Raw genomic sequence first — 72089 nt, 5'->3', positions numbered from 1 at the left:
TAAGCTGGGGGGAGTTGTTGACGGTCATTAAGTATCAATTTTAACTGCCAACTAATCATGGAAAAGGATCTATATGCAACTAATAGCTAGAATTAGGGTTTATACTGACAGAATTCCATGAGTTTTGGTGAAAGTCTATTTCTGTAGGGGGTTATTAGGAATTATGGAGGAAAGGCCCACATGTCATGATTACATAGAGATAATAACCAACTCCGTAATTTTCTATACTCTAGAAGACTCTAGAAGAGGTGGGAAGAAGTGGGAGGCCGAGGGGCGCCAACCCTAGGTGGGTGGCCGCCCTGCCCCCCTGGCCAATCAGGCTCCCCCTCGCAGATCTTGCTCCACTAACCTTGAGGATCAATCTAAACCACACAATTAAGGTTAGTTTGATCCGACGGCCGATGTTCATTTGAGGAGGCTATATAAGCAAGGCCACTACCCCCTAGAGAGAGCCAACAATTCATTATTCATATTCATCTCAAGAGGAGAGGCCCCTGATCAAGCCCTAGAGCCACCACATCAATAAGATTTCTAGTTTAGCATAGCTACATAGCATTAGAACTAGAAGGAGTCAATCTTTGATTGGTTTTCGGATCTGTCAAGAGGATTCTTGGTAATTCTCGCTATAGTTCTTCATTGTCAATCATTGTTCTTCATTATTATGAATATGACTTTGGTCTATTCCATTATATTGATTATGACTTTATTCTATTCGCTTATATTCTCAATTATATTGTTCTTAGTTTATTATGCTTACATACTTTGCTTAGTTAGATCTGAGTTTTATCCATGTTTAGGATCGTATAAAGTTTATCCAATAATGGCTTGTCCATTGGTACCATGGGTAAATGATAGATATTGTGTAGGCGTGGTGCCTATACCATATTTATCTGTGATTGTACCCTATATTCCAGAACATGAGGTAGATCGCGGGAGTGATAGTCCTGATGAATCCTCTGTAGTCCTCCTCCCGTTTATAGGGTAGGCAGAGTAGTACGATTACGGGGAAGTGATTACTCTGTTCTTCATCTTCCTTAGTAATACTCACTACACATGAATGAACCTTTTATCTAGACATGATTGCCATTTATAGTTGCACTAATCATAATATGCTAAGACTGTATAGTTAGAATGACTTAGGAAATATTCTTGTAGTTCGTCCTAGTTCCATGCTAATGACTTGCTAGAATATTTGTTGAGGTGCTTATCATTATTTTATGTGGTTGTTTATGCTGATTAGTGTATTTACCTTTTATCACTATTCATTCATTATCTATATTTTATGTGACACTTACCCTGTATTTGGAGAGATAGATGGAAGCTTATCATTCCACATGCAATGATACTCATATTCCTCATTTATTCCATAGCATTCCCTTCCCAGTGGTAAAAATATAAATAACGATACCTGGAATACTTCCCGGTTAAAATGCTACATCGGTATTATCTGTGCGCTTGCAGATACACATGCATATAGTTGTTAGAGGAGCATTTGCATATTTTAATACTGCATCTCTCTGCCATGCTTGGGATGACAACTTGACTTAAGTGGCATCAGAGGTGGTTACCATTTTTGGCGCCATTATCAATATTAGTTAATCTACTTTTGGTAACGACGTTAGAAGTGTCAACAAGCATTTTTGGCGTCGTTGCAAGGGAATGTTGATGAGCTATCAAGAGGAATAAATGAGTTATCATTTGCATCACTAATGTGATTAAGCAAAACATAAATTCTCTACTCATATAGTTTTACCCCTGTCTACTTTGCTATTTTTCTATCATTTTATGCAGTGTGATGTATGAATCAGTTTGATCTCCCAGAAAACTTTTTTGAAAATCCCGAAGCATTAATCAGAAGGACAAGAGCCAAGCTCAAGAGAGTAACAGAACCATCATCATCAACATCTCAGCTCGAATCTCAATCCAATCTGGAAGATCATCCAAACATTGTTCGAGACTTGACATCAGAGTTTGAAGCCATGGCAGAAAAGTCAATCCGTGAGTTCTCAGCTCCCACTACAGACAATATCCATACTGGACCTGCTGCGGACATTGAGTGGTCATTTGAGCTTAAGCCTGCGCTCATCAACATGGTGCGAGCAAGACAGTTCTGTGGGAAGCCCCACGAAGACGCTAGTGCTCATCTCCAAAACTTCCTAGAGATTTGTAGCACATTTACTATCAAGGACATTCCCAAGGACTCCATACTACTTCGCCTTTTCCCATTCTCACCAGGACCAAGAAGAGAAGCTAGCGCTGCGCCTTGAGAAGAAAAGTTGAGGAGGAGAAAGCAAAAGAAAAATCAACTACACCTAAAGAACATCCACAACCAACCAAAGTATGGAAGAAAAAGGAGATCCCCTCAACCGAATCATCAACATTAGAAGAGGCAACATCTGGGTCCCCATCATGATCCACTGAAGAACCCTCAACATGATGCCCACAAGAAGTATTGTTCAGATGACTTTAAACTTCGTACCCTCGCTATATGGTAACAACGATAGTTATCCAATTACTCTAGTATATTTTTTCTTTTGCATGTTTAGAAAAGAAAATAAAACTTCTTTACTGCTTTATTATAAAACCTTAAAAAGCTCTAAAGTATTAGGCTTATGGTTTACCTGGTAAGAATAGTTACAATGGTAGCACAAAAAATTGTCTCTCTTTGCATTAAAAATAGAAAAGTACAAAATATAAGAAGCACGCTACATGTTCATATCTGCTCATAGAGATAATCAATTACTCATCTGGCTGACTGCTAACCCATTATCATATTCGAGCCTCGAGTTTTGGTTTTCTTTTTGGTGTACACTTTTATAGGACTATACTATGAAGGAGTGAGACAGGACAGTAGGGCATCACTGCTAAGCTTACTCTAAAAGATCATTCAAGTGAAATATGGCGAACATCTAGCTTGGGGGAGGAGCATCCCCTAGTTCTCAGGTAATTATACCTAGGCGATTTATCAAGTCTGTTTTATAGTTATAAAATACCAAAAAAATATGTGGGCACATGAAGGTCCACGTCTGTTGAGTCTTTAGTTAAATAAAATTTGAAAAGCAATAAAAAGAAGTTTTAGTCAGTCTTAGTTAGAGTGTGTCTAGAGTCAACTATAAACTAGAAGCTTTGGTTTGGAAGTGATGAATAGTTACTCTGTTAGACTTCTTTCAAGTACCTAGTTTTCAACCTTGAGTTCTCCTAAGTTTCGGACATGATTGCTTGATAATTTACTCTAAACCTGAAACTTTTGGAGTAATATGCTTGAGCTAAGTCTAGGTGATTGACGGATGATATAAGAGAGTCTGAGCTACTATTTATCTTGTTCCTAATGATGCTAAATTCTGGAGATTTATCTTTTAAAAATTTCAAACCTTTACATGATGAGCTCTTGTATGACAAAGTTGAATTCCTACCAAAGCCATATATGAGATATATTTAGATTAAGAAACCTTTGCTCATTCATGCTACTTGCTGTGCATTGAGTTTAGTCAACCTTTGTTGTATACTTAAGAGAGTCTTGTCATGCTTTTAAAATCAAGATCACTCACACACTCCATTCACATATGCATTACTCTTATTCTGAGAGTAAGCGCAACCATTTTCCACTTTCATCCACTTCCACCTCAAAATGTTTCTCCTACACTGGGAAAGAACACTCAAGAATATACATAAACTCATATGATAGCCTTTGTTTATTTGCTCTAAGTTCTTTATTGTTATCTCTTCAATCAATTATTGTATCTAAGGATGCATGTGGCTAAAAAGAGAGAGAAAGAAGAGAAAGAGAGAAAGAATAAAGATAGCCTATGTTTTCCTGAGAAGTTCTAAAAATTTAAGAAAGAAGAGAGATTCATTCTGAAGAGCAAAAGTAGAATTAGAATTAGCCACCATATATACACCTATCCACCATATTCCACACACACGTGCACAACCTGGTTTGATTGTATGACTCAATTCTCTATAGATCCATTGTTTGACTTTACAATATATGAATTGCAAGTATGCTTATCCTTGTTTAATGCCACTCCAATAAACTCCACTATAATCCTTATAATTAGGAAGGAATAACATCATGGAAGCCTCAGTAAGATCCATAAATACCTCATACTTTGAGAGACTGAGGGTGTTGTACGATTAAGCTCTAAGTTATATTGCAAAAACTTACAAAACTATAGATACTAGTTGAGTGAAGAATTTGAGATATAGTGCTTGACTTGATTGTTCTATCTTTCAATTACTCAAGACCCACGTGAAAGTTAAAAACTCTATAGTTAAAGGTAATATGGGTGAGTTTGTTAGAGCAGTTTTGTCTAATTGAGAGGAAATTTTTGTTTGAGAGCATGTGTACTTGTCAGAATAAAAGCTTGTAGCAACTCATAATCCAACTCTAGGTTTTGCTAAGGGACTAGCAAAAGGTAAGCATGGGAGAGTTGTCGATGGTGGATAGCGTCAACATTTTATATATTGAAAGGAATGAAACACACATCAATATCTAGAAGGCTAGGGATTTATCTAACAATTTTTATGAGTTTTAGTGAATTATCAACTTTTAGAGACTGAACCAGAAAACACTGAAAAAGGGGCATAACTACAAATCTACATCACAGAATTATCCAAAACTCAGGAATACGCCAAACTACTCTAGAAGGATCTAGAAGACACCAGAGCAAAGGAGAGGCAAAGCCACCTCTAGGTGGGGCTGGCCCCACCTGCCAGGGCGGTCGGCCACCCATGAGGAGAATCCTCTCCCCCCCCTTCTGGAGTGTTCCTCCACTGTCGACGAAAGCTAGTCGGCAGTCTACCTTGGGGTATACCCTCGGTAGTAGTTTATCGGTAGACGGTGCGCAAACTACGAACTCGATGGTGACGCAAGACACGGACAAGCTTTTTATCCAGGTTCGGCCGCCGAGTTGGCGTAATACCTACGTCCTGCGTCTGGTTGTATTGATTTGTGTTGAGAGGATATGATGTCCTAGGGGGGTCCCTCGCCCCTCCTTATATAGTCTGGAGGGCGGGGTTACGGATCTGGAAACTAATCCTAGTCGGTTACAATTGCCATGGATAATTCGATGTTAATTCCTATTCTAACCGACTAGAATCCTGCTTGATCTCCACATCTTGTTTCCTTGCGCGAAACTCCAGGTTGTCGGATCAAGCCTTGAACTCGTCTCGTAATGGACCAAGCCTCCTGGCCGAAGTCTAGCCGTAAGGGTATAGGGGTTTATACCCCCACAGCTAGTCCCCGAGCACCATGTATTGTGATGTAACACGCCGTCTTGAGCTTCTTCGATCAGTGTGGCTCGACGTCTTCAATAAGCAGGAAAGTCGCCCGAACAGTTGCAACGGTATTTGGACCAACTCAAAAGACAGTTGATCAATCATAGACATCGAAGAAGCAGGTTGTTCGAAGAATGCATGGTGCTCTTAAAAAATTTCTTTCCTGATGAAGTGTGCCCACTTTACCTTTTTGAAAGGTATAAACATCAAAAAAGCAAGCAAATTCACCGCTAGGTGAAGTGTGCCCACTTAGTCCCCGAGCCTGGTAGTAGGTGACGTAGGCACGTGGTGCCAGGGTCAAAAGAAAATTCCCCAAAGTAGTTTTGAGACTGAGATGCATCGCTAGATGCATCGTACCGATGTAGTCCCCGAGCTTGCTGGAAGGCGAAGTATGAGCCTTGTAGCAAGGTCAAAAGTGAATTTACCAGTCCCCGAGCATGTCATGCTCGTCTGCAAATGAAAAGACCAATCGACCAGTCCCCAAGCACTAAGTGTGCTCCTTGGAATTATATGTTGCTATACCGTACGACCAGTCCCCGAGCGTCGAGTGCTCGGTGGTCGGTGCATGCTTTAAAGCTTTGAGCTGATAGACTGGGCGACCAGTCCCCAAGCGTCGAGTGCTCGGTGGTCGGTGCAGTCCTTGAAGTTCCGAGCTAATAGACTGGGCGACCAGTCCCCGAGCGTCGAGTGCTCGGTGGTCGGTGCAGTCCCCGGATTGTTGACTCACTGGCGTATGTGTCTTCTTATTTTTGAAAAGATCTTTCCAGTTAAAGTTGACGTGACGAGGCCTCCTGACGGGGTGTCAGACGGATGCATGAAAAGTTGCGCCTAACAACTGTACAGCCGCCCTTTGCATGGTTTGAGAAAAGGAAACCATCAATTGGTACGAAAACTCCGCCGCATTAATTGTCTATAATCATTGTAAACCGAAACGCCGCGTCCGCCGCATGGCCTGCCCACTTCCCGAGAATACAGGAAGTGGGAGAGGTGGAGTTGCGGGCTTATAGGAGCCTAATAGGTCCGCCTGTACCGCTTACCCTGCTATTGCCTTCAAACCTTCCGCTCTCATCTCCTCCAATCTCCTGCATCTTCCCAACTCAAGCCCACATTCGCGCCTCTAATGGCGAAGAGCGACTCCAGGAAGAGGGCCGAACTGATGGCCAAGGAGTGGAAGAAGTCTCGCAGCACCACAAAATCTCTTGGTGACCTCGTCGATATGGGGCTTCTGCACGGTCCGGAGCTTGGCGGCTGGAGGGCACCGGAGGGGGAGAGCTACCCCGACCCTCGCGCCGGTGAGATCGTCGTATTTGAAGATTTCATTAAGAGGGGTTTTGGTGTTCCTGTTCATCCTTTTCTTCAAGGTCTTCTTTTGTATTATGAGATCGGGATTTGCAATCTGCACCCGAACTCAATTCTCCTCATTTCCACCTTTATCCACCTGTGCGAGGCCTATGTTGGCATAGAGCCGCACTTCGATCTTTTTCGGTATCTTTTCTGCTTGAGGAAGAAGGGAGCAGTTGGAGGCTCCAAGGTTGCAGGTGGAGTATACCTCAACCTTCGTGATGGAATGAAGAATCGCTACCTGCACTGCCCATGGAACACTTCCTTGACCGAATGGTACAGGAAGTGGTTCTATATCAGGGAGGAACCGGGCAGCTCCACGTTCTGCGACGTGGGATACATTCCTGAGAAGAGGACGAGCTGGACTGACCGCCCGGAGTTCGACGGTCCAGTGGCGGATCTCATGAAGCTGATCGACTGGTCGCGCCTGGACGGGCTTGGCGTGGTCGGCAACTTCATTTGCCGCCGGGTGATGCCCTGCCAGAAGAGGGTGCACTCGGCGTACGAGTATGCCGGAAGCGCGGACCCGACCAGGATGCGGTCGGAGATCTTGGAGAAAGCGAAGGTACAACAGCTGTTGAACGAGCTGTTTAACTTCGCGGATGGGGGCTTCATCCGTGGCAGTGATCGGGTGCAAGCCTTCAAGTTAGGACGACCAGCACCAAAGGTATGTAGCAGATTCTGTTTTAGCATTCGTATATCGCCTACAGTTGACTCATCTCTGTTGCTTTTGCAGATCGGCAATGTCGACCGGTGCACAGTGTATGTATCACTGGCACCGGGGATGGAAAATCCTGCGGGAGAGGTCCCGCCAGAGGACGACGCTGCTCGGTGTACTCATTACACCAGCAGTGAGGAAGACCAAGCCCGCCCTGTCCCGACCTCCGAGGAGAGGGTAGCGGGGAAAAGGCCATTGCCGGCAGATCCCTTGCCGACACCGGAGCTGCCGGCAGATCTACCGGCGGAGAGCAGCCAAGCACCGAAGCGTCGTCGGCTCGTGCGGATCGTCGACGACGACGACAACGAGGAGGCTGCGCCGTCGTTGGTCCGACGGCCTCGGAGCCGCCCAGACAATGCGCCGGTCGCCACTGATCGAGTGGCCAGCGGCGCCGCTGCCCCGCAAGCTGTCGAGATGGGGGCACAGGTGCCGACCGGCCGGGCGAGGAGGAGGTTCACCGCGACCCACCGTCGGTCAGACCTGTAAGTGTTCGACTTACGTATTTTGGACTCCTCTTTGACTTTTTTTTTTGAAATTTGACTTTTGTTCCTATAGTGCGGCATCGGATGTCGACCCCGGCCAAACTGCCAGCCAGGGAACGGGCGAGCCTGCCCGCGGTTCTGGGGATGCGGCCCCCCAGACCACAGAGCAGCCAACAGCTGCAGTCGCGCCTGGGAGCACCGAGGGGCTCCCGAGCGCGGCACCGACTACGACAAGTAGCCCGACCAGGGCTGGAGAGGCTCCCCCAACTGACTCCTCAGAGAAGGGAAGATCTCCGACCGCTCCTCCTGTCGGGGGGAGTGAAGTCCCCACGCCGCCCCGAGCAGGAGACTCTTCGGCTGCGGGCTCCCCAGGTCTGGTCCAAGGGCCAGTAATACCTGGGACCACCACCGGGGGTGACGCAGCACAGGAGGAGGAAACCCGGGCGGCCTCCGATGATGAGGTGGAAGAGATCGAGGGTCGTCCCCGTGATGGCCGCCAACACGTGTATGTGTGGCGCCAACGCGGGGATCACTTTATCGGGCATGAGGAGCTCGCCGAGACCGAAGAGGCCGCCAGGGTGGAGCGCGCGGCCAAGCGCCTCGTCGACGAAGTCAAGGTAAGCGGCTTTTTGTACTGCTGCACATTCTTTTGCCTTGTCTTGCATGGTCGTTATATGCTTGCTTTGTAGGACGCAATGAAAACGGCAAAGTACCGGAAACGGTGCTTTGACCAGATAGAAGGCGTCATGGCCGAGAACAAGGCCCTTGCCGCGGAGGTAGACCGGTTGCGGGCGGAGGTCGGGGAGAAGGTGGTCGAGATGAGTGCCGAAAAGGAGCGTCGTCTCGACCTCGCTCGTCGTTTGGCCGACCAGTACCGGCTGCAAGAAGGTTAGTCACACGCTCCGAGCATCTTCGCGTACTTGTATAGTTTGCTTTGCTGACCAGTTTAGGATTCACGCAGACTTGGAGGAGGAGGTGGCGAGCCTCCGACAAGAGAAGGAGCAGCTCAGCCAACAGCTCGCCGGTGCGCTGGAGTCCGGGCGGCGAGCAGGAGAGGAATTGGGTCGAAAAGACCGGGAGCTATCTGGTAATGGGTGCCGCCTTGTTGGTTGCTGCCTGCCCCTTTTTTATGCCTAAAATAACGCTTCGTTTCGTTTGCAGTGCTCAAGGTGAACGCCAAGAAGCACCTGGATGATCTGACCAAGGACCGGGACTCCTGGAAGGTCAACTGTTGCAGGATCTGGAAAGGAGTGTCCCCGGTCTTAGACCTGATCAGTCCCGAGCTCCCGGAGAGCCAGCCCCGCGCGCCGCAGTTGACCCCGGTCGAGAAGGCACAACGGGCGTGGGGCTGGCTCCAGCAGTTTGTGAAGGACGCCGGGGAGTTTGCCGGCGCGCACGTCCTCAGCATGGTGCGCGCCCACTACCCCCTGGTCGACTTGAGCAGGCTGGAGAAGGGGTACCCGAAGGAAGTCGGCCCGCAGGACGCGGACGAGCTTCGGGGTAGTCTGCTAGACTTGTCGTCGACAGTGATCGGCGACATCAATCTGTGCGGAACGGCCACTCCTCCAGACCAGCCGAGTTCAGATAGGTCGGCCAGGGAGTTGTCGGGCGCGTCCGTTGCGGGAGATGGGCGGTCGACGCCTGCGGTCTCGACCAGCCAGGCGCCAGTGGCCCCGACCCCTTCGTCCGGGCAGCAGGGCCAGGCGGGTGATCAGCCCGAGCAGCTAGGCCAATAAAGTAGTCTGTAGGAATAGACTAGTGTCTGCCCGTCAGGGGATTTATTGTAAACTTTGTATGTAAAGTTTGTAATAAAGTTTACTTTTTGTCATGACTGTTGTTTTGAGCGCTGTAAGAATATCTGAGTGACGTGTCACCGTATTTGTCTTGGTTGTCGCTAAGAGCATCCATTGCAGGAGTTTTGCCGAGTGCTGTGTGTGACAAGGTATAGGCAAAAAATAGAGAATTCCATTATCAAAAATTATAAGATACTTACAAAAGAAAGTCATTAAAACTTTATGGATAGAAACGTCGCAGTTTGTCGATGTGCCAAGAGTTAGGCACTCGTGTTCCGTCTGGGTATGCCAATCTGTAGGACGTAGGTCGTGTGACCTCGGTCACCACGAAGGGTCCTTCCCAGGGAGTGGATAGCTTGTGCATTCCCTCCTGGGTTGTTTTCCATCGAAGCACCAGATCGCCGACCACGAAGGAACGGTCCTTGACGTTCCTGTTGTAGTATCGCCTGACTGCCGCGAGATATTTTGCTGTTCGGAGACATGAAACTAAACGCTTTTCCTCCATGCAATTGATTTCGAGTTCTCTGGCGTTGTCGGCGGTCGCCTGGTCGAAGTGCTCGATTCTAGGAGATCCGAAGTGTATGTCAGACGGCAGGACCGCCTCTGCACCGTACACCATGAAGTAGGGAGACACCCCTGTGTTTCGACTGGTCTGGGTTCGGAGGCCCCAGACCACTGCCGGCAATTCTTTCATCCATCGACCGGGTGCTCTGTCGTTTTCGGTGTACAGCCTTTTCTTTAGGGCGTCAACGATCATTCCGTTAGCACGTTCGACTTGGCCGTTGGCACGTGGATGTGCCACTGACACATATTTTATGACTATGCCTCTGTCATCGCAGAAATCCCAAAAAGTGGTGCCAGTAAACTGAGTGCCCAGGTCGGTGATTATGCTGTTCGGGATGCCGAATCTGTGTATGATTTGATTGAGGAACTCCACAGCCTTCTCGGAGGTTGCCTTGACCAGGGGCATGTATTCAATCCACTTGGAGAACTTGTCGATTAACACGAAGACAAACTTGAAATTGCCCGGGGCTGGTTTAAATGGTCCGATCATGTCAAGCCCCCAGCAAGCAAAGGGCCAAGACGATGGGATGGTTTGAATTTCATGGGCAGGTACGTGGGTCCTCTTAGCGAAAAACTGACATCCTTCGCAATGCCGAACCAGTTTTTCTGCGTCGCCGACCGCGGTTGGCCAATAAAAACCTGCTCGGAAAGCCTTTCCGACCAGCGTTCTAGATGCGGCGTGATTGCCGCAGGATCCAGCGTGTATGTCCTCCAAGAGCTTGATACCATCATCTTGGGGTATGCACTTGAGCAGTACTTCGGAGCTTGCGTTTTTCCGCATGAGTTTTCCGTCGACCAGGATGTAGTTCTTTGATCGTCGGATGAGGCGCTCGTTCTCTGTTTTGTCCTGAAAGCCTGTCCCGTCTGATATGTATTTGATGAACGGGGTACGCCAGTCACGTCCACTGGTTGTCGGAGTGGCGTCATCTATGAGCATTGCCTCGGTGGGTTGCTTGTCAACCAGGGGGGAGCTTACGCTCGGCTCATGGATGTCTTGGACGAAAATACCCCGCAGGATTTGGGCCCGAGATGAGCCTAACTTTGACAACGCATCTGCTGCTTGGTTCTTATCCCGGACCACGTGGATGTACTCTATGCCATAGAAGTTAGTTTCCCATTTGCGAATTTCTTTGCAGTAGAGATCCATCTTCTCGTGGGTTGCGTCCCACTCCTTGTTGAGCGGGTTGATGACCAAAGCGGAGTCGCCGTAGACATAGAGGCGCTTGACCCCCAGTTCAACGGCTAGTCGTATGCCATGCAAGCATGCTTCGTACTCGGCGACGTTGTTTGACGCCGGAAAAACGATCCGAAGGACGTAACGGAGTTTGTCCTTGTTGGGTGATACGAACAATATCCCAGCGCCCGCACCGTTGATGTTCAAGGACCCGTCGAAGAACATTGACCAGTGGTCTGAGACATCGGGAACGGAAGGCTCATTGAGATCCGTCCATTCGGCAATGAAATCGACCAGGGCTTGAGACTTGACAGTGGTGCGACTCTGGAACTCCAGGGAAAATGGACATAATTCCATTGCCCATTTCACGATTCTGCCACTGGCGTCTTTATTGCGCAGGATGTCCCCGAGAGGAAAGCTGGTTGTCACCAGGACTCGATGGCCGTCGAAGTAGTGCTTCAGCTTTCTTGACGTTATCAGGATGGCATATATAAGCTTCTGTATTTGTGGGTACCTGGCCTTGGACTCGTTTAAGACTTCGCTTATGAAGTAAACGGGTCTCTGGACCTTAAAGACGTGACCTGGTTCATCTCGCTCGACCACTATTGCCGTGGAAACAACCCTGTCGGTTGCGGCAATGTAAAGGAGTAGATCTTCATTGGGCTGAGGCGCTGTGAGGACAGGTGGTGAAGTGAGGAAGGTCTTAAGCTGAGTAAACGCAGCGTCGGCTTCCTCTGTCCAAGAAAATTTTTCTGACGCTTTCAATAGTTTGAAGAAAGGGAGGCCTTTTTCTCCCAGCCTTGAGATGAAACGACTGAGGGCGGCCATGCATCCGGTTAGCTTCTGAATATCCTTGACATTTTTCGGTGGTCGCATGTCGAGTACGGCTTTGACTTTTGAAGGGTTTGGTCGTATGCCGTCGCGACTGACGACGTTGCCGAGCAGTAGACCGGAAGGAACGCCGAAAATGCATTTCTTGGGGTTGAGCTTCCACTTGTACCTATTGAGTGCCTTGAAGGTTCGGTCTAAGTTGTCGATTAGGGTGCTCGCGTCCCTTGTTTTTACGACCACGTCGTCCACATAGGCCTCGACGAGGTCATCGCGAATCTCGTCGTGGAGGCATTGCTGGATGGCCCTTTGATAAGTGGCCCCGGCGTTTTTAAGTCCGAAAGACATGGTAGTGTAGCAGTATGCGCCGAAGGGTGTGATGAAGGATGTTTTGATCTGATCTTCTTCCTTTAGCGAGATCTGGTGATAACCAGAGTAGCAATCTAGAAAGGAGAGGAGTTCGCATCCGGCCGTTGAGTCGACCACCTCGTCGATGCGAGGAAGACCAAAAGGATCTTTAGGACAGTGTTTGTTGAGATCGGTGTAATCAACGCACATTCTCCATTCATTATTCTTTTTGCGTACAAGAACCGGATTGGCGAGCCAATCGGGGTGATACACTTGTTTTATGAATCCGGCTGCTAGAAGCCGTGTTATTTCTGTCCTAATAGCCTCCTTTTTGTCACGAGCGAACCGTCGCAGTTTTTGCTTGATTGGTCTTGCGGTCTTCGAGACATTTAAGGAGTGCTCGATCAGGTTTCGTGGGACACCGGGCATGTCTGCGGGTTTCCATGCGAAAACGCTCACGTTGTCCCTTAGAAACCTGACGAGCGCGTCTTCCTATTTTGGATCCAGGTTAGCCCCGATGAGGGCTGTCTTCTCGGGGTTGCCTTCGACCAGCTGCACTTCTTTGTACTCCTTGGATTTCGAGTTCTTTCTGGCTGTCTCCTGCTCAGGTAATCGGAGCTGGTCGGGAGGCAGCTGTGCGGCTTGGTTTGCTGTTTCCGCCATGCGGATTGAGAGGTCGATTGCCTCGGTGATCTTGAAGCTTTCTTCTTCGCAGGTGTACGCGGTGTAGACGTTGCCTCTGATGGTTAGGACACCCTTCTCCGTGGGCATCTTAAGGACTAGGTATGAGTAGTGCGGGACTGCCATGAACTTTGTCAGCGATGGGCGGCCCAGTATGGCGTGATAGGTCCCGTCGAAATCCGCGACTACGAAGTTGATGAACTCCGTCCGGAAGTGATCGGGTGTGCCGAATTGGACAGGCAATGTTATCTGTCCGAGGGGCACCGAACTTTGACCTGGCAAAACCCCCCAGAATTGGGCGTCGTAAGGTTTTAGTTGTGCCGGTGATATCTTGAGGGCGGGCAGGCTGTTGCGGAAGAGGATGTCGATGGAGCTTCCCCCGTCCACGAGCACGCGCTCGAATCTGATGCTATTGATGCAGGGATCAAGAATCAGTGGGAAATGACCCGGCTCTAGGATAGCGGCCCACTGGTCCTTCCTGCTGAACGAGATCTCCCTGTGGGACCACGCGGGAAATTTCGGATCTGCGATCAGTCCGTCCGTGCTGTCTATGTTGAGGCAGGTCTCTTTAACAGCTTTCTTTCTCGCTTGGACTCAGTGGAGACCTTGCCCCCGAAAATGGAGTGGACCACGTCGGCGGGGCTGACGTATTGGTGTCGGGGGTCCCTGTCTTGGTCCTCATCCTCATCTTCGTGGTCGTGCCCGTCGCGCTTGTTATTTTTCTTGGCGGAGTCCTCTTGGGCGGCCCGCCGTGTATAGATACTTTTGAGGACGCGGCACTCTTCCATGGTATGGTTAGACTTTGGGTGTAGCTGGCACGGTCCCTTCAATGTTTTGTTGTAGTCGTCTTGGTAGTCCCGTCGTCCATTGGGACGTTTGACCGTATTTACTTCGTGGTCGTATTCGCGAGGGCGCTTTCCTCTGAAGTCGTCGCGGCTGTCGCGCCGCCGATCCCAAACCTCTCGGTGATCGCGGTTGTCGGAGCGGCGGTGATTTCTGTTGTCGTAGCGACCACGACCGTCATCTCGCCGGGAAGGCTGGTCGGGGCCTCTCGCATCGTCTCGGATTAGTTTTTCTGCGTCATCAGCATCGGCGTAATTTTTAGCCGTGGCGAGGAGCTCTGCTACCGTTGATGGGCGCTTACGCAACAGCTTGTTCCTCAGCGCTTCATGGAAACGCAAGCCCTTGATAAAGGCTGATATGGCCTCGTCATGAGAAATCTTCGGGATTTTGAGGCGCATATCCGAGAATCGTCGGATGTAATCTCGCAGAGGTTCATTCTTCCTGTCTCTTATCCTTTCAAGGTCATACTTGTTTCCGGGCTGCTCGCATGTGGCGATGAAGTTGTCGATGAAAGCCTGGCGTAGCTCTTCCCAAGAGTCGAAGGAGTCCTCGGGCAAGCCGAGAAGCCACTGATGACCAGCCTGGTCGAGGACTACGGGGAAGTAGTTAGCCATGACGTGCTCATCTCCTGCCGCTGATCGGACGGCGATTTCATAGAGAGTGATCCAGTTCTCTGGATTTTCCTTGCCGTCGTATTTTTTAAGTTTTTCGAGCTTGAAATTGCGGGGCCACACGACCTGGCGGAGGTGTGAGGAGAACTGTCTTAGGCCCGGAGGACCGTGGGTCGCATCGTACTCGATGCGGCGCAGGTTTTCGTGGACTGCTCTCTCTGCGGCGCGCCTGTTGATGCGGTCCCGGGCATCTTTGGGAGGGATGTTGTGGCGGAGATCCCTGTGTTGGTCTTCTTCTTGGCCGCGTACGCCGTGAATTTGCTTGCGGCGGCCATCGGCGTCCCGACCACCATCGTCGCGCCGCGAGTCCCCTCGACGGTTGTCGGGGGAGCGGCTGCGGTGACGCCTGCTGGGTGAGACCTGGCTACGATTAGTCTGGTCGGAGGCGGCTTCCGTATAAGAGACGTCCTGGACTCTCTTGAGCAGAGTGGCTGTCTGTCCCATTGCGGCGATCAGGTGTGCTCGGATGCTGGTCCGGACTCCCTGGCATTCGGGGGTGTCAGGAAGCCGATCCAGGTTGGCCATGGCGACAGCCACGTTGGCGCTTGGCGTTTTGTAGACCGGCTGGTCCCCGACCATGTCAAAGGCATCGTTGAGGTTACTTGGTGGCATCTGTTGTTGCTCGTCCGCACGCCGTCGGGCGCGATCGGCGTTACGCTGTTCGCGGAGTTGCCTCTGGTCATCTGTTTCTCCGTCAACAGCCGGTTCGTCGGCGCTGACATTGAACACAATATCCCCTCGCCGGGGGGGGAATATCGGGAATCGGTCGAAACCCGGAGGGTGTGAAGGAAAATCCAGGTCGTAGCCCTCGTCTTCGGTGTTTATAACCTCGGTGGGGACGGAGCTGGTGCTTGAGTTGGTGCTGGAAACCTGGCCGTCCCGTAGCTCTCGGATTGTCACCATGTTGACATGGTGACGATTGTTCCTTGTCGGCGACCAACCCGCCTTGCTGAAAACGGATTGGACATGCTGTGAGTAAACAGAGGCCGAGTTGTTCAGGCCGCAAGGATAGTCTTCCTTTTTGAGCTCGACGGATCGTCCTGAGGGGGTTGAGGTTATCGTCAGGGACGTTCCCAGCCATTCATGTGTGGCGACACGAGTTGGCCGGCGGGATTTCGAAAAATCCGCTCGAGCAGCTTGGTCGGGCCGGCGCAGAACTCCATCTATTAGTTGGGAGACTTCGAGTAGCTTGGAGTCAGCGCGATCGAGCGCTTGGAGGAGGTCCGAGCAGTCGATCTCCTTTCCCTTGTAGAGTGGGAACGGTGGTCGGGAGCTTGGTGCCGTCATGCGTGTGGTCGGAGACGGCGTGATCTCGGATTGGACCTGGATCTCTTTCGGAACCGTGGTCGCGAAGCCGCCGCTGCACGTCGTCCACGTGATCTGGCCGACGGTGAACGTGAGGCCTTCGGGCACGGTCGCGGAAGCTGGGATCGTGACCATCTTGTTCGCCGGAAAAGTTGCACGCACACCCCCTACCTGGCGCGCCACTGTCGACGAAAGCTAGTCGGCAGTCTACCTTGGGGTATACCCTCGGTAGTAGTTTATCGGTAGACGGTGCGCAAACTACGAACTCGATGGTGACGCAAGACACGGACAAGCTTTTTATCCAGGTTCGGCCGCCGAGTTGGCGTAATACCTACGTCCTGCGTCTGGTTGTATTGATTTGTGTTGAGAGGATATGATGTCCTAGGGGGGTCCCTCGCCCCTCCTTATATAGTCTGGAGGGCGGGGTTACGGATCTGGAAACTAATCCTAGTCGGTTACAATTGCCATGGATAATTCGATGTTAATTCCTATTCTAACCGACTAGAATCCTGCTTGATCTCCACATCTTGTTTCCTTGCGCGAAACTCCAGGTTGTCGGATCAAGCCTTGAACTCGTCTCGTAATGGACCAAGCCTCCTGGCCGAAGTCTAGCCGTAAGGGTATAGGGGTTTATACCCCCACATCCACCGTCTTTGAGGATCAATCTTAGCTCTACGTGAAGTCGATTTGATCAAACAGCTGGCATGCATCCCACTAGGCTATATAAGCAGAGCCAGACCTCCCCCTAGAAACCCTAACCAACAAGAGAATTCATTCAAGTCATTCAAGGTTGAGCCAGTTGAAGATCAAGTCATCTAGAGCTTCAAGTTCTAGTTCCTCATAGCCTTCTAGTTCATAGTTTAGCATAGTTAGATCTAGATTAGAGGAAGTCAAGGCATGTTAATCAGACTTGGATTCTAGAAGTTGTCAAGAAGCACTGCTGCAGGATCGGGCTATAGCACCGGTCGGGAACAGTCTGTTGCCCCGGTTCCTGAGCTGGTGCTGCCCTTCCGGGACTAAAGGCCCACCCTTTAGTCCCGGTTCTGGGAACCGAGGCTAAAGCCCCGCCCTTTAACACCGGTTAGTAATACCAACCGGTGTTAAAGGGTCCTGCCAGGGTTGTCACATTGCAGGACCCTTTAGCACCGGTTGGTACCAACCGGTGTTAAAGGGGTTCTTTTTTCGATTCATTTCTTCGGTTCTATTTATTGTTTTTATATAATAATAATAGGTTTTTCAATACATATTTTATACTGATATAATAATATATATATTACACGCATATTAAGCATATATAAATGAAAATTATAGGCTTAGCTTTATAATTAAGCTTTGCCTATAATAAAATGAATAGGCCACATCAAAAATTAAATAGATATATAAAAAGCTTTATATATATATAGTTTTATAAGTACAAAATTTGTAACACATATATACATAGAGTTTTTTCTCCCAATGTCTAAAACCGATACAAATGATCATCATTGTTTGGAATAAGAGTTTCGTTGCCATTGAAGTGAAACTCGTCGTTTGGATTGATCACTTGCTCGCGGAGAAATCCTGCTATCGTCTCTTGGATAGCTTTGATTCGGTCTTTTTGCATGACCTTTTCCCTCAACCATTCCATCTTTAATTTGAAATAAATAAAAAAGGTATTAGTTATCTAAGTTATTCAATATATTCAGGAGATAATGAAAAGAGACATGTAACGTACTCTGAGCGTCTCTGTGGGTGTTTGATTGACTTGTGCCATCATGAATTTGCACACGTAATATGCACATAGGTTGTTCCTCCCTTCTTGTCTTAAACACCACTGTACGATATATATAAAAAATATTCACGACCACGACAATAAGAAGGCTATTGCTAGCTAGTACAACTTATTGTGGATGAATTATATTAACCGGCGCTTTACAACCACTGAGATGTTCACGGTCAATAAATCTTTCCCAAACCCTACACAAAGCCATTATGGATCGTGAACTAATAATTACAGAGTCATATCATGATATTCTTCTAGCTGAGATCGACATTACGTACCTTTGAATAATGTTTACCATTTGTTGATAATTTTCTTGTGGTTTTCTCATTAAGTCAAAGATTATCAACCGGTTCTTGAGAATTTCAATGACCATGAATATCCAGTGAAAGTTGTTTACACACACATATTTATAGTCAGGCCTATATATAACTATATTAAACTCGTCTCGAGTAATAATAAGTAAAATAAAATGTGCATACACTTAATAACTATATAACTCACTCGAAGTTGAAGGGGAAGAGTATTTTTTGTTTTTCTTTTTGGTTCACAAAGAACCTCATAAGATTGGTGCAGACTTCTGTCTCATGAGATGCTGTCCACACTGCCTGTGGAGCCTTGAAAACAATATAAGGGTCAACCAACCCAATACTATTGTCATTTCTGATCCTGAGCTCTCTCATTTGGTGCCTGCATATATACATACAAATCCTAAGTGTGTAAGGATTATATACATATAATTAATGAAGGTAGAAGTTTAATAAAAAGAAAGAAATACTTACAGACAAAAGCAGCTGACAAGAGATTTGTCGAGAGCATTGAGGTGACATAATTGGTGTAATTCTTCGAACTGAATGTATATGAGGTCATCTCCATGGAAGTAGTGATGTTGTCTAATACGAATAGAAATCCAATTATCTCCCCTTTTAGACGCCTCCATGCACCACTTGTTTATTGCAAACATTTGTGTGCCGAGCTCATGTAAACGCTGAGAGTTGAATAGACTCCTGCCCGGTTCATATCTTACCCTCCATTGATCAACTACCTCAGTTTTTTCAAATGTTTGACATCCAATAATGGCGGCAATGTCTTCAATATTTAGACCGCTCTGTCCAAAGTAATGCTCAAGCGAATCTAGCTCAGACAGCGCTAAGGATTTCTTTGGCATCAAGTCTTCATTTGAGCCGTATTGATTTGGCACAATCAAAGGGGGCACCAGTTTTGATACTTCTCCAAGCTGTGGGACCCCCTTTCCTACTCTCTTTCTTGGCTGTGAAGACTTGCCCAGAGACCGCTCATAGTCCGAAAGTGCTGGCTTTTTCTGAGCTTCCCGCTGCTTCTTTTGTTGGTCCGCCACCTTCTTCCTCAGTTCCTCTAGCTTTACATAAAAGTATGGCTTTTCTGGGTTTAGCCGCTTTTTCCTTTCCTCCTTCAATTTATCAAAAAATTGTTTCACCTTAGCTTTGGATGTAGCAATTACCTCCTCTTCACTCTTTTCATAAGGTAATTTCTCTGGTGTCTTAGCTTTCTTTGCTGAGGCAGCCTTCTTTGAAGGTGGGACCGATGACTTCGGTCGTTCTTGGGCGGACCGCTTCTGACTACCTCACTTTGGAGGCAATGGGAACGATCGTGTACTCTTTAGAGAGGGCGGTGCAGGCGGTGGAGGTGGTGGGGCCAATCTTTTTGGTGTTGGACAATGCGGTGGAGGAGTTGGAGACCTCGGTGGAGGAGGTGGAGACCGTGGTGGAGGCGGTGGTGGGGTCGGTGTGGCTGCCGTAGGTGTTGGAGGAGATCTAGCATTGTCACCGTCCGCAGCACTATGATGCGCTGGGGAAAGAACTGGACTTAGGTTGGAGGAGTCCCTACAAAGAAAACAATTACAAGTTTTGTGAGCAAACTTTTTTTAAATTCAATACATAATAAATAATATAAGAAGTAAAATCACGCACAAACCTATGGTGAGGAAGAGGCAACAGTAACATTCCTGGAATAATTATGAAGTGCTTGCGCCAACAAATAAATGTCTTCTCAACTTCACCTAAGGTCTTCTCTCCGTCTCCCCCCTCTATTTCTAGAGGCACACTGCCACAACCTTTCTCAACCCTATCAATCGAGATGCTAGCATATCCAGCTGGTACTGGTCGTCGATTATGGATTCTTGGAGTTCTCTTTCGGTCGATAGGGTTGACAACACCGATAGCCACCTTTTTTGTTGCATTTCCATCTGGTACATGCAGCTCACAGGTAGTAAAAGCCTCTGTGACATCATCCATGGGGAAGTGTAGCTTCGTGTCATCCTGAATGGTTGGTACTTCTGTGGATGCGCAGCTGCTTTTCAACTGGCCTGGGGGCTAACGTTGACCTCAGGCTGTGATGTACCTTGCCCTTTCATCATTTGACTAAGTGCTGCTTGCACTTGCCTTTTAATCTCCGCCTGCATCCATTCTTCACGAGATTTCTCGTGCTCTTGTGACTGCAGAACAAAAGCTTCTAGCCGGCGGATCCGCTCTGCCTCCTCATCCTTCTTTCTCTAGCGGCTTCTGTAGGTTTCTTGATCAGCTTGGAATGATTGCAGCCACGGAACTGCCCCATAGCCTCTCGTACGCCCACCGTGCTGAGGATTTTCAAGCGCAAACATGAGTTCATCCTTCTCCCTATTAGGCCTAAACTCACCAGACTGAATCGCCTCTCATGCACGGACTAGTCTCTCTACTGCTCTAGAGATTTCTTGGCCCCAAACTAGCGCCCCGGTGTCTGGGTCCACGCTTCCCCCATGACCGTAGAACCAATGCTTGGAGTGCTCGCTCCAATTTTTTGCTATTGTCTCGGGTGTGACCCCCCTAGCAAGCATCTCCTGTTCCATTCGATCCCACTTGGGAACAGCACTCTTATAACCACTTGATCCCATATGATGGTGGTATGTCTTTTTACTTGCATTCTCTTTGTTTCTAATAGCTCGTTCCTCGCCCTCTTCTGATGTTTTGTACTGCACGAAGTCATCCCAGAAGGCCCTCAACTTTACATATTGCTTGAGGTTGAAATTTGGAGTCTCGTTTTTCTTGACAAATTTATTGTACAAAGACTTCTTCCAATTCTGGAACAGTACCGTCATCTTCTTCATAGTCCAGTCATAAATTCTCACCTTCAACTCTTCATCGTTAGTGTCGAAGGTGAAAACTGCTGTGACGGCTTTCCAAACTAACTCCTTGTCACAATCAGAGACAAAACTGATTTCAGGAGCACCTCGCTTCTCTCTCCATTCACGAGCACTGATCGGTATTTGGTCTCTCACAAGGTATCCACAGTGACCAACACATTTATTTGCATGTTCACCAAGTGGTCTACCTGAAGCTATCTCAAACTCAGAGATTACGTAGCGGCCCTCCAACGGCTTCTTTGGCCCTCGTGGAGGTACGCTTCTCCCCATAGAGATCGATCTAGAAGGCTACACGTAGATTAGAAACAAAAATACTAAATTAATAACCAAGTAAGTCTAAAACCTAATGTAAGAGATGCATTAATTATATATGTTTACATTTACATACCTCGCCGGTATTTCCTTCTTGTTGCACGACAAGTTGTTGCTCAGGCACATTGCCCTCTTGTTGCTGAGTCGGATTGTCTTGCATGATCTCGTTGTAATCAATAAAGTACTGACTACCATCGTCGATCATTTTTGAATGGCATCTTCCATATAATCAGGATCATCGTGAGGACGGTCAGCCATTTCTATGTCTGCAACCATACATACATATATATATTTCAGTGTGCTCTAGTGTATATATATAATAACATTCATTTATTTTTTTAGTATACTTAATTAATATATATGGACAGATGCATGGCGCTGTGGAGGAGTATGATCTATAGTACATAGGGAGGAGAGTGCACGGTGGCCGGCGCTGGTGGTGGTCCCTCCGGCGGCGGCGCTGGTGGAGGGCCGCGGCGGCGCTGGAAGAAGGTCGCGGCGGCGCTGGGAGACGAAACGATGGCGGTGAAGACGAACGACGGCGCTGGAGACGAAGACGAAGACGAAGATGAACTGCTCAGATCCAGGGCGCCCATGACTTATATAGGGGCGGACCCTTTAACACCGGCTCGTGTTACCAGCCGGTGCTAAAGACCCTTTAGCACCGGTGCTAGCCACAGACCGGTGCTAAAGGGTCCATGCGCGGGCTCGGGCGGGATCCTGAAATTTTCAGGACCCTTTAGCACCGGTTCCCACTATGGGCCGATGCTAAAGGCCCTGTTTTTTAGTTTAAGGTTTTTAAAGTATTTATATATACACTTTACATTATAAATTGTATAGTAAATTAAATATTTTGCATAATATTTTTTAAAGAGTGACATATATTGTAATTTCTTTTAATGTACACATGAAAATTTTTAACCTTAAATATCTTACTGTGTTTTTTAATTTGCAATAATTTTGTAAGGAATGTTTAGTATTTTGTTAATGCAAAAATATATTATTCTAATAAATTTACAAAAACTATATCCAATCAACTGGAAATCTATTTTCACATCATATTGATGTTAAACTTTTCATTTTTGTCATTTAATACTTAGAATGCTAGTAGGGTATAGTTTTCATCAAATAAAAAATCTATTTATCATATAAAAATGTATATCTTGACGAATACACCCTTTAACCGAACCCTAGATGGTCCCAAATGGAAAAGTTATGAATACAAAGTTTGTTACACTCATCAAGTTCTACATTTGGTCTAATGGTCAACTTTTCATTTGGAAAAGTTTAAACCACTGAATTTTGAATTTTGAAAGAATTCATAGCCACGCATCGGTTTCGGAACCTTAGATGGTCTCGAATGGAAAAGTCATGAATACCAATATTGTTCCACTCATCAAAATCTACATTTAATATATAGACCATTTTTGTATTTGACAAAGTGTTGGGAAGGTGTAGTTGAAAATCCACAATTGACACATACAGTTTCATATAGTTTGTGTGAGAATCAAGATTTGGTGTGTATTGTTAACTTAAACTTTCTCAAATGGAAAAAACTGTGTATATAAAAAGTTTAGATCTTGATGATATCTAACAACTTGGTATTCAAAATTTTTTCATTTTAAGTAATTTAGTTTGTCATTTAACCAAGTTTGACCAAAACTCGTCTTGGATTTTAAAGAAATGTGCTTGGGATTGGCTCAAATTTATCCAAATGGAAAAATGGACAATATATCAAAAGTAGATCTTGATGATCTCTAACAACTTTGTATTCAAATTTTTTTCATTTGAAGTCATCAAATGGGTCATTTGACCAAGTTTGACCAAAGTCAAAGCATTGGTTTTTACAAACACACCCTTTGACCGAACCCTAGATGGTCCCAAATTGAAAAGTCATGAATACAAAGTTTGTTACACTCATCAAGTTCTACATTTGGTCTAATGGTCAACTTTTCATTTGGAAAAGTTTGAACCACTGAATTTTGAATTTTGAAAGAATTCATAGCCACACATCGGTTTCGGAACCCTAGATGGTCTCGAATGGAAAAGTTATGAATACCAATATTGTTCCACTCATCAAAATCTACATTTAATATATAGACTATTTTTGCATTTGACAAAGTGTTGGGAAGGTGTAGTTGAAAATCCACAATTGACACATATAGTTTCATATAGTTTGTGTGAGATTCAAGATTTGGTGGGTATTGTTAACTTAAACTTTCTCAAATGGAAAAACTGTGTATATAAAAAGTTTAGATCTTGATGATATCTAACAACTTGGTATTCAAAATTTTTTCATTTTAAGTAATTTAGTTTGTCATTTGACCAAGTTTGACCAAAACCTGTCTTGGATTTTAAAGAAATGTGCTTAGGATTGGCTCAAATTTATCCAAATGGAAAAATGGACAGTATATCAAATGTAGATCTTGATGATCTCTAACAACTTTGTATTCAATTTTTTTTCATTTGAAGTCATCAAAAGGGTCATTTGACCAAGTTTGACCAAAGTCAAAGCATTGGTTTTTACAAACACACCCTTTGACCGAACCCTAGATGGTCCCAAATGGAAAAGTCATGAATACAAAGTTTGTTACACTCATCAAGTTCTACATTTGGTCTAATTGTCAACTTTTCATTTGGAAAAGTTTGAACCACTGAATTTTGAATTTTGAAAGAATTCATAGTCATGCATCGGTTTCGCAACCCTAGATGGTCTCGAATGGAAAAGTCATGAATACCAATATTGTTATACTCATCAAAATTCACAATTCTCAAATATAGTTTCATACAATTCTCAGAATTTGTACATTTTACAACACATACTATTAAACATGGCTTTATATTAAGCCGACACAACAGTGAACTTCTTCTTAACGTATGACCCTTGGTTATGATCCTACCGTAACCATGGAGTATCCTCATTGTTTAATAGAATGCTTGGGTCTTTGTTGACTATGAAGGGCGGAATTCGATCATCCCTTTCATAATCGCCTGACATGTCTGACTTGTCCTCAATTCTGACAATGTTTCTTTGCCTAGAAAGGACAATGTGGTGCTTTGGCTCATTGACGATTGAGTGGTCATCATTTTTTCCTCTCTTTGGTTTCGTAGACATGTCTTTCACATAGAACACCTGACTCATGTCTACAGCAAGGACGAATGGTTCATCTTTGAACCCACTATTGTTAAGGTCCACGGTTGTCATCCCATACTCCTTGTCAACTGTTACCCCACCTCCGGTCATCTTCACCCATTGGCATCGGAACAAAGGAACTTTAAAATTAGCTGCATAGTCTAGTTCCCATATGTCTTCTATGCATCCATAATATGTTTGTCTGTTCCCATTTGGATCCGTGGCATCCACGCGTACACCACTATTTTGGTTGGTGCTCCTTTTATCTTGGCCAACTATGTAAAATGTGTTACCATTTATCTCATACCCTTTGTACGTGAGGACATGCCACGATGGTTGCCTGGCCAACAAATAAAGCTGCTCATCAATATTTTCATCACCCTAACATTTTTTGCGCAACCAATCGCCAAAAGTTTCCATGTGCTGACACATTATCCAAGCTTCATTCTTCCCGGGCCACAGGGACCGTAGGAAATCTTTGTGTGCCTCAACATATGGTTCCACCAATGAGGAGTTCTGGAGAACTGTGTAGTGTGCTTTACTGAAGTAATCGTCTCCCGTACCAATATATGTTTTCTTTCCAAGCGTTCCCTTTTCGCTGAGTCTGCCCTCGTGTCGAGATTCAGGAATGCCAATTGGGTCAAGATCTGGAATAAAGTCAACACAGAACTCTATGACCTCCTCTGTTCCGTAGCCCTTGGCAATGCTTCCTTCTGGCCGGGAACGACTATGGACATATTTCTTTAGGACACCCATGAATCTCTCGAAGGGGAACATGTTGTGTAGGAACACAGGACCGAGAATACGAATCTCTTTGATCAGGTGAACTAGGAGGTGTGTCATGATATCGAAGAAGGATGGAGGGAACACCAACTCAAAGCTGACGAGACATTGAACGACATCATTCTGTAGAGTAGCTAGTTGCTCTGGATTGATTGCCTTCTGAGAAATTGCATTGAGGAATGCACATAGCTTTACGGTGGCTAGATGTACGTGTGGAGGTAAAATTCCTCTTAAAACCACTGGCAGCAATTGCGTCATTAGAACGTGACAGTCATGGGACTTTAAGTTCAGGAATTTCTTCTTTGGCACATTAATTATTCCCTTGATATTGGAGGAGAATCCAGATGGGACCTTGATGCTGCTAAGACATTCAAACATGCTTTCCTTCTCTTCTTTGCTCAGAGTGTAGCTAGCAGGGCTTAAGTAATGACGTCCATCATCTGTCTTTTCTGGATGCAGGTTGTCTCGTTCTTTCATGCGCTGCAAGTCTTGTCGTGCTTCAAGTGAATCCTTAGACTTCCTGTAGACACCCATGAATTCGAGCAAGTTCACACAAAGATTTTTTGTCAGATGCATCACGTCGATCGCGTTGCAGACCTCTAGGACATTCCAGTAAGGTAGCTCCCAAAATATGGATTTCTTCTTCCACATGGGTACGTGTCCCTTAGCGTCCTTGGGAATAGGTTCGCTGCCTCGTCCCTTTCCAAATACCACTTTTATATCCTTGACCATTTCGAGTACATCATCCCCGGTTCGATTGAGAGGCTTGGTCAGGTGGTCTGCCTTGCCTTTAAAATGCTTGCCTTTCTTTCATACTGGGTGGTTCACAGGAAGAAACCGACGGTGGCCAAGGTACACGACCTTTCGACATTTTTTCAAAAATACACAATCAAGGTCTTCATAACAATGTGTGCATGCATTATATCCCTTGTTTGACTGGCCTAAAAGATTACTCAGAGCTGGCTAATCATTGATTGTTACAAACAGCAATGCTCGCAGGTCAAAGTGCTCTTGTTTGTACTCATCCCACACGCGAACTCCTGGTTTGCTCCATAAAAGTTGAAGTTCCTCAACTAATGGCCTCAGGTAGACATCGATGTCGTTGCCAGGTTGCTTCGGACCTTGGATAACCACTGGCATTATAATAAACTTCCGCTTCATGCATAGCCATAGAGGAAGGTTGTAGATACATAGAGTAACTGGCCAAGTGCTGTAACTACTGCTCTGCTCACCGAAAGGATTCATACCATCTGTACTTAAGGCGAACTGCAAGTTTCTAGCATCATCTGCAAAATCTGGGAATTCTCTGTCTATCGCTCTCCACTGGGTTCCATCGGCAGGGTGTCTCAGCATATTGTCTATCTTACGGTCTTCTTTATGCCACCGCAACAACTTTGCATTGTCCTTGTTTCTGAACAGATGTTTTAATCGTGGTATTATAGGAGCATACCACATAACCTTGGCAGGAATTTTCTTCCTATGACGTTCTTCACCCTCAACATCGCCAGGATCATCTCGCCTGATCTTATACCGTGATGCCTTACATACTGGACATGCATCCAAATTCTCGTATTCCTCCCCACGGTAGAGGATGCAGTCATTAGGACATGCATGTATCTACTGGATTTCTAATCCCAAAGGGCAGACAACCTGTTTTGCTTCATACGTAGTGGTGGGCAATTCGTTGCCTTTCAGAAGCATCTTTTTTATGATCTTCAATAACTGCCCAAATGCCTTGTCAGATGTACCATTCTTTGCCTTCCATTGCAGCAATTCCAGTGTGGTACCCAGCTTTTTTTTGCCCCTCTTCAGCGGTGGGATATAGCGATTTCCTGTGGTCCTCTAGCATGCGCTCGAACTTGGCTTTCTCTTTCTCACTTTCACATTCTTTTTGTGCATCATGGATGGCATCACCAAAAGCATCATCGCCCCGATCATCTTCTGCCGCTACCTCTTCTTCATTATCTTCCCCCATTGCAACATCATTGAAGCCACCGTACTGAGCAATAATGTTGGCGTGGTCCAATTCTTCTTCTTCTTCTTCACCTTAATCCATTATAATCCCGTTTTATCCATGCTTGGTCCAACAAATATAGTTTGGTATGAAACCAGACATTAATAAGTGCGAATGAAGAGTTTTTGAGTTAGAATATTCCGTCAAATTCTTGCACATGGCACATGGACAACACATGAAACCGTCCCTCTTATTTGTCTCGGCAACACTTAAGAAATAGTGCACGCCATTAATGAGCTCTTCGGAGCGCCGATCGGCATTATACATCCACTTATGTGTTACCATCTGCATTAAATATAACATATATATTATGAAAACCATGCACACATATAGTTTCTCATCTTATTGCACAACATGTCTAACACATATAGTTGATTAATTCAAGCAAGCTTGGCTACAACAAATACAATTGCAACTAGCACTAAAAAAATCAAAACTAAAATGCACTTAAGCAACATAATTAGTTCGCGTCCGATCCCAACTATAATAGATAGATCATTCGCTTGATCAACATCATTGAACTCCTTTCGCCGGCTCACTGCCTCATCTCCTTCAGCCTCAACCACCTGTGCAAAAGATTTCTTGATGTGTTCAATGTATTCTTCCTCCCAGTACCAACCTGTACATCCGCCGGTACCGTCCCACTAAAAATAAAAGAGAGAATCAAAAGTTTAATTAATATCATTAAAAAAATAAGCACAGATATAAGCAAATGTCTGGAAATAACTCACTTTACGATCCGGACACTTGTAGAATATACGACCCTTGTTTACTCCCTCTTTCGACACTTTGTACTCCATCACAATCTTCTGCCCACACTTGCCACAAGTAATGAGAGGGAGTTCCGGCCGGTATCGCTTTTGAACCCGTTGAGAGACCGAAGACCCGGTCACGGTTGCCATCTACTATCTATACTCAATTTTTAAACAATTATAAATTCCACATTTACTAGTAAACATGTATGATTAAAGAAGAACCTAATAATATCCTTTATTTGTCTAGTTACTTCAATAAATCTTTTAAATTATACAATGGACATTATGTAGTAATAAAAACAAATCAAGTGATATTAACAAACCAATTAATTTGAACTATCCTAATTTCTAAGATCATAAAAAGATACTATAATTCATTCTTGCAAACTACATTAATACTAGGTCAACCATAAAATATATATGGATACTAATTCAAGTGAATGATTCAAAATAACAAAGTGGATTTGAGCTAAAAATAATGGGAAAATCACAAGCTAAAAACAACATGACAAAGACAAGAAAGGATGCAGTTAGTCACCTCCAAGCATGAAGAGACGATGACGGAGTCGAAGAAGATCAACGATGGACGTTGGAGATGAAGAACAAAGGAAGACCAAGCAAGAAGAAGCTCCAAGAACAACAATGGTGCTCTCGGTTTCAAATGGGCAGAGGGGAGGAGGTAGCCAGTCTATAAACTGAACCTTTAGCACCGGTTCAGGGCACAAACGGTGCTAAAGGGTCACCCTTTAGCACCGATTTGTGTTACAAACCGGTGCTAAAGGCTTTGCCTCGGCCCATGGCACTGGTCGGTGCTAAAGGGGACCCTTTAGCACTGGTTGGTAACACGAATCGGTGCTAAAGGGTCCCTACCCCGACAGCACCTGTCAGTAGCTGTTGGGCAGGACCCTTTAGCACCGGTTCGTGTTACGAACCGGTGTTAAAGGGACCTTTAACCCCGGGCCGCAAAAAGGCCGAGGTTTTTGGCGATTTTGGGCATCGACCAATGCCTCATTTTCTATAGTAGTGAAGAGAAGAGTCTGATATAGTTCTTAAGTTTTTCTTTCTTATTGTATTATCTGCATTCGTATGATATTTACTAGCAACATTGTTCTTCATCTTAGTTTAATTATTATGTTCATTGTCTACTTCAATACATCTAGTTTAGTTGGTTTGCTATTATATTCATGCACTGGTTCGTATAGCGCTCATCTAGTTGGTCGTATGGTGAGTGGTGGGCAATATGTAGACATGGTGTCTAGATATTTTGCTTATCTGCGGATATCCCCAGTTGTGTTGGGTAGTAAGGTAGATCATGGGTGTGACAGACCCATCGAGTCCTTTATAGGCCTTCCCCCATACGGTGGATTGGTAGAGTGGGATTATTAGGTTGAGAGGAGATTCCTGTACTCATCTTTTCCTGTACATTGCTCTGATGTGTTTGGGAACTATGGTAGTATAACTTGACAATGATTACTAGATGTACTTACACTAGTTGATGTAGCTTTGACACGTAGTTAAATACATAGGAGTTATTTCTCTATTACCTGATTAGACAACGCTGAAATGATTAGAGTGCTATGATGGATTAGTATCATTAGGAGATGACTGATTAATGGCTCATTATCATTATAGTTATTATTATCTTTACCATATTATTTATCTTGTGACTTACCCCTGTTATGAGTAGAGTGAATGACATTGGTTACATCATCTATTCAATGCATATACATATACATGTTATCAATACTATGAGTAGCTTCTTAGCAATGCCTTCCCAGTGGTAGAATATAAATGACAACCTGGTAATACTCTAGGTAAAATGCTACAATGGTATAATTATCTGTCCGTTTACGGAATTATTTTTAATTTATATTCATCTTTATTTATTTTTGCCTAGTCACATAAAATGATAAGATTTAGTACCAAAGTTTACTCCTACCTTTACAATTGGGGGTGACAACCTAGTTTCACAGTTAGGAGTAAGGGTCAAGAGGCTAGTGGCTAGTTGCTAAAGACAAGTTAATTAGTATCAACATTTCTAGTATCATTGCGTGGGATAGAGATTCAGTTTTATTGCAATGACATTAGAAATACCAACAAAAAGCAAAGAGAATAGAGAGGCCTTCCTAATTGGCTATGAACTAGATCAAGAATCAACTTTGATTCGGCTCAAAAATACGATGGTCTAACATGTGAGTCTACTTAACTGCTGGAAACTAGATATTTAGTCATTGCAAATCTGAAAGAAGAAATGCTTCTGTGCAACCCTTAGAGATGAGAACATTTGGATTGTAGAGATGCATTTCTGGGCCATATTTGTTGTTATAAGGCCTGCATTGACAAACTCAGTTTGCCTGATCATATGTCTAAAAGAAGGATAGTCACACCAGTGGCACATATTTATTTATTTTTTTTATTTTTTTAGAACAATGGTGCATCTTTATTTGGTGGAGCTTACCTGTACTTATAAAAATATTTTCATATGTTGCTGCCACTCTTATGGTGTGATAGCAATAGCAGTACCTAGCTGCATGCCTGTGCACTGGTGCTCTATTTGAACCCTCAAGTGTTCTCTGTGTTACAAATCAGTAGGCACAACACAAAACAAAAGAAAAATATAAAATCTTTGTCTTCCTACAAATCAGAATTCACCTACTGTCCATCTTCAGACATACTTTTCTAAATTACATTTCAATAACTGACAAATTGTGCAGCTTGCTAACATTGAGTACATAGATGGATGTCGAACTCTCTTGAAAGCTAGTAGAGATTATGATCATGTAGCGTCTTTTTATCTTTTGTGCTTGTGTGTATCTATGTACAAGATTTAATTTGCCAACTACCTATTGATTGTCCTTCTCCATTGCAGTAGTAGCAAGCAAATATTTTTTTTGGTAATTCTAAACACCCCCTTCATTCATATATAATTTGTAACCTTGGAGTAACTGGTTGCTCTTGATTTGTCATTGTAGGAGGAGGCTTTCCAAGGTCAAGACTGCTGGAAAGGCCAGGTATAAATATTAGACAACGACTACACCTGAGTTTGAGAATCACATGTAGCTCAGCGTGACAACATAAAGAAGGCCATCTAGTTAAGTTTTGAGAGACCATAATCTGCAAATATACTTTGGTGTCTCATTAACATCATCAGTAGAAACTATCTTTTTATTCTACAAGTGTTTGCACACAGAATAGTAGTAGGGCTGAATGTGTGACTTTACATGACACAATCTTGTAATGTTGGTGCTAGACAGTTCAGTTTGTGTCTATGCATGTTCCTGGTATATTATACTGGTTTCAAGCCTATAGTGCCGAATAGTAAAATGCTTGTGTGTCTGTGCAATTTGTTTGTCAGGTTGTGAAATTTTTGTTGGGTTTGCTTTGCATGGTAATTTGAATTATTTCAAGTTTGGTCTGTTAGAATATTAGGTAATTTTCATGTCATTTTAATTCCATAAATTAACAATATGATGATGACATATATGATATTATTGATAAATATAAGCATGACATGAATTATAATTAGGACATGTAAACATGATCCATAAAGCATATCTAACATCAAAGCATGACATGGTATATAACTCTCTATAACAACATCAAACATGATATAGCTATTGAAACAGATAAACAGATGTACTGAAACAGAAATGAAACAGAAATACAGATACTAGCGAAACAATAGAACTGTAGAACAGAGGTATATACGCAGAACTTAAACATAGCAGTAACAAACAACAAATATGTTGCGAAACAACGAAACAGATCTACTGAAACAGATATGACACAACTAATAAACCTGCACGACAGAGCTACTGAAACAAACAGAGACAGAGCGACGTAAAACAGAGGGAAGATGAACAGATCATACCCTGAGACTCCTGCATTCGGATTTCTAGAACCTTGTTCTTCCTCGATCGCCATGAAGCAGAGACGAAGGAGAAGACGTCGAACCAATCACCAGGAAGGAGAAGATGGCCACCGGCAACACTAAGAGACCTTCAAGAAGCAGATGAACAACAACAATAGAGTTGGACAGTCGCGTAGACGCTCCCCAAAAACCTAATTGTCGATCCCCCATGCAAGGTCTCGAACGGTAAGGGCTCCGGAGGCACCTGCCCTCTCGCTCATCCGTGCGTGCGGAGTTACGAGATGAGAATTCCTACTTTGCAACGAAATTGTGATATGAGTGTTCTCTCTCGTTATACCAAAGAGACGAGAGTCTCCTATTTATCCTTGTGGCTGGAGAGGAGAGGAGGGAAAGAGACTCCCTGTTGGCGGCTGAGGAGATAGGCACCTAAAGGGTTTTCACACAGAGTTGAAACTCCCTCAGTTATCTATCGAAACACCCGCAGATACTGAGTTGAAAGTCCCACATAATTGAGTTGAAACTACTGTACCGTCAGCGTGCCTACCACTCCAACTCTTATAAACTTCTAATTTGGTACAATATATGTTTTCCATAATTACACACCATAGAGTTTATTGATTTATTAAATGTAAATGGGTCTAGCCCATAATAAATCCAACATGATCATATTCTGTTGTGTTAGTTAAATGCTTGGATATGTATGTGTATATTTGTTAACAGTCCTGGATGGATCCTTGGTCAAACCGAACAACAAATTGGAGCCTCCTGGATTGGTTCCGCTGAAGAGTTAAACCCAGACCTGGAATGAGTGCCACCAAGTGGATCAACTAATTCTTGGCCTGGATCGAGGCCTTGTTTAGTTCCAAAATTTTGTGCAAAATGGACATTATAGCACTTTCGTTTATATTTGACAAATATTGGTTAATTATGGACTAACTATACTCAAAAGATTCGTCTCATAAATTAAAAGTAAACTGTATAATTATTTATTTTTTATCTATATTAATGCTTCATGCATGTGTCGTAAAATTTGATGTGATGAGAAATCTAAAAAAATTTATAAAATTTTTTGGAACTAAACAAGACCTCAATAATCTCCTGGATTGGATCCCGAACGAGGCCAAATTGGCCATGAGGCCACGAGGCCGGGTCCAAGGCCAGGGCCATGTCGGCCCATTCCCATGTTGAGCGTGGAGAGTGGACAAGGAGTTGTACACGTAAACCAGTGCGGCCCGATGTGCTCGGTACTTTCTAGCCTAACATGTTGCTATTGCTAGCACAAATGGATCAAAAGTCGTACGGATGATATACACTCGACCCGAAATGGACACTTAGCGATGAAATCCGGATTCACAAAACCCTAGCGACCTCGATTCCTCCCCAGGCATGGCCGTCGGCCCCTACACTCTCCGCGTCTCCCCGCCGCCGCGGCTCGATGCCTTGCTCTTCCCACAGCTGCGGCCTCACCTACGTTGCCGCGTGTCCGCTCGGGTTGCTGCCGCCGGCACCAGCTGGTCTCCCGCCGCCGGTGACTCCGAAGATGGGGTCGGCGGCTGGTGGGTTCCCGAGTACGAGAAGCCGATGAAACAGGGGAGGAGGATTGGTATACTTATCGTTTCTAGACAAGTAGATGGTCAAATCTTTCTCCTTCGAGCAAATCTTGTGTTTTTATCGCGGGGATTGTTGTTGATTTGTAGGGTTTGGGAGAGCTGTCGTGGTTGGGCTGGGAGCTCCTGTGGCGATCGCCTTGGCTGGGCTGGCGTGGCGCTTCCCATCCTCCAGGAAGCGTGAGTTCATTACCTTCTGTAGCTTCACTATATTCATTCCCCTGATTGCGTCCATGTGGTTCTGAAATTTCAACTTTAGATTGTTGTGCTTGTCCTTTTAATCTATTTCTAAATGTTCTGAAGGTTGTGATACTTTTACTTGCAATGTATCATCTAGTCCACCTGTGAAGTGAGAGCATTTGAGATTACTCAACTCTATTACATTGCCAGGATCCTTGTTCCATATATTTTTTTTTTGACAAGTGATCCATGTTCCATATTTGAAGTTGGTTTGCCACTGTGCTCCTATCATGGTATAATCCTTTTACTGCTTACTTCTTCAGATCGTCTTGAAAAATATTATTACAAGAGGTGTCTAGATTTTGTAGTGGGATGCAAAGCTGTGACAGATTATGAAATATCTGCAGCAGCTAATATCAAGTGGATATGTGGATGGGCACAGGACCTAGTTGTCGGAGTTCTGGTGCACTATGTTTCATGTACCTTGGACTCAGTTGGTCACTAGTGTGCCTCATTTACTCAGAATCAACATGTCTGTGTGCATGTTCACTTTCAATGAGGTTGAAACATGACTCCACAGCCTTTGACGTGTGTAGCAGGAAACATTGGATGTGCATGCATATGTGAGTGGGGTATATTCATCATATCTTTGTACTCTAGAAAGAAACCAAAAAATTGTAGGGTAGAAAGAGCGTTCAGGACTTCAGGTTGTAACAATCTTTAGAAACCTGTGCAATGTTACAATTTATTCCTTTTTGAAAACCTTTTTGTATTGCAATAATGGTGGTATCTGTTCTTCCTTTTGGATTTGCAGTTTAGGGAAGTCTGTTTCATTGTTGGAGAATTTGGGTTCTATTTGGAATACAATCGCCATTTATTCTGTAAAGAGAACAAATTGAATTATGGAATGGTGCTGATTTTCAGGTATACAGCAACTCATTGTTGCTCCATTACACTATGTTCAAGAGAAAATGTCAACAATGGAGTCAACAGAGACAATCAAGGAGGATGCAAGTGACAGGGAATCTGATGAAATTGAAATTTCTAGTGCAACACATGATAAGAAGGCTGAAGCAATAACTGATGATTCAAGGCAAAACTACAGAACAGAAACTGCCAGCCATTTTCCATTTGGAGTTCCTACAGATCCTGTACATGAGGAGGCTTTCTCTATATTGAAGAAGCTACAGGTACTTTAGAATTCTGAACCATTGCCTACCAGATTTAGCTTGCTAAACTATCTTAACCGCGCATGGAGGAAAGCATTTCATGACTTGTGTTGTGCATAAGCCACTATTTCCTCTTATACATTTTTGTGTTAGACAACTGTGGAAAATATTTTTTTGTTACCTTCCCTATGCTGTTTCATCTCTAAACAGTAGTTTCATATTATGTTTGATGGAAAATCAATATTCATTGCATGTATATATGTTTTTAGTTTGGTAAGGCAAGGCGGGGCAAGCTACCCCCTTCCAGACACCTAGGCATGAGGCAAGGCGACGCCATACAAACATCTTAATGTATAATACCACTAGAAATCAAAAGCAAATCATCCCATGTAATACCATAATAAATAGTGCTGCTAGAGTAACAGGGCACAGCATAAGGTAGGAAAATAGCAAATCTGAAATCTCTCATCTCTCAGTAGCAGCAAATTAGACTCTAGTGACATAACATAACATAGCAAATCTCTCATCTCTCATGTATCAGCTGTAAAAACAAAGATGGACTTATGCATCCATAGCAGCCACAAATAACAAGCAACCAGCAGAAGAGTAGAAGGAGCAGAGTACAGGAAGAAGGGGAGGAAGAGCAGAGCCGCAGTGCAAAGAGGAGGAGGGGGGGGGGGGGGGGAGGAAAACAAAAGCGTATAGTTAAAAGGAGGGGAGGAAGAGCAAAGGAAAAAAAGGGAACCGGAACCTGCCGAGGAAGTTGCAAACACCAATCCGGGAGGGCTGGAGGCAGCGGACGGGCAAAAAAATCCCCACTCCCAATGCAGTCCTGGATGGACGGATGTCCCGGTCCTGGATGGGGGACCAAAGTCCCGGTTGCGGATGGCGACCAAAGTCCTGGTTGCAGGCGCTGGTGCCCCCTTCTCCGCCGCTGGATTTCAGGTGTGCAGCTGCCCTCTTCTCTCTCCGTCTCTTAACTTGGCGCACAGCTCCCTCCCTTTTACCTCTCCTGCGCACACAACCCTCCCTTTCCCGCATGTGCAGCTCCCTCCTTTTCCCGCACGTGCAGCTCCCTCCTTTTCCCCTCGGACGCACATCACACAGCTCCCTCTCTTGCGCCTTTTCCGCCTGGTGGCGTCCGCAAGGAGGCTGCGGCAAGTAGGATGCCGTGATTCAAAAATCGCTTGGACCACTAGGCGTCTCCTAGGCTATGCCTTAATAACCTTGCCTATACTAACCTGAAATCTAGGTCAACCAGGACATGAGCGAGTGGGATGCGGATACCGGGTTACTAAAAACACACTTAGAAGGGGTTAGTTCGGATTGAGTGGTTTCAACTAATCTGGGTCTATGACCTTTGATATGCTACGAATGAGTAGTTACAGAAGATGAATACAAAGCTTTTTTTAAAAAAAGGACTGGGTACATAATTGGTGTGAATGGTTCCTTGGAAATTTCGAACCCTGCATAAGGGCTAATTCAGGCTAGCCCAAGCCAGTCTAGCTGTATGCATTATGGTGGCGTTTGGTTGGGTTGCATAGGGCATTTTGCAGTGAGTAAGCATGTGTTTAATTGGGTGCATAAGGGCTGTGCTGCATGGTTGATCACAGAAAATTGTGTTTGGTTGGTTGTATTTTACACGTTGTGATCACCTGGATGCTGTCATGGGTGATCTTGCCACCCCAGTGGAGGCCTTTCTAACCATATCTGACATGTATATCCCTAATAACCTAGGACTTATTCTTGCATCATATTTTACACAATATTGGACATTTCCACTCACTTTTTATTAGCTAACAAATTATGAGCTGAAGACTTCAAACATGCATGTTGTAGATGAGCTGAAGACCAATGAGCATAATCTGCCTTTGATCACAACTCAAACTTGTACATGGAACTGTAAACAAATTGATCAAAACAGATCTTGATGCTGTAAACAGAAGCTTCTCCACCCATAACAGCCCCAGTTTCTATGTAATCTTGTGCATTGTCACATGAAGCTGTTTCTCTCTCTCTCACTTCAAAATGAACTAGAAGTAGCTCTGGCAGCTCTAGATACAGTAGGAAGCTTGAGCTGGGATAAGCCCTCCCAAACAGCCCTAGATGGGCTTCTGTGCTCTGGCCCATACAGCCTACCTAATGTTCTGCCCTAAGCCCAGAACCTCTAGTCTTTCTCTCTCATTGCATATGTATGCTACCAACAGTTTCCATCTTCCTCGTTTCTCTCTGCTCCCAAGTGCATCAGCACCACCAGCACTTCACTGCTGTCCAAATTGGTCTTCCATGGCTGGTAAAATTAGCTGCTCTTGTGCATGTCTTCGCTCTAGTGGTCTTGGTTTCGCTGGAGAACTCTGTATCGACTGTGGCTGCACTGCTATCTGTTGAGGGCTTTGAAGGTTCGGTCGAGGTTGTCGATCAGAGTGCTGGCGTCTCTGGTTTTCATGACAACGTCATTGACGTAAGCTTCGACCAGGTTATCCCGTATCTTGCCGTGAAGACATTGCTGGATGGCACATTGATATGTGGCTCCGGCATTTTTTAGCCCGAAAGACATGGTCGTGTAGCAATATGCCCCGAGGGGGGTGATAAAGGAAGTTTTAATCTGGTCGTCAACCTTTAAAGAGATCTGGTGATAACTAGAGTAGCAGTCAAGAAAAGAGAGGAGTTCGCATCCGGCTGTTGAATCGACCACCTCGTCAATACGAGGGAGACCAAAGGGGTCCTTAGGACAGTGTTTGTTAGATCAATGTAATCAACACACATTCTCCATTCATTATTCTTTTTTCTTACGAGTACCAGATTGGCGAGCCAATCCGGATGATACACTTCTTTAATAAATCCGGCTGCTAAAAGCCGTGTTATCTTTGTCCTAATGGCCTCCTTTTTGTCGCGAGCGAACTGTCGTAGTTTCTGCTTGGGTCTTGCGGTCTTCGAGACGTTCAAGGAGTGCTCGATCAGGTGGCGGTTGACACCAGACCTATCTGCGGGTTTTCATGCGATTCATGCAAAAACGGTTACGTTGTCCCTCAAAAACTTGACAAGCGCGTCTTCCTATTTAGGATCCAGAGTGGCTCCGATGAGAGACGTCTTCTCGAGATCATTGTCGACCAGTTGGACTTCTTTGTGCTCCTTGGACTTAATTTTTGGCAGTAGCAAGGAGCTTGGCGACCGTGCTCGGCCTCTTACGAAGTAGCTTGCTCCGAAGGGCTTCGTGAAATCGAAGACCTTTGATGAAGGCGTAAGTTGCTTCAACATGAGAGATTTTCGGAATCTTAAGACGCATATCCGAGAAGCGTCGGATGTAGTCGCGTAGTGGTTTGTTTTTTCGATCCCGTATTCTCTCGAGGTCGTATTTGTTGCCTGGTTGCTCGCAAGTAGCTATGAAGTTATCGATGAATGCCTGGCGTAGCTCTTCCCATGAATCAAATGAGTTTTTAGGCAGCTCGAGGAGCCATTGGTGGCCGGCTTGATCAAGGACGACGGGAAAATAATTTGCCATTACGTGTTCGTCCCCCGTTGCTGATCGAACGGTGATCACGTAGAGGGTGATCCAATTTTCAGGGTTCTCCTTGCCGTCGTACTTCTTGAGCTTCTCTAGCTTGAAGTTGCGTGGCCAGACGACTTGTCGAAGGTGCGAGGAGAACTGCTTCAACCCAGGAGGGCCGTGTACAACATCATATTCGATACGGCAGACGTTTTCGTGCGCGACTCTGTCGTTGATGCGTTTGTTAATATGATCACAGACGTCCTTGCGGGGGAGGCTTCGTCGGAGATCGTAGCCTTCTCCCTGATCGACTTTCTGGTCGCGGTCGTATCCCGGCCTATAAGCACGATGTTTGCAACCGGCGTCCCGACCACGACCATCATGATGGGCCTCTCTGTTGCGGTGGTCGTTGTTGTTCTTTTGTTGGAAAGCATGTGGCGATGGATTGCGGCGATGCCCGCTGGGTCGCGGTGAGGCCTGACTTCGGCGGCTCCGGTCGGAAGTGACCTCTGTATAGGAGATGGCTTGCGTCCTTCGGAGGAGGTCCGCCGTTTGTCCCATAGCAGCGATCAGGTGTGCTCGTATGCTGGTCCGAACGTCCTGGTATTCTGGCGTATTCGAGAGTCATTCGAGATTTGCCATAGCAACAACCACATTGGCGCTTGGGGTCTTGAACACCTGTTGGTCTCCCACCATGTCGAAAGCATCATCAAGATTGTGCGGGACCAGTTGCCTCTGCTGCTCTTCTTCGTGCGCTTGTCGCTGGGCGCGATCGGCGTTGCGCTGCTCACGTTGTTGTCTTTGATCATCAGTTTCCCCATCGAGCACAGGTTCATCATTGTTCACATTGAGGACCAGATCTCATCGGGGAGAAAAAACTGGGAAGCGAGAGAAACCTGGGGGGTATGGGGGTAGATCCATATCGTAGTCCTCGTCCTCGGGGTGTAAAACCTCGGTAGGGACGGAGCCAGTGCTAGAGTGTGTGCTAGTGGTAGCGGTATTATTTTCCGGCAGAGTGCGGATGGAAACCATGTTGACGAAGTGGCGTGCTGGTTGCACACGTTGACTCGGTGTCGAATCTACTGGGCTCAGAGTTCGTGAAAAGTCGCCGGGTATGACGTGAAACCAGGTTGGCTGCGTTGCGTAATCTGTGAGGGAAAGGCGAATGACGCTTGCTCTAGGAGGTTGTCTTGATCTGAACGGTCCGTCCTTCCGGGGTAGTCATGATTGTTAGGGCCGTTCCCAACCGTTCGTGTGTAGTGACACGAGCTGGCTGAGCAGATCTGTGGCAATCAAATGGCGTCGTCCTGGTGGTCTGGCCCGAGATCGAGTTTACCAGATCGAAGGCCTCGGAAAGCTTGTGATCGGCGCGATCAATGGCCTCGAGCTGGTCAGAGTTGTCGACCCGCTTCCCATTGTAGCGGGGAAGCAGAGGGCGAGTTGTCGGTATGGTCGGCGACGTTGTCAAAGTTGTCGGAGTGGTCGGCGACGTTGTCGGAGCAGGGGTGATTGTGATTGACGTGATCGGGGCCACCGCTGTCGTCGCCGCAGATTGGATCTGGTTTTCTTCCAAAGCCATGGTCATGAGGCCACCGACGCGAGTCGTCCAAGTGATCTGGCCGACGGTGAACGTGAGGCCTTCTGCCACAGCAGCGGAAGCGGGGATCATGACCATCTTGTTCGTCTGGAGAGCTGTACGAACACCCTCTACTTGGCGCGCCATTGTTGACAAAAGCTAGTCGGTAGTCTACCTTGGGGTATACCCACGGTAGTAGTTTACTGGTAGACAGGTGCGCAAGCTACGAACTCGATGGTGATGCAAGACTTAGACAAGGCTTTTATCTAGGTTCGGCCGCCGTGTGGGCGTAATACCTACGTCCTGCGTCTGATTGTATTGATCTGAGATGTGTTGAATTGATCTAAGGGGGTCCCTTGCCTCTCCTTATATAGTCCAGAGGGCAGAGTTACAAATCGAGAAACTAATCCTAGTCGGTTACAATTGTCATATATAATACGATATCAATTCCTATTCCAACCGACCAGGATCTTGCTTGATCTCCACGTCTTATTTCCTTGCGTGAAACTCCAGGTAGATGGATCAAGCCTTGAGTTGTCTCGTAATGGGCCAAATCTCCTAGCCCAAGTCTAGCCGTAAGGGTATAGGGGTTTATACCCCCACAAGTAGGGAGCTTGATCTGGGATAAGCCCTCCCAAACAGCCCTAGATGGGCTTCTGTGCTCTGGCACATACAGCCTACCTAATGTTCTGCCCTAAGCCCAGAACCTCTAGTCTTTCTCTCTCACTGCATATGCATGCTACCAACAGTTTCCATCTTCCTCGTTTCTCTCTGCTCCCAACTGCATCAGCACTACCAGCACTTCACTGCTGTCCAAATTGGTCTTCTATGGCTGGTAAAATTAGCTGCTCTTGTGCATGTCTGTTCTGCCCTAAGCCCAGAACCTCTAGTCTTTCTCTCTCACTGCATATGCATGCTACCAACAGTTTCCATCTTCCTCGTTTCTCTCTGCTCCCAACTGCATCAGCACCACCAGCACATCACTGCTGTCCAAATTGGTCTTCCATGGCTGGTAAAATTAGCTGCTCTTGTGCATGTCTTCGCTCTAGTGGTCTTGGTTTCGCTGGAGAACTCTGTATCGACTGTGGCTGCACTGCTATCTGTTGCCGGTGGTGCTCTTCGGTGCTGGGTGCCTCCCAGATCTTAGCAACAGCATTTTCCTCCATAGTAATGGTGCGGCAACCAGCTACCCTTGTCACAGTGGTGGAGGGCAGATGCAAATTAAGGTGTGGCACTACTACATTGATAGAGCTCCATAGCTCAATTTATGGCGGAGACATACGAAAAATTACTAGGAAAAACCAAATGCAAATGAGCGAAATATGGTGCACTAAAGTCAAGGTATGGCAGAGACGCTACCTAGCCATATTGAGTTCTCTGCCACTGGCTTATTGGTTTGAACTCACTATTCGGGACATCATCGATCCTGATTCCTGAGTGACCCCTGTGACTATGGTTTGACCAGGACCTAATGGCAGTTTTATTGTCTTATGGTTGCTGAGATTCAATTGCATGAATGTCAACTAGCTTGCTAGCACGATTGTTAAAGGTTGTTTATACACACAACATGTCACTGTTTAAATATATTAAAAATGGTCTGCACTTATCACTATGTATGGCTGTTTCAATGGTTATGTTGTTTCATGTGTGCTGACTCATTCCTAATTTTATACTGTAGGCAATATTTATTAGGAAAGCAATGTATTAATAATGTTTTCTTCATACTGTGCTTGATCAGATAATTGAGAAAGATGTTAGCTCCAGTGATTTTTGTACACGGAGGGAATTTGCAAGATGGTTTGTTAAGTTATGCTCAAAGTTTGAGAGGTATTGGGGCAAAAGAGTATAAAATATATTTAAAAGCTATGCATGGCGTTTGCTAGTATCTTTATGTTACATCTTTATTTTTGCAATTTGTAGGAAAAGGATGCAAAGGATTGTTCCTAGTAAATTAACTTCTGGCGCGGTCCAATGTGCCTTTGATGATGTCAATATTGACGACCCAGACTTCCTATATATCCAATGTAAGTTTCACTGTTTATCATATTGGAAGTCTAGAAGGTCTTCCTAAGTTTTAGAGACAATTCTCCTGATCTAACTATTCTGCATTGCATTTGCCAGTGTAACATGTAGTGAAACTTTTATAATATTGTCCATTTTCTTTTCTTTTTTCCTTACACTAGCTTCCCTTGAAGTTCCAGATTATGTTATTTGAGTAGCTGACACTGTAAATATCTAATTTTCTAAATTGGTGATGGAAAGCTTTAGGAGAATCTGGTATCGTATCCAGCAAGTTGTCAAACTCCTTGGAAACACTGACAAGTGGCTCTCATTCCAAGGGAAATTCCTTGTTCCTACCTGATAGGTACTAGTTTGACATAAGAATTTTGATTGTTTTTACTGTTCAATTTGATAATTGGAATGCGATTCTTAGTTATTTGATCTTTGTTGTTGTTGTAGTTACCTCTCTCGTTTCGATCTTGTCAACTGGAAAGTGCTTGTTGAGCATCCATTTGCAGAAATAGACCAAAAGGTACTCATATCTTTTATTTGATATTTGGTCCTGCAACTTTAGTTAGATGCTTTGTTTCATTCTTTTTGGAAATCCTGACTCTGGTTACAGTCCAGATGCTGAGTCAAAATGTTTGCATTTTGGATCTGCGTGCCTGCCCAGATGTTTCTCCGTCCATGCTCATAGAGCTAATGGCTGGTGAAAACAGCATCATCAGCAGAGTTTTTGGTATGATCTGTTAGTATTTATCTGTGTTTTTCAGTTACATGCAAGTAATTTTCTGTAACTTAACTTGCAACAGAAATAGTAAGAACAGAAGCACCTCCTTTTTAGTATTTAGATTGACCATTATAGTGATTAGAAAATAGAAACAACTTATTTTGGTTTCTTCTAGTGGCGTTTTTCAAGTTATGTTAATATGTTTCACTTTTCTGTGCACATGTGGAGGTATAAGCTTTTTTGTCCTCTATTCAAATGAATGGGGCAGTACTGAGAACTGTTCTTAAATACTTAGTATTTTATGTTGCACTGGTTTGGCCTCAGTGTTCAGCTGATTGATTTGACATTAAATGTCAAACTCATACCTTTTTCTGCATATACTTGAGGCTGCCATGCTAGCTATTTTTAGTTAGTTTTAGTCATTCAATTGAAAAAATATCTTCTGGAATAAAATGGTTTTATCTGACTTGACATGTATGAACTTACCAAGGAGTACCTGATCTGTTGCTCTTAGTAGGCCTTGCCCTGTTCTGACAGCTCGTGACTATGGTTTACAATCCTGGCAATGTCAATGACATATGACAATATTAGTTATGTCTGTTTTAACTTGCCATCTTTATTCTCTCTACAATCATGGAATGTTACAGGAAATACTAGACGCCTTCAACCAGACAAACCTGTAACTAAAGCGCAAGCAGCTGCTGCACTAACCAGTGGTCGAATGAAGGAAGCAATTCAGGAAGAGTTAAATAGACTTGAAGCAGAAAACCAAGCCCATCTTTCTGTTATAGCTGAAATATTGGAAGAGTTAATTAGTAGGGGAGATATACAACAACAATGGGAGGAAATGATGAAAAAGGAGCAAGAACGGGCTCTTAAAGTTGACAATAATCTTCAACATGTGTTGCATGAGCTTGCAAATGAGAGGACAGACAGAGAAGAGGAACTAGCAGACTTGTTGAAAGAAAGAGCAGATTTAGAACGCCAGAATCAGGAACTTATAAATTTAAGGTCAGAAGTTGATGGAATGTATGATAGATTAGCAACTGAGAATGAAGAGGTCATGGCTGATCAGCAAACTTTGGAAAACCAGTTGTCCGACATGACCAGCAAGCATCAAACTGTCAATGAAGCTAAATCATATCTTGAAGCTGAGAAGGAAGCTCTTACAATGCTAAGGTATGTATTCTATACAAACTTACTGTTTTGGTCATCACAGAAAACAACTTCAATGTGGTTGCATCAATTTATGTGCGTCCTAGGAAAAATGTGTGAATCATCGGTCGTTGTGGACACACCAATTTATGTGCGTCCATGATTGTCTGGTTTGTAAATTGTAACTTCTTTGCTGGCTGCATTGAAAAGCCACATGGAGGAAAGCCAAGCTATAGCTATATTGATTTGGCTATGTTCTTTTTATTGGGTTGGCTAGCTGGTCGGAGGTTAAATTATAATTGGAGGCCTGACAATTTATATTTGAAATTTGTGGATTCTGATTCTTTGAAGTTCAAATTTATTTCACAATTCGAAAAATGCAGAAAATCCAATACCATGAAACAAAAAGCTGATTTTTTTGTTCTTTCAGTAAATTTCTATAAGTTGAACTATGAATTATGCTATTTGGTTATGTAATTTAGTTGTTGAAAGTTAAAATTGGAATTCCTGTATTTCTATTATTCATAGTTTCATGTTTCTTTTTCTGAATTTCAGATGTTACAATTTTTCAGTTTTCGAAAACATCAAATACAATTTTTTTATTTTTATTTTTTGTTTATTTTTTGCATATTTCAAAACTTCAGAATTAATTCCAATTTACATTGAAACCAAATCATGCTTTTATGCTGGTAAATTTGCTCATCTGCATTTGTGGTAATTAAAGCAAACAGGGGCCTCCTGATGCAATTTTAATGCGAAAAATAATATACTTAGCATCAACAGCAGTCTTCTTGAAGAAATTATCAAGATGGTCAATGACTTATACAGTTACACGTGTTGCTTCAGTGTCAGCACTATGCTATTGATATTCTCTAAATGCGATGTCAGTGCTGCATACCAACTATAGAGCATTCATTTATTTAGCCTTGGTAGTTTGGGGCATTTATAAGTTCAAACACACTTAGGCCGTGTTTAGTTCCTGAAGGTAAAAAATTTCGCGACACTAGCATTTTCATTTGTTTGTGGTAATTATTGTCTAATCATGGACTAACTAGACTCAAAAGATTGCAATTAGTTTTTATTTTCGTCTATATTTAATACTCCATGCATGCGTCTAAAGATTCGATGTGACGGGGAATCTTGAAAAATTTTGGTTTTTGGGATGGAAATAAACAAGGCCTTAGTTGTTGTACTGGTACTCTGGTACTCTTGGTCTAAATCGAAAAGGAAAAAAAAAACTCTTGTGGAACTGATATTACACATCTACCGGTTTATTTCAGGACTTGGGTGGAAGATGAAGCAGCACGTGTCCATGAACGAGCTGAGACACTTGAGAAGGCTTTGAGAAGATGGCGAATCCCAGAAGATTGATCCTTCCAAACTAACTGTGTTTTGCATCGGTAAAGTCTTGCTCAAAGTTTTTGAAGCTCTTTGGCTCCAGAGCATATGCCATCTGAATAATTCTCAATGGTATGGGATGGTTGTGCCTTAATGTTCTATTAGTTTATTTTCCTTTGGTGCTTCTTGACATCTTGCTGCCATTCTAAGGGCACACTGGCACCTGGAAACCTTTTCCGCATTCATGTAGATATTTTTGATGCCTTGATGTTGTAGCTGTGCTCGTCAAGTCTAAACTGGATCTTGGTACATGGGTGTACTTGCGTGAAACTGTGCAAGCCTGGAAGGGTGTTGCTCCTTCAAATTTCATGCTATATGCTATATAGTCTTGTAGTGGACGTAAGAGACTTCAGTAGAAACGGTAGCTGGTCTTGTCCACTGTTCAAGTAGGTAGTAAGAGACTTCAGTAGAAACGGTAGCTGGTCTTGTTCCTGTATAAATTTGTCTCGCGTGTTACCTTTGTGATTTCCTTTGCGCGATACGCTGATCTTCACTGCTGGGGTCAAAAACTCTGATAGATGGCGCCAGGTATGGTTGCTTTGTGCAGGCTCATTGTGTTCCAGATGGGGATCATCTTAAACTTTAATGAGGAAGAAAAAGATGCATCAAGCCTATGACACCTTAAACTTCGACGAGGAAAAGATGCATCCAGGTGATGACATCACCTTGGATAGCCTGAACTCCATCGGTGACCTGGTCACGCCGCAGAAACCCGAACCACACGTGCCTGTTCCTTAAGCTTGAGGACACCATGGAGGCTGGGAAACTGGTTCTGGCCAGTGGCGGACCAGGATAAAAATTCACCTCTGGTGAACTTTTAAACTACTAGGATGTGTGACAAAGCAAAATCGTGCTAAAATATGTCTTCAAGCCTACATCTAACATTTACGGATTGTGAAGAGCCTCCGATCTCGGCACATGAGCGGCCGCCCTTGTTTGCTGCTCTGAAAAGTTATGACTGAAAGAACTGTTTGCTGATTTATTGTGAGAGAAAAATATTGCTGACTGACAGTAAATATACGGCTTATAAGACAAGCGAATATACACCAACCTAGACTGTGGAAATCACTTGAAGCACCCATGCGTTGCGGGAATAGAGTCAGAGCTAAGGTTCCAGCTAGTATACATTCCCACACGCGCCCCACACGACCAGAGCATTGCCTTGAACAGCAGACCTGCAAAATGGAACGTATAGGGTTGTGCAGGCCCAATTGTCATAGGCGGGGGCATACAGGACAAACATAAAAGCATGTGCTGGCCATAACCACATGACAGTAGGGATGGTCCCGAATAGAGCTTCTAGTGACAAGAGATACAAAGGGCCACGGTCATAGCCAGGCCTCATAGCATGAAGGCTAAAGTATGATGCCATATATGGAGCTAAGCAGTGGCGTCATGTGACAGGCCTTGTTTAGTTTTTAAAATTTTTTAAGATTTTCCGTCACATCAAATCTTTAGACATATGCATGTAATATTAAATATAGATGAAAACAAGAACTAATTACATAACCAAGGGCAATCCAAGCCGCTCGCCAAGGCATACCAAGTTAGTTGTATGACAAGGCTAGGGGATACAACATGTAGGGGCGGGTTAGGGAAGCATGAACCTTATATAGCCATGATGCCAATACATGTATGAGATTGACAGATTGTGACCTTGGAACCAGCCCCGATGGCACTGTACAATGTTTAGAAGAAGACAAGAAAGGAATGACACCATGGATCCATAAAAATAGGAACAATGAGGTGACAAGATGGACAGTCTCATCATCATGATGGAGAACCACTGGGAGAAGGATCATACATGCACTAATGCACACAGTGTCGGAATCGAGAAAAGGAAAGTAAATCAAGAGTGAGTGAAAAGAAAGAGAGGGAGACGAGAAGCCCAAACCCCTCGACCCAAAGGTAAAGAAAATCACAAAAGGTTGGCATAAGGAACAAGTTTTAGCATCCAAGTCCTCAACTACACGATCAAACAGTGTTAGTTCTAATAAAAAAATGGAGAAGTCTTCATTCAAAAAAAAATGGAGAAGTCCAGCTAAAGGACTTAAAACCATGCATGAGCTCTAGCCGAGAGGTGAAACCATTTTGTATGTATCATATTTAAATTCCCTCTTAAATTTTATTTCATGTTTTTGCGTGTTTAATTTATGTTCTCCATGCATCCCTTATGCATAGTAATAAAACTCAAAAACACAACACTAGAACATTTTTGGAAGGAATGATGAGCTAGGAGAGGGTCGGCCAACCCAACTCATGAATGAATAAAGCAAAGAAATAAATTGATCCTACCCAAAAGCACAAGTGAGAGAGTATTTAGAGGCGAACGACCGGTGATTTGGCTTGCTAGCCAGCTCTTAAAATAGAGGGTAATTTTAGAGATGGTTGTAACAGCTGTGTCCAAACAACGATTTCTAGAGGCGAGAATGCTCAGAGACCATGTGTTATGTTGCTAAAAAACACTTCTATACTAGTGATATTTATCCATATATATATCTAACAACAATCTATTAACTAATTAAAAGGGGCTTTTGATTGTTGTCATTATAATTTTGCAAGTTTGGAAAAACACTATTATTGTTCGTATATTTGAAAACCTGCCATTACAGTTCTTCACCTTAAACAGTACCATTTTATATAGCGTTGGGCCCATGCAAAGGTGACTAAAGGTCAATGTATTTTGTTTAGATCCAAATTTTTTTTGGATTTTGACACTATAACATTTTTGTTTGTATTTGGCAATTATTGTCCAACCATGGACTAACTAGGCTCAAAAAATCCATCTCGCAAATTACAGACAAACTATGCAATTAGTTATTTTTTTATCTATATTTAATGCTTCATACATGTGCCTTAAGATTCGATGTGATAGGAAATCTTGAATGTTTTTTAAAATTTTAGGTGAACTAAACAAGGCCTAAATGTCCCAAAATGCCTCTGTTGCTTCTCTCCCTCCACTCACGCATAGGTCCCACATGTCATCTTCTTCTTTTTCTTTCTCATCTTCCTTGCCGAGCAGCAACCACCAGCAATGGGCGAGCTGGCAAGCAGCCGTTGCCACGCCTCGTGCTCATGGCCCTCCAACTCGCGCACACGGCCACGTCACGTCGCGTCGTGTCGCATCACCAACCATCTCGGTCCTATTCCTATCTGGCTGGTGAAACACTACGTGCTTAGCTTCGGAATGAAAGCTATAAAATCCCTGGCAAGGACCCATGTCTTTGCATCTCCATTGCAGCCAAACGCCTTCGGTTTCTAGCTAGCTAGGTTTCTGAGCACGCACTTCTGCTAGCTAGTAGCCATGGCTTCTGGACCGCTGCCTCGTCTCTCTTCTTTGCCACACCACTCGTGATGATGGCGCTAATCATTTGGGGGGGGGGGGGGGTAGCAGTACGTGCCATGCTACGCGGCATCTCGCCGAACATCTGCCATGGCGCTGACGACCAGATCTACCACCAGTCGGCCGTGGCCTGTGGGCTGCGTGGCCTTGGGCAAGCAGGAGACGGCGGGGCGGCTTGGAGAGGAGCGGCCCCTAGGGTAGCAGCCGCCGGTGTCGGGCAGCCTCCCGTGTTGAGCTCGGTCGTGAAGCAGAGTTGGACTTAGACCGTGCGCTGGCTAGAGGTTGAAGGTGAAGCTGACATGTGGGGCCTACATATCACCGAGTGGAGGAAGAGAGAAACAACAGAGGTGTTTTGGGACATATGATAATGCATTGATCTTAGTGCTGTCGAATGTGTAAAAAATAACATGATTCAAGGAGAAGAACAATTGTAATGGCAGATTTTCAAGTAAACGAATAGTATTGCGTTTCTCCAAAGTTGCAAAATTATAATGACAATAATCCAAAAAAACTCCAAAAGGTACTAAGTTACTCTTGTTTTTCTAAGTATGTAGCTTACACACCTAGATACATACGTGATGTCTAGACATGATAAAAAAACTCCCTTTGTCCTATAATATATTGCATCATAGGAATTTTAAAATAAATTAAAAGAGAACATAAAAGACACATGTATCCTTATTTTATTTTCTATAATTGGACGCTATTATCAACGTGATTAATAGTGATTGGTTGGTAAATCAAAAATATTTAATGCAAACTCGTTTTTGTCCTCTTAAATGTATTATATTTGAGAACAAAATTTAAATGCTAGAATAAATTATGTTACAGGACGGAGAGAGTATGTATCTTGAAAACTAGAGTTCCGATTCATAACAGTAAATGATAACAGGCTTTGCAAACACACAGAGAGATATAATAAGGGAAAAGCAATTTATTGGCTTGTTTTATTCCTAATAATGAGTCACATGCGATGGCATGTCAACTTTATTATTCAGTACACAACACAAATATTTCTATCTAGAATGCAGAACTAACGAAGGGTTGCTGTAAGAACATGGGTGGGATCGCCATGGCTGTTGGGTTGAACATGAATGGTAACTGCTGTTGCTGCATAATCTGGGAGATGGCATCACAGTGACATTGTGGCAATGACATCATGCTCGGCATCATCGTCATTGGTGGCATCATCGTCGGCCTCATCATCATTGGTGGCATCATGTTCGGCATCATCATTGGCGTCTGATACGCCGGCTGAAGCGGTAAGGCCAACAGTTGCTGTAGCATCGGGATTGGCCACGCTAACAATCTGGCAAACCTCTGTTGCATCATGCAGTACTGCGTGCATGGGTTCATGGTACCCAATGGCATCACTAGTGGCAAGTGCCCTGGAATATGGGTCGCACTTGTGGCGCTTGCACAAAGAGCTAGGAGTGCAAACAATGCAAACATCTTGGCTGCCATGGCGGTGGTTTCCTTGCTTCCAAGAGAATAGTAGATATGCGTTTGTGAGGGCGATGGACTGCTATTGATCTAGGCCCTATTTATAGATGGCTGCAGTTCACTAAGACCATGTAGATGAAAAACAATTTCTGGCACTTGCAGAACTGAAAGTTGAATGCTGGATAAGCTGGATGACTTGGCATTTGGTCAAATTTGGGGACTTCCTTAACTATTTTCGGATTAATACGAAAAGGTACTTAGTAAAGCATGATGAGTTTATTTATAATGTGACAGCCACATCAGATTGGTTTAATTTTGCTCTTGCTAAAGTAAATTGGTGGCATCATTAGGACTAGCTGAGGTGGATTAAGAGACTACTGCAACTGAATTTGTATGTGTCTATTGCATCCTTATAGACAGAGTGTATACAACACAAAGAACATTTAACGTGAAATCAACATTAAGGAAATGAAGTAGCAAACTTAAACCTTCTTTAGTAAATGATTAAATTTCTGAATAAGTTCTTACTACTCCCTTTGTCCTAAAAATAAGGATCTCAATTTGTCCTAAGTCAAACTACGCAAAATTTCACCAAACACTACTAGAAAATGGAATATACTTTGGGGGCCACTAATTTACTTTTTTCTCAAAAAACGTAGGAGATCCGTGTCTCAATATATTAAGAAGGAGGAGGGTGTAAGAACCTAGTAACAAATACACCAAACACCCAATACACCAACACAAACTCAACACCACTTAGTCATAGCCTAACACGCCTCAGGAAATAACTGGAGGCCGACCCTAACAACACCAAACATCCCCAAGGACTAATCACTAGGGAGGGGGGCATACAAGAGGGATAATCCTCGAGCCCCTGTCGAGATCCACAGCCGACACTCCGCTCCAGCTAAGATTAAAGCCCCAACAACACTTGGAACCAACCCATAAAAAACACAGCAATTACGATGATTCCAAAGAATCCAGGCTCCAAGAATGATTAAGGAATTAACACCTTGTCTCACCAATTCAAAAGTAGCACTACTATCTCTGTCCCATCAATCGAGAAAGGAGTTTTCTGAAGGTTGTGGATATAGGCCTGAAGGCCGACCTGTCTTAGCAAAAGAAACAAAAAATCCATAGCAAAGACACAACCGACTAGGACATGGTTGACGGTTTCACATCTTGATCACAAAGTGGACAACACTCTGGGTGGGGTAGCCCATAGTGTGCAAGTCGATCTTCTGTCTAGCACTTATTGTGCGCAGCAAGCCACATGAAGAACCGACATTTAGGTGGTGCCCAGGACTTCCAGATTTTCTCCCATGGAGCAAAGATGGTCGAGCGCAAGAAGAAGCTCTCATATCGAGACTTGGCTAAATACTATCCATTAGAAGATAGTCTCCAAATAAGTCTGTCCTCCCTTTCTGGTTGTAGAACTGAAAGGATGTCCCATAGATGAAGACAGTCAACCAATACACCAATAGTTTGGGCTCCTTGTATGTCCGCAATCCAAGGCCAATTAGTGAGAGCTTCTTTGTACTGTACGATGCTTGGTTCTTCTTTTGGGAACGACAAAAAGTTGTGGAGCCAATTCTATGATACATTGACCATGCAACCACCTGTCTATCCAAAATAGGGTGTGTTCACCATTACCAACTTCAGAAATAGTAGCCACCATGAAGAAGGCTTCACCTGATCAGGAACATGCACTCGGGGATCAGCCCAAGGATGGTTTCGCTCTATTTTTTTGCAACCAAATCCATCTCATTCTTAAGGCCAAACCGAGAGTTTTCAAGTTAGAAATTCCTAAAACCCAAGTTCAGTAGACCAGTGTTGACAGTCACTAACTCAATTATAAACCGTCAGCCAAACAAGAAAAGGATGAATATAATAAATATCAACATAGAATAGGGAGTTATCTAACAGAATTCCACAGGTTTTGGTATATCTATGTTTTTAGGGATTAAATAGGAAAATAAGAGAATATATGGTGGATGTCGGTGTAAAAAGCATATTCCAACGCAACTCCAAATGAAGATTCTAGAGAACAATAAAGGCAAGACCATGCAAGGTGGGGCCCACCTGGCATTGACCCAGGTAGCCCTCCCTGGGGGTTGGGTGGCTGCCCTAGCCTGGCCCCACATGGCAGCAGGCTCCTCTCACGTTGCTCCATCGACCTCAAGGCTTAATCTCCAACATTCTTCAAGTTGGTTTGATCCAAGGGTCCACGTTCATTCCACCGGGCTATAAATACCGAGCCCCCTCCCTCAGATGAAAGCATTCTCCTCTAGGTTGAAACCCTAATTCTACTTCTACATCAAGAGTTCCTAGAGAGAATCAAGAGAAGCATTGAGAGAAGATTAGTTTTGTAGTCAACAACAGATTAAGACTAGTCTTATTTAGAAATAGAGAGATAGAGTGTTGGGGAAGAGTTGGGGGAAGCTCCAGCCTATCGGTGTCTCCTCTCCGGCTTGTACCTATGGGATCAAGTTCCACTAGCCCTAGAGCTTGCTTCTGAGAGTCGTTTGGTATTCAACTTCTAATTCAAGTAAGTTTGTTGTTACTATTATTATTCTGGTTTAGAATTCTTTTGAATGCCCTAATCCATAGGATGCCTTAGATTAAGGTAGTAATTCTAGGTGTAGGCAAGGTGCTTAGACCGGTTGCTTATGGATGCACCCTACATTCTAGATCGGTGGTAGTTTGCGAGGGTGACTTTATAGCCTTGCTGATTCTTATAGAGTTACCTCCCGTCTATATTGGCACATAGGATGTGGTTGCTGAGTTAAAGTTATCTTATATGGTGCTTTCTCTTGAGTAATGTCCCCAGCCTAAGTAGTAATATACATAGCTTATAAGGTTAGAACTAGACGACCCTAGTGACCTCCTTTATTTATCATCTCCATCCTTTTTGCTTTCTCAGGGGTGAAAGGATCAAGATGCCCAAGAGGGGGGGGGGGTGAATTGGGCTTCTCTAAAAATTTAAACAACCTATAAGCTCCAATTCAACCCCTTGTGCCTAGTGTGACTTAGAGAGCTACCGGATAAAAAGTTTTGCAACCTAGTTCCAATCCTATTCTAGCATGGCAATTCTAAGAATGTAAAAACACAAAGTAAATGCTAGAAAGTAAAGGAGTAGTGGAAGAAAGTGCTCGGCGATGTTTTGCCGAGGTATCGGAGAGTCGCCACTCTCCACTAGTCCTCGTTGGAGCACCCGTGCAAGGGTCTTGCTCCCCCTTGGTCCGCGCAAGGACCAAGTGCTCTCTACGGGCTGATTCTTCGACACTCCGTCGCGGTGAATCGCCCAAAACCGCTCACAAGCTTGACACAAGCCACCCACAAGAACTCCGGGTGATCTTCGTGCCTCCAATCACCACCGAACCGTCTAGGTGATGGCGATCACCAAGAGTAACAAGCAAAGAACTCTCACTTGACCCAAACAAGGCTTTAGAGAGTGGTGGATGCACACTTGACTCTTGGAACTCACTAGAGAAGGATTCTCTCAAGAAATCACTCAAATCTCAATCCTCTCTAGGCTCTTGCTACTCTCTTGCTCCACAACACGTTTCTCTGATGTTCAAATGGGCAAGAGAGCTCTCATGGACGAGGTGGAGGAGTATAAATACTATCCACGAAGTCCAAAGGTCGGCCAACCATTTTCCACTGAAAACGGGGTCACCGGACGCACATTATGTTGCACCGGACGCACTGCACTGAGCGTCCGGTGCTTCATAACGGCTAACTGAACTTCTCTCTGACAGGTCACCGGACGCTAACTCCCAGCGTCCGGTGCATCGTCCGGTGCTCGGGAAAACTTTACATGCTCCCTGCGCATGGGACCGGACGCTACCCGGCGCGTCCGGTGCTAGCGTCCGGTGCTCAGGGAAGGCTTGCAACCTCCCTAGGTAAGGGACCGGACGCTGCCCGGTGCGTCCGGTGCTAGCGTCCAGTGCCTAACCCTAAGCAACACTCTGTTCTAACGGCTAGGGACCTCACCGGACACACGCACAGAGCGTCCGGTGCCCCTTTGGGCACCCAAACTCCGTCGAAACGCGATCGCTCCAAAACGAAGTTGGTTTCTCTCGATCTAAGCACTATCTCTGAGCTGCCTAGTGCTAGGTTTTCCAAGTGTGCACCACACCTAAACCTAAAGCCTTGCCTAAGTCAAGCTACTAGATCAAAGCCCCTCTTAATAGTACGGTCAAAGGAAAACAAAGTCCTAAACTACTCCAAGTGCCCTTCTTCACCATATGGCACTTAGACCTAGTCTAGTCTTGACGATGTCCATCCATCCTTTGAAATCCGAAACGATTTCCACACTATTAAGTAGGCATGTACGTCCCTGTCCATCGAGTACCTATTTACCATGACCTTACCTATGACTTTGCCTCTGCAAAACACACGTTAGTCATAGTAATCAATAATGTCATTAATCACCGAAATCACTAGGGGCCTAGATGCTCTTTCAAGGGGTTAAGTATAGACTTAGTTAGTATCACACTTCTTCCATGTGGTCAAATATAAATAACTTATGTTTCTTGTGTGCATTTAATTTCTACTAACAAGCATTTCTGGCACCATTGACGGGGAAGACGGTAGTTGAGATAACTTTGAGCCTAGCTTAACCTTGTATTATACTTTTATGCCTGTCCTATTTTATCCCTTTGTTTTCATCCTTTTTGTGTTCATCCTTATGGATGCTTTAAATTCCATTCCTATCTGCTCATTACTACACTCACGAGCGTAAGCCTAGGGCCACCACCATCTGTAGAGCCTATCTTAGCACCTAGCTATGAGCTGCGCTCGTGTTTTATAAACATGATTCGGGGACAATCCTTCTCAGGAGAAGGTCATGCAAACCCACATTCACACATATGAAAGTTTGAGGAGACTTGTGCATGCTTGCGTATCGCTGGCATGTATGAGAAGACTTCAAGATGGAAGCTTTTTCTATTCCCTTTGACTGGAAAAGCTAAAAAGTGGTATGATCAGACCGTAGGGAGTATGCAAGGAGATTGGGAAATGCTATGCTTACATTTTTTTTACATTTCTTTCCCATCTCTAAAGTAGTTAGCCTTTGAAAAGAGTTTCTGACTTTTACGCAACTAAAACAAGAATCTCTTGGCACATCCTAGGATAATTTTAATGACCTCATCAATGCTGGCCAACACCTTGCTATTTCAGACCCGATTCTTCTTCAACTTACATAGGTCTTAGCAAGATATCTAGGGTATCCCTTGATGTAGCCTTTGGAGGAGATTTCCTTCATCTATCTATTAGTGAAGTAAGGGCTATACTTAATTAGTGCAAAGACTCCCTTCACTAGTAGAGTCCCCGAGAAAGGGAAGAAATCATCTTTTAAACAAGTAGAGGAAGTTTTGATAGCTAAATCACAACCACTTCAATCCCAAGGTTTAGCCATTAATCTCAAACCATCAAGACCCCAAAAGCCTCTGAGTAAAGAAGAAAGTCAACCATCTAAAATTTATTGTGAGGATAAATTATCTGATGATGATTGTCACAGAACCGACCAAATTATAAGAGTTCAAGTGCAGAAACGATCGTCAAACAATCAAGTTTCTAAACTTGAGCCCATATAATCCCGGTAGTCAATCGAAATCACGAAGGACTTCAAACCAACTCGCAACAAACCAAGATCGTAATAGTTCAACATAAATACAACGGATGTTACATAGTCATACATTGCCGTCGAAGCGGCACCACATCGGAGTATTAAGTTATTACAACACTTGTTCGAAGTAGCGGAAGCAAAATAAGTACACACTTGTTCAAAGTTCAGTTCACAAGTTTGTTACTGCCAGAGTCTAGGTCATCCTCTCAAAAGCATCATAGACGAGAAGATTAGAGAACCGTGCCCAACGGTTAGTCCTCATCCCCAGCGGGATGGAGACAGGTCTTGCAGAAACCGTCATAGAAGATATCATCTGCAACAGGTGGGAATAAACCCTGAGTACGAGGATGTACTCAGCTAGACTTACCCGTCTAGTAAAACATAAAAGACACCAAGGATCATGCAAGGCTGAATTTTAAGTGGAGCTGGTTGACTCACCTCTTTGCCAAAAGCTTAACTTACCACTAAGTCATTTTAAGAGCATCAGATTTATTTATCATCAGCCTACCACTAGATTAGCACCTGTACTACAACACATCACTTGATTATTCCAAACAATAATAACCATATCAATTTCATCATATGTTCTTCTTGCTATCATCATTATCATGAACCAAGTTTATTAGTGAATGCTACGTTTGCCGCTGCTCTGTCAAGTTCTCACTAACCGGGAGAGACGGCGATTCGAATCGAATTCCTATCCAGCTGGAGGTTTATTCCTAGCACTCACCCAAGCATCCCCTGCCGGAGAGCCAACGGGTCACCTTTGGTACAACTCAGGAATCGCGGCTCCGATCAGCGCCGCACTCCCAGGGCTACCACTCTGCCAGGGAGGTCAGGAATTTTAACTCACCTGCCTTTGGACTTACGCCAATGGTCCCCCGCACACCGCACTTCCTCCGGTAGTGCGCACTTTATACTTGCCGGTCTTCCGGCCTGAGTCATACTACTCGGCTTCGCGGTCGGAACGAGTTATTCGGCCAACTAAGTGTCAGGCATGCGTTCAACATGACAAGAGGACGTACAACGATCGGTCCTTAGCTGCCACAGACGGAGTCACTACAAACTTGCAAAACTCCGCCCGGCTTAAATCAATTTAATCAGGTTCCATCCACGATAGCACATATAGACCATCGCGACCCGACACGACCCTATATCGCGGGGATGACAGGATATCACCCGACTTCTACCGGTTAAAGCATAACTAAGCTGCTACTCGGACCTAACTCTACAACCGGGGAGGGTAAGTTATCTGGACAAGGATAGGGTAGAATGCAGCAACATTTTCATCACAACTCCTATACGTAATGCATCAATAGATATAACGTATTAAGTAAACTTTCGAAAATAGAGGAGGCTTAGAATGCTCCGGGGCTTGCCTTTCACGAACGATGCCGGCTCGTGATTCGGGCACTCAACTTCTTCTTCGGGCTCCTCGAGTCCGGCTTGCTGGACCTCCACCTCCTGGCTGCCTTCCTGGCCTCCGGGGTTCGCTTGGAGCTCGAAGGAAACTGCCACGTCCGGTGCACCTATTGCATGCTCGATGAATGAGAAGGTGCACATGCTACAGATGAATGCTTAATAACACAAGCAACTCACTGGGCACTCATTTACGGAGTAAGAGTTATACTAACTCACATGAATAAACAAGTTAACATAACCCAAAACCTATCATGGCACTAAAGCAGCAAACAACATAAAACAAGTATGCTCAGTAAATAAATCATAATTATAGATAGACAGGTCCAACAAACATGAGTAAGGACATTCTGGAAAGCTTAGGAAATTGTCTACAATTCATCTTTAAACATGACAGCAAGATTCAAACATTACACTAGTCATTTTAACAAAGTTCCAGGTTCTGTCCCAGAAAGACAGAGAGCCCCTATTTCTGGAACCCAACTTGGAACAGCTATAACTTTTAAACTACTTGGCCAAATGACCTCAAATTTAAACCACAGTTAGTTCAACAAGTTTAGAACAACTTTGTTTTATACAAGTTTCACAGAAAGTCAAGTTATCATTAAGCAAAGTTAAATTACTCACTTGCTGTCCAGAACAGCATTTAACCCTATAGTTAATTATTTAATGACATGATCAAAACACAAACTATGCCAACCATATGACTCATGAGCACAAACATAATACAAGGTCACCAGATCATCAGTTGAAAACCCCAAAACAATTACTTAACAAGGCATTTATTAATTAATTTTAGATAAGGCATATTTACAAGATATTAGTTAAATGCTCAGAAAAATCTACAAAAATTACAGAGGCACAAGGATAACATCAGATCACCACCATAAAAATTTCAGAGCAAACTAATTAGTAAAACCAGAGATATGCATTTATCCATAAATAACAAGATTAAATCCTTAATAAATAATTTCTCAGAAAACATGATTCATTTTATATTTTTATTAAATACTAGCCATCTCAAGAAACAACACAAAATTTGTTTCACAATTTTTGGATCACTAGAACTAGAGATATGATTTTTACAAAATCAGCTCAAACTCTGATTTAAACAAAGGAGAAAGAGAGACTGACAGAGGGGACCCGCGCGTCAACGGACCCCACCTGCCAGTGACACAGAAGCAGAGGCGCGGCTTGACCGCCGGAGATCTCGCCGACGGCGAGGTCTCGGCGCTGGCCAAGGGCACCATCGTGCTCCCCACTGCATTCCGCATCTAGCGGTACCCAAAACCCTAACTCTACCGAGCTCTAGGTACCTCGCCCTCGCGAATGGCGGCACGGCGGTGGTGCGCGGCCGACTGCCGGCGTCTCTGGCCGGAGACAGGGCAGAAGAGAACGAGGACGAGCAACAGCAAGACCTAGCGAAGCTTTTGGGACAAGAATGAGAAGGAATGGTGGACTACAGAGCCCTGGCCACGACGCCGGTGGCCATGGCGGAACTCCGGCGAGGTAAGCTCGCGTCGGAGCAGGCAATGCGGGCTCACCGAGGCTCGGCAGTCGCAACCAGCTCGACGACGGTGGAGAGGAGAGGCTTGCGGAGCGCTGGACCGAGCTGCTTGGCCGGAGACACGGGGATGCGCGCGCGAGCTCGCCGAAGCAACGGCGGCGACGCGGAAACGACGACGCGCGAGAGAGAGAGGACACCGGGAGCGGAAATGGCTCTGTCCACGCGACCGGGGCGCCGGGGCGAGATGAAGGACGCGCGGAGGACTGACGGGCGGGGCCAACGGCGACGTATGGACGCCACGAGTCCAACACGCGGCACACCGGCGAGCTTCCCCTGACTGACGACGACGCGATTCAGTTTCCCCCGAGCCGACTGAAACTCGATTTTGCCCGACGATTTGCTCCCTAATCACTCGATGATTTTGCTGGCTAATTGCTCCATGCTGGAGGGCTACACGAGTACTCCAACATTGCTTACAAGATCAAGGCTTGATTCGCTCTAGAATTCAAACGGGAAGGTGAAGAACACCCCCTCGAGCAAACTGCAAAGCCCCCAGGACTTAGAAAATTTTCTAAGTGTGGAAAACAGCCCCAAATCTGCCTTGTGGGCCACTTTTGAGCTATTTGTGATCATTTTCATGAGATGGCCATAAAACAACTTTTGTTCCTTATAAAATTTGCTACAACTTTGCTGTAGGAAGTTTTGACATGCAAACATTTTATGAAACACTTTTTAAAAGCCTAAGCAAAAGAGGTTTCTAGGGTCTATTTGAATAAGTATGACTTAAGTGATTATTTTGGAGAAGTGATCAACATGAACATTGTTCCCAAGATTGAGTTAAGCATAGATAAGCTATTTACCAAGGCATTAAGCACAAACACAAGCATTGTTCACTCAAACATAAGCATAGGAAGCCTATTTAAGCCATTTAAAACACATTTTTGCAAAGGATGACATGTCTCAAGATAGATGATGATCATGGATGCTTTGAATAAAAGATGATGCTCATGCTATGCACATGTTTGATGCAACCATAACACTGGGGTGTTACAGCCCTCCCCCCTTGCAAAAATCTCGTCCCGAGATTTGAAAGCTTACTGATTTTCGAAGAAGGTTTTGTAAACTTCTTTTAAATAATCCTCCGTCTCCCAAGTGGCATCTTCTTCCCCGTGGTTGCTCCACAACACCTTGTAGAGTTTAACCACACGATTACGCGTTTCCCGTTCCTTGCGATCAAGAATCGCTACGGGTTTCTCCTCATACACCAAGTCTGACTTCAACTTGATATCTCGAATTTCCACTCGTTCCTCCGGTACACGAAGGCACTTCTTTAATTGTGATACGTGGAAAACAGGGAAGATAGCTCGAAGCGCAACTGGGAGTTGCACTTTGTATGCCACATTCCCTTTCTTTTCGAGAATCCGATAAGGTCCCACATAGCGAGGCGCAAGCTTTCGCTTGACTCCGAACCTTTGTACACCCTTCATCGGAGACACCTTGATGTACACATGGTCACCAACCGAATACTCAATCGGCTTCCTTCTCTTGTCGGCATAACTTTTCTGACGAGCTTGAGCAGCTTCCAAGTGTTGCTGGATAATACGGACTTTCTGCTCCGCTTCGTTCACGAAATCGATGCCGTAGTACCTTCGCTCTCCAGCTTCTACCCAATTCAACGGGGTTCGACACTTTCGACCGTACAAGGCTTCAAATGGAGCCATTTTGATACTCTCCTGATAACTGTTGTTGTAGGAGAACTCAGCTAATGGCAACCACTTAACCCAAGAACCTTTTGATGAGAGAGCACATGCCCTCAACATATCTTCAAGGATCTGGTTAACTCGTTCAGTTTGACCTGCTGTTTGGGGGTGATAAGCAGAGCCGCGGACCAAGTGAGTACCAATCTGCTCATGAAGACATTCCCAAAAACGAGCAGTGAACTGTGGTCCACGATCAGATATGATTGTTCGAGGCACACCATACTGACGAACAATGTGCTCGAAATACTACTCCGCATACTGATGAGGACGATAATCAGTTCGGACTGGAATAAATCGAGCAACTTTGGTCAAACGATCTACAACCACCCAGATGGAGTCATAACCTTTAACAGAAGTTGGGAGTCCACTGATGAAATCCATGCTGACTTCTTCCCATTTCCAACCAGGAATTGACAAGGGTTGAAGCAAACCAGCTTTCATGTGAACAGCCTTCACGCGACAACAATTGTCACAGCGAGCGACGAAAGCCGCTATCTCCTTTTTCATCTTTGTCCACCAAAACAAAGGTTTCAGATCCTGATACATCTTGCTACTACCAGGATGGATAGACATTTTGGATGAATGAGCTTCAGATAAGATCTGATTTCGCAGCTCGCGGTCTTTTGGGACCACAAGTCGATCCTTGAACCAAAGAATTCCATTTTCATCAACCCGGAAATGCTTGGTTTCTTCTTCTTTCATCTTTCTCTTGATATGGTAGATGCCTACATCTGTCTGCTGCAATTCGATGACTCGATTGCGAATGGTACTTTCCAGAGAAATCTGGTTGAGCACAAGTGGATGCATAAGATGTGACAACAACGGATCTTCCACTCGGATTGAGTGACAGTGCGCTTTCCGACTCAAGGCATCCGCCACCACGTTTGCCTTGCCCGGATGATAGTGCACTTGGAGATTATAGTCTTTAATCAACTCAAGCCACCTTCGCTGCCGCATGTTCAGTTCAGGTTGAGTGAAGATATACTTGAGGCTCTTATGATCGGTGTAGATATTACACAGATTACCCAGCAGATAATGCCTCCAGATTTTCAAAGCATGAACAACTGCTGCCAATTCTAAGTCATGAGTGGGGTAATTGACCTCATGCTTTCGAAGTTGGCGCGAGGCATACGCGATAACGCGACCTTCCTGCATCAACACACAGCCTAAACCAATGCCTGATGCATCACAAAAGACATCGAAAGGCTTCTCGATATCAGGTTGAGCTAGGACAGGAGCTGATGTCAACAGTGTCCTTAACTTGTGGAATGCCTCTTCACACTCAGGTGTCCACACAAACTTTTCATCTTTCTGAAGCAGACGAGTCATAGGCTTGGTTATTTTGGAGAACTCCGGAATAAATCGACGGTAATACCCAGCCAGACCGAGAAAACTCCGAACCTCGTGTACCGAAGTTGGAACTTTCCAATCCAGTACCTCTTGCACCTTAGCCGGATCTACTGATATGCCTTCTTCAGATAAGACATGGCCCAAGAAAGGTACTTTCTTTAGCCAAAACTCGCATTTGCTAAACTTAGCATAAAGCTGATGTTCGCGCAAACGCGACAACACTACACGCAGATGCTCAGCATGCTCCTCTTCATTGCAAGAATATACCAAGATATCATCAATGAAGACCACTACAAACTTGTCCAATTCGGGCATGAACACCGAATTCATAAGATACATGAAATGAGCAGGTGCATTCGTAAGCCCGAAGGACATGACAAGGTACTCATACAACCCATACCTCGTCGAGAAAGCCGTCTTAGGTATATCCTCGGGACGGATCTTGATTTGATGGTACCCAGATCACAAATCAATCTTGGAGAATACCTTAGCTTTAGACAACTGATCAAACAGGATGTCAATGCGAGGGAGAGGGTATTTGTTCTTGATTGTCACCGCATTTAGGGGACGATAGTCCACACACATGCGCAAAGATTGATCTTTCTTCTTCACAAAGATAGCCGGACAACCCCAGGGAGAAGAACTAGGACGAATAAGACCCTTCTCCAAAACTCATTTAGTTGGGTCTTAAGCTCAGCTAATTCATTGGGCGGCATCCTATAAGGTCTTCTAGAGATCGGAGCGGTGCCTGGAATCAATTCAATTTTAAACTCCACATCCCGATCCGGAGGAAGCCCGGGTAGATCATCAGGAAAGACATCCGGAAACTCACACACCACCGGAATATCCTGAAAAGCCTTAGAGGTAACTGCATTCACAGTGCTACGGATTTGAATATCACGAGGAAGTTGCACTAAAAATGCCTCCTTGGTATCTGGATCTTTCAACATCACTACGCGAGTGGTGGTGTCAATAAGAACTCCATTACCACTCATCCACTTCATCCCCAGAATTACATCTATGCCCACACCGGGTAAAACAACCAGATCAGCAAGAAACTGACGGCCTCCTATATCCAGAGTTGCCCCCAAAACCACTTGATTGGTGGAAATATCATTTCCCGCAGCACTAATACAATAACTGCCCTTATCAAGTGTGATGGTCTTGATGCTATGCTTAGATATAAACTTAGAACTCACAAAAGAATGCGATGCTCCAGAATCAAAAAGCACGAGTGCATCATGTTGATTGACCAGAAACTTACCAGCCGTGACTACCTCACCAGCAGGGATTGCCTCCACAGTTGTGTAATGAACACGCCCCTGACGGACGTTCCCCTGGTTGCCCTTCTTTGGCGGGTAAGGACAGTTGCTCTGCCAATGCCCGGTCTGATTGCAGTTCCAGCACGGACGGTTGGCAGGTGGAGTCTTGGCATAGTTGGGCCCCGTGTTGCCCCTAGGAAGAGCAATAGAGTACCCCTTGCGAAAACCCGTCTTTGCCTGATTCTTCTTCACCGGAGGGCGGTATCGCTGGTTGGGGGTTGGAGCACGGAATGGTGGCTTAACTGCCACTGGAGCCTTGGACTGAGATGATCCGGCCCCGGCCTCAAAAGCCCTCTTGCGAGTCTTGGTCGCAGTGTACACAGTGTTATAATTCTCTTGAGTAAGAGCATCACTGACAAACTCATTGAAAGTTGCACACCTAGTGCGGCCCATAGTCTTCAGCAATTTGGGACCCAAACCCCGCTTGAAACTAGCGATCTTTTTCGTCTCCGTGTCCACAAACTCAGGAGCATACCTAGACAAGTGATTGAAAGCATGCAAATACTCCTTCAGAGTCTTGTTGCCCTGAGTCAGCTGCATGAACTCGGTGTGCTTCATCTCCATAACACCCGGAGGAATGAAATGCCCTTTGAACGCCTCACGGAAAAGATTCCAATCAATCACCGTGTCAGGCGGTAGAGCTTCCCGGTACTGATTCCACCAGATGCCTGCCGGCCCTTGCAGTTGATGAGCGGCATACTCCGCCTTCAAACCTTCAGTCAAACGAAGTAGGCGAAACTTTTGTTCCACCGTATTCAGCCACTCTTCAGCTTGAAGGGGTTCTTCAGCTTCTCTGAAAGGTGGGGGCTTCGTATCCATGAAGTCCTTGAAACTACTATACTGGTTAGGAGCTGGCCCTTCCTGTGCATTACGGCCACCCTGATTTGGCATCCGATTGATGGTCTCAGTGAGCATCCTCTGATTTTCCACCATCATTTGCATCAGCTCAGCTGGATTTGGTAGTGGAGGAGGAGGTGGTGGATTCATGTTTGCACGTTGTTCCGCACCTTGGGTGCCACGAGACATCTGAAAAGACACAGTCAGTGAGCATTGATGATGACAAGATTTGCTGTAGAAGAACTTATATTCATGCCTGAAAGCATTCGAGAGAATAGCTTTACAGAAAGGCACAACAATTCCATTCCACAAAACAACATCACCAATCCAACACACGACATAGATATCCGCAATACGCACCACAACGGAAAACACCGACATAACATAACGATCATAAAGACTGCACATAGGGTCCATGAAGTTATTACACCCTTACAGTACATGCCATGAGTCAAGGTCAAAGTTTCGGATTACAACATGGTTACAAAAGCACCACAGCGACTGGCATACAACAAAAGATCCTGGCAGCAACTACTCACTACTCCCTACACTCCAGGCTCGTCGTCCGAATCAGCGTCGAAGATCGCCTCTCCATCCTCGTCGCTAACCGGCTCAAGCTCCTCGTCCTCCACGTCCTCGTGTAAAGGTGGTGCAGCCGCTGCTGGTCCATCAACCTCCATACCATCATCATCGGCCACAATCACCTGAGGTCCCACCTCTGGATACACGGGTATAGGGCGAGGAATAGGGTGTAGCAAGTTGTTGAGACGGTGAATCTCCACAAGACCAGCCTCAATCTGACCCTGTAGATAGTTCTCCCGCTCAAGCGACTGAACTCGGTGCATCTCCCATGCTCGGCGCCTGTTCTCCGACACACGGAGTGTAGTATCCCTCTCACGGGTGAGCTGCACCAAGCGCTCCTGCAAAGTCTCCCTCTCTCGAGCTAACTGGCTCATCTGATCCTGCTTATGATCTCTCTCTCTGATGGCCTTCACCCACTGTTGTCTACGGTACTCCGCTATGTCCTCCCAGTCATTGCGGTCCTTCTGAGTTTGCTCCAGGAGTCTAGCTTGCTTGCGAAACTTGCGAGCACGCTTTTCAGCCTTCCGCTGCATCTCCTGGGCCCTGCGAACAGCCACCATCACCTGTGCATAGGTGCCCTCTCGCTGACTAATCAGCTTGAGTACAGCCATCATAGCACTCATAGCGGGACTAGAGCTCTCAGCTCTCTCCCCTCTACCTCGAACCAAAGCACAACCATCAGCCTGTTTCCACTCCGCGGCTGCTGGGTCAGCACTAGGAATGGAGGCCGCTGGTCCTCCCGTCAGCTCGTCACCACACCTCTGACATATATCTAGCAGGATAGTCTGGGCTGCAACCTGAGCTGCCTCCCAGGGAGTCTGCCCATCTGAGCTGCACGTCCAGCCTGTCCATGCAGGCTTGTCCCCATGTGGAGGGACAACTCCCTGCACAGCAAACCACTGGATCCCTCCTGTGCTCTCCATTTCCCACCAAGAATACTGAGGTGGCTCAGTGTACCCAACAGTCCGTAACACTCTCCAGAGCAGGGTAGGAGTGCCAAACTCGTGCAAGAAAGTGTCACTGGGACGAGGTGAAGCGGGTGCGTCCATCTGTGGAAAGGAATAGGAATACCATGGGTAAAAGAGGATTAGTTGAAGCACATTTATTTATTTAAAAAGGGACGAAATTGTAAGAGAAGGAGCAGACAGAATGTATGTATGAATGCGACATGATGCATGCACGAACCGTACGTCCTCACAAACTTAGAAAATTAATATTCTAACGGATATACGGTGGCATACATTCGTCTCTCGATACGGTAACTATCGGTTTACATGTGCGCTGTTAGAGTACCTGCAGAAAGCTTCATTTCAGCCCAACAGTTCCCAATATATATCACCCAAGAAAGCAGTAAACTAAGTGCACATTGCTTGGACATGCCCAACATGCCCCAACAATGACACCACAGCTACCCGAGAAATTAAATACTCCCCAATTAAGTTTCTTTCGTGGCTCCATGGTTTCGACATGTGACCACTCCAGAAAACCACCGCGAACACTCCCCTAGACCGCCGTTTGGACGATCATGCTCTCACAGCTCACACTTACCTGAGCGTAGGTGCGACGTTGCATAATTTAAATCTAGCGACATATGTGGCTAATTCACATATGAAGGCTACCTCCACCATTAGACCACAGGGTAGCATAGTGCGGTCATCACACATCCATACCTGAGTACTGCCGGAGATGCATAAATAAAACCCCCCCAAGTCAGTACTTACATAGCCACCTAGAGTCCTTATATGGGCAAGGAGGATTCGACTACTGGCATAACTTAATTATTTGTTTTACACCATTTTATTTAAAAATTCTTTTGTTTTAAATACACAAACGCTGCATTTATAATGCTGAACCTGGCTCTGATACCAGCTGTCACAGAACCGACCAAATTATAAGAGTTCAAGTGCAGAAACGATCGTCAAACAATCAAGTTTCTATACTTGAGCCCATATAATCCCGGTAGTCAATCGAAATCACGAAGGACTTCAAACCAACTCGCAACAAACCAAGATCGTAATAGTTCAACATAAATACAACGGATGTTACATAGTCATTCATTGCCGTCGAAGCGGCACCACATCGGAGTATTGAGTTATTACAACACTTGTTCGAAGTAGCGGAAGCAAAATAAGTACACACTTGTTCAAAGTTCAGTTCACAAGTTTGTTACTGCCAGAGTCTAGGTCATCCTCTCAAAAGCATCATAGACGAGAAGATTAGAGAACCGTGCCCAACGGTTAGTCCTCATCCCCAGCGGGATGGAGACAGGTCTTGCAGAAACCGTCATAGAAGATATCATCTGCAACAGGTGGGAATAAACCCTGAGTACGAGGATGTACTCAGCTAGACTTACCCGTCTAGTAAAACATAAAAGACACCAAGGATCATGCAAAGCTGAATTTTTAAGTGGAGCTGGTTGACTCACCTCTTTGCCAAAAGCTTAACTTACCACTAAGTCATTTTAAGAGCATCAGATTTATTTATCATCAGCCTACCACTAGATTAGCACCTGTACTACAACACATCACTTGATTATTCCAAACAATAATAACCATATCAATTTCATCATATGTTCTTCTTGCTATCATCATTATCATGAACCAAGTTTATTAGTGAATGCTACGTTTGCCGCTGCTCTGTCAAGTTCTCACTAACCGGGAGAGACGGCGATTCGAATCGAATTCCTATCCAGCTGGAGGATTATTCCTAGCACTCACCCAAGCATCCCCTGCCGGAGAGCCAACGGGTCACCTTTGGTACAACTCAGGAATCGCGGCTCCGATCAGCGCCGCACTCCCAGGGCTACCACTCTGCCAGGGAGGTCAGGAATTTTAACTCACCTGCCTTTGGACTTACGCCAATGGTCCCCCGCACACCGCACTTCCTCCGGTAGTGCGCACTTTATACTTGCCGGTCTTCCGGCCTGAGTCATACTACTCGGCTTCGCGGTCGGAACGAGTTATCCGGCCAACTAAGTGTCAGGCATGCGTTCAACATGACAAGAGGACGTACAACGATCGGTCCTTAGCTGCCACAGACGGAGTCACTACAAACTTGCAAAACTCCGCCCGGCTTAAATCAATTTAATCAGGTTCCATCCACGATAGCACATATAGACCATCGCGACCCGACACGACCCTATATCGCGGGGATGACAGGATATCACCCGACTTCTACCGGTTAAAGCATAACTAAGCTGCTACTCGGACCTAACTCTACAACCGGGGAGGGTAAGTTATCTGGACAAGGATAGGGTAGAATGCAGCAACATTTTCATCACAACTCCTATACGTAATGCATCAATAGATATAACGTATTAAGTAAACTTTCGAAAATAGAGGAGGCTTAGAATGCTCCGGGGCTTGCCTTTCACGAACGATGCCGGCTCGTGATTCGGGCACTCAACTTCTTCTTCGGGCTCCTCGAGTCCGGCTTGCTGGACCTCCACCTCCTGGCTGCCTTCCTGGCCTCCGGGGTTCGCTTGGAGCTCGAAGGAAACTGCCACGTCCGGTGCACCTATTGCATGCTCGATGAATGAGAAGGTGCACATGCTACAGATGAATGCTTAATAACACAAGCAACTCACTGGGCACTCATTTACGGAGTAAGAGTTATACTAACTCACATGAATAAACAAGTTAACATAACCCAAAACCTATCATGGCACTAAAGCAGCAAACAACATAAAACAAGTATGCTCAGTAAATAAATCATAATTATAGATAGACAGGTCCAACAAACATGAGTAAGGACATTCTGGAAAGCTTAGGAAATTGTCTACAATTCATCTTTAAACATGACAGCAAGATTCAAACATTACACTAGTCATTTTAACAAAGTTCCAGGTTCTGTCCCAGAAAGACAGAGAGCCCCTATTTCTGGAACCCAACTTGGAACAGCTATAACTTTTAAACTACTTGGCCAAATGACCTCAAATTTAAAACACAGTTAGTTCAACAAGTTTAGAACAACTTTGTTTTATACAAGTTTCACAAAAAGGCAAGTTATCATTAAGCAAAGTTAAATTACTCACTTGCTGTCCAGAACAGCATTTAACCCTATAGTTAATTATTTAATGACATGATCAAAACACAAACTATGCCAACCATATGACTCATGAGCACAAACATAATACAAGGTCACCAGATCATCAGTTGAAAACCCCAAAACAATTACTTAACAAGGCATTTATTAATTAATTTTAGATAAAGCATATTTACAAGATATTAGTTAAAGTGCTCAGAAAAATCTACAAAAATTACAGAGGCACAAGGATAACATCAGATCACCACCATAAAAATTTCAGAGCAAACTAATTAGTAAAACCAGAGATATGCATTTATCCATAAATAACAAGATTAAATCCTTAATAAATAATTTCTCAGAAAACATGATTCATTTTATATTTTTATTAAATACTAGCCATCTCAAGAAACAACACAAAATTTGTTTCACAATTTTTGGATCACTAGAACTAGAGATATGATTTTTACAAAATCAGCTCAAACTCTGATTTAAACAAAGGAGAAAGAGAGACTGACAGAGGGGACCCGCGCGTCAACGGACCCCACCTGCCAGTGACACAGAAGCAGAGGCGCGGCTTGACCGCCGGAGATCTCGCCGACGGCGAGATCTCGGCGCTGGCCAAGGGCACCATCGTGCTCCCCACTGCATTACGCATCTAGCGGTACCCAAAACCCTAACTCTACCGAGCTCTAGGTACCTCGCCCTCGCGAATGGCGGCACGGCGGTGGTGCGCGGCCGACTGCCGGCGTCTCTGGCCGGAGACAGGGTAGAAGAGAACGAGGACGAGCAACAGCAAGACCTAGCGAAGCTTTTGGGACAAGAATGAGAAGGAATGGTGGACTACAGAGCCCTGGCCACGACGCCGGTGGCCATGGCGGAACTCCGGCGAGGTAAGCTCGCGTCGGAGCAGGCAATGCGGGCTCACCGAGGCTCGGCAGTCGCAACCAGCTCGACGACGGTGGAGAGGAGAGGCTTGCGGAGCGCTGGACCGAGCTGCTTGGCCGGAGACACGGGGATGCGCGCGCGCGAGCTCGCCGAAGCAACGGCGGCGACGCGGAAACGACGACGCGCGAGAGAGAGAGGACACCGGGAGCGGAAATGGCTCTGTCCACGCGACCGGGGCGCCGGGGCGAGATGAAGGACGCGCGGAGGACTGACGGGCGGGGCCAACGGCGACGTACGGACGCCACGAGTCCAACACGCGGCACACCGGCGAGCTTCCCCTGACTGACGACGACGCGATTCAGTTTCCCCCGAGCCGACTGAAACTCGATTTTGCCCGACGATTTGCTCCCTAATCACTCGATGATTTTGCTGGCTAATTGCTCCATGCTGGAGGGCTACACGAGTACTCCAACATTGCTTACAAGATCAAGGCTTGATTCGCTCTAGAATTCAAACGGGAAGGTGAAGAACACCCCCTCGAGCAAACTGCAAAGCCCCCAGGACTTAGAAAATTTTCTAAGTGTGGAAAACAGCCCCAAATCTGCCTTGTGGGCCACTTTTGAGCTATTTGTTGTCATTTTCATGAGATGGCCATAAAACAACTTTTGTTCCTTATAAAATTTGCTACAACTTTGCTGTAGGAAGTTTTGACATGCAAACATTTTATGAAACACTTTTTAAAAGCCTAAGCAAAAGAGGTTTCTAGGGTCTATTTGAATAAGTATGACTTAAGTGATTATTTTGGAGAAGTGATCAACATGAACATTGTTCCCAAGATTGAGTTAAGCATAGATAAGCTATTTACCAAGGCATTAAGCACAAACACAAGCATTGTTCACTCAAACATAAGCATAGGAAGCCTATTTAAGCCATTTAAAACACATTTTTGCAAAGGATGACATGTCTCAAGATAGATGATGATCATGGATGCTTTGAATAAAAGATGATGCTCATGCTATGCACATGTTTGATGCAACCATAACACTGGGGTGTTACAATGATTTTAACTTCCAATTTTACAAGATGCTTGTGAATCAATATAAATCAGATCTTCTTAGAAAGACATCTTTTAGAAAATATAATCAATTTCCTTTCCCTCCTAAAAATATAATACATTGAGAATAGTATAGAGATGGCGTGTTTAGTGATGCCATAGAAGGAGAGCCAAGCCACTTAGGAGTTAATTCTATCCTCTCTCTCCTTCTATGACCACATTAAATGCCTCACCTGAACCCATCTCTCAACCCATTCTTAATCCTAATGATCTTTATTGAAAGGACAAGGAAGAAGCCTTATGGTGCAAGCTTGGCTTAGATCCAAATCGTGAGCTTAAATCACTCTCTTTAATAAACATGACTCACCCAAGTTTGGAGGGAGACTTAGACGAGAGAAATCCTAGAGACACCAATCCACGGGAAATCATGGACAATAAAATGTCCAATGGCTAAAATAGACATAGAATAATAGAGACAAACTTTCTGCCTATAAACATCTAGGAAGAAATATCCTTGGAGATTGAAAAGGAAGATGACATCAATGAGCATGGAAATTACTTCATTGACACCACATTAAATCCATGTTCATTTATGCAGTCTCGTTAATTAAGTAGTCTCTCTAACATTGCCGCATAAGATATCTTCAACCCCCTCATTTTACCTGTTCCTAAAAACATTGAAAGGGTGGTTGTAGATGCATATGTTTATCATAAATATTACAGATCCCATAGTGAGAATCTTAAAATGGGTACACAAAGGTTGGTGTTGTAGGGGAAAGCACCTCACCACCTTGAAGCACAATTAGAATGTTCCCCGAGGACAAGTTTGTGTCCTAAAAGAACCACTCTTGAGAGAAACAATAAGCTTGCACCTTTTTATGTAATACCCTTGATCATAGAGATATATTGCACCTTTTTCTGTAATGCCCTTGAGCATAGGGATATATGAGAATAGTCCTTTGGGTATTTTTGTCACTAACTATTCAAGGTTTGGAGAAAAAATAATGAAGGATGACAATGTAAGGTATGTCCACCCAATCATCATGCAACATTAAATTACATCCATCCAAACTTGACTTTGCTTTGCAAAATTCAAGCTTGGGGGAATGGGCTTCTCTGACAAATTTGATGCCATGTTGCTGATTCGTATTGGTTGTCTCTATCTTTAAGACATGCTAAATTTTCTAGACAAAACTCATGCTCTTTTCATCTCCATTTGAATAAATCTCTATAATGCTTTCATGCTACCTTTGTCTATTATAGTATATGTGTAGGTTTGGAGTATTTTCATACACCTTTTAAACTAGGCTTGGTGCTTAGATTAAGTTGTTTTCCTAAATCAAATTAGATGAGGTGTTTAGTTTGATTTGTAAACCAAGAGGTGTGTTGATTTTACTTCCAAAGGCCTTTTAAATTAAGCATGGTTCTTAGGTTAAAATGCCTTCCTAAATCAAATTGGACAAGGTGTCTAGGTTGATTTTTGAGCTGATAGTATGCCATAGTAGATACTAGATATTTTGTTGGACTAACCCCCACAACAAACTCTCAAATTTAATCTGGATAAGTCAAGAGACAAATTCAAATCATAGATGAAGCAAGGCACATGATGAACTCCAACAACTTTGCACAAGAAGGCACAACTCATTCATCACAAATGTAAGCTACATACCACATGGATGGAAGAACTATAAGTATTAAAGTTCATTAATTTCATCTTCTGATGCAAGTTATATTTGCCTCGAGCCATGCCTTGTATAGAACATGACCTATGCTAAATTAATCCCAACACCATCTCTTCTTTAACATAAAAATTGGAC

At 44.6% G+C, this 72089-nt stretch overlaps 2 protein-coding genes across 2 annotated transcripts; one reads left to right on the top strand and one right to left on the bottom strand.

Moving 5' to 3' along the window:
• LOC8072916 lies at positions 33080-45433 on the top strand. Its single transcript, XM_021449528.1, has 10 exons — positions 33080-33412; positions 33507-33596; positions 34521-34786; positions 41567-41655; positions 41749-41852; positions 42091-42193; positions 42289-42361; positions 42457-42568; positions 43207-43738; positions 44995-45433. Exons 1-10 carry the CDS (start codon positions 33196-33198, stop codon positions 45083-45085), a joined length of 1677 nt encoding a protein of 558 aa, XP_021305203.1. The 5' UTR covers positions 33080-33195; the 3' UTR covers positions 45086-45433.
• Positions 49372-49977, bottom strand: LOC8072915 (10 kDa prolamin). Its single transcript, XM_002436934.2, has one exon. The coding sequence runs from the start codon at positions 49917-49919 to the stop codon at positions 49476-49478; it is 444 nt and encodes a 147-aa protein (XP_002436979.1). The 5' UTR covers positions 49920-49977; the 3' UTR covers positions 49372-49475.

This window comes from Sorghum bicolor, chromosome 10 (assembly GCF_000003195.3).
Source record: "Sorghum bicolor cultivar BTx623 chromosome 10, Sorghum_bicolor_NCBIv3, whole genome shotgun sequence".
NCBI lineage: Eukaryota > Viridiplantae > Streptophyta > Magnoliopsida > Poales > Poaceae > Sorghum > Sorghum bicolor.
The sequence above is the reverse complement of the archived record's forward strand: the minus strand, read 5'-3'. Positions and strand labels throughout refer to the sequence as shown.

Excerpts from the sequence above, each read along its gene's own strand:
- LOC8072916 (XM_021449528.1), top strand. The coding sequence starts at position 33,196 with ATGGCCGTCGGCCCCTACACTCTCCGCGTCTCCCCGCCGCCGCGGCTC. Across the intron at positions 41,656-41,748 it reads TTATGCTCAAAGTTTGAGAG|GAAAAGGATGCAAAGGATTG; the intron begins GTATTGGGGCAA and ends TGCAATTTGTAG. Across the intron at positions 41,853-42,090 it reads AGACTTCCTATATATCCAAT|CTTTAGGAGAATCTGGTATC; the intron begins GTAAGTTTCACT and ends GGTGATGGAAAG.
- LOC8072915 (XM_002436934.2), bottom strand. The coding sequence starts at position 49,919 with ATGGCAGCCAAGATGTTTGCATTGTTTGCACTCCTAGCTCTTTGTGCA.